Source organism: Cibotium barometz, chromosome 3, assembly GCF_041138505.1.
Source record: "Cibotium barometz isolate CiBa-2024 chromosome 3, ASM4113850v1, whole genome shotgun sequence".
NCBI classification, from domain to species: domain Eukaryota; kingdom Viridiplantae; phylum Streptophyta; class Polypodiopsida; order Cyatheales; family Cibotiaceae; genus Cibotium; species Cibotium barometz.
Genome location: NC_141048.1, coordinates 52578275 through 52649045, shown reverse-complemented (window position 1 = coordinate 52649045; position 70771 = coordinate 52578275). Strand labels below are relative to the sequence as shown.

At 40.9% G+C, this 70771-nt stretch overlaps 1 protein-coding gene across 2 annotated transcripts; it reads right to left on the bottom strand.

Annotated features, from left to right (window-relative positions):
• Nucleotides 1-38874: 38874 nt before the first annotated feature.
• Nucleotides 38875-47459, bottom strand: LOC147640245 (uncharacterized). Of its 2 annotated transcripts, XM_086778448.1 has the most exons (10): nt 47303-47459; nt 46745-46935; nt 46218-46401; nt 46033-46119; nt 40337-40435; nt 40151-40249; nt 39610-39708; nt 39414-39512; nt 39216-39312; nt 38875-39173 (listed from the first exon to the last, which is right to left on the bottom strand). In XM_086778448.1, the coding sequence occupies exons 2-10, from the start codon at nt 46924-46926 to the stop codon at nt 39154-39156; spliced, it is 966 nt and encodes a 321-aa protein (XP_086634574.1). In that variant the 5' UTR covers nt 46927-46935; nt 47303-47459; the 3' UTR covers nt 38875-39153. The 2 variants fall into 2 exon arrangements, with proteins under 2 accessions (XP_086634574.1, XP_086634566.1); XM_086778440.1 differs by having other exon boundaries at nt 38875-39312; nt 47303-47458.
• Between the last annotated feature and the right edge of the window lie 23312 nt (nt 47460-70771).

Here is a 70771-nt window from a genome sequence, read left to right as displayed (position 1 = left end):
CTTATGAAGTGGCCTTTATATTTATGGTGATTTGGGCCCTAGATTGCAACACGTGATACAAAAGAACATTGTGTGCCAACACGTGTACTTTTGTGACAGACCTGATGTGGGGCTTGACCACATAAAATTCCTCAGTCCTCCTAGACTACACAACACACGCCCCCCCCCCCCCCCCCGGGACTCAAAACAGGTGTATGTGGAAAAGACAAAACCATAAACACACATAGATACCATCAGATTTTGGGAGACTTTTCGGGCAGAGAATCCTTTATTGACTCAAACATAAATGAAAGGGATTATTCAAAAATCCCAATTGGCATCTATCTCAGAGATAGATAGATTAGCCAATGCAGTGTATGCTTTCTCAGGTGCACTTGAGGATTCCGGCTTGTTCGGAGCATCTTCTTCTTCTTCTTCATCAGCAGCAACAAGGTTGGCATGATTCTTTTCATGTTCTTTAGCAAGCCTTTTGAAGCACTGGTCCTCCGTATGTCCTAGTTTCCTGTAGAATCTGCATTTGACAGCTTTTCCTTTGTCCCTAGGTAGATTTCTATCCTTGGTGAAGAAATCCTTATCAAGATCAAAAGCAGAGTCGGCCTGGTCTTGAAGTCTGTGGTCTTCATTGAGAAGTTTTGTTACCATATCCTCGTATCGCATTGTATGCGATACTCAGAGTGTAGACAAGACTTTAACTCGGTGATTTCTTCAAGACTGCCTTCTTATCATCTTCATCTACTTCTGCTGACAATGCTGTTAATTGTTGTAGTAGTGACCGTATGATGCTTAAGCTCTTGAAGTGTAAGAGTCTCTTTCATTTTAAGGCCATATTATTTTTGCTTAAGAAATACTTTAGAGTTATTTATTTTGTTGCCGAACAAATTCTCAAGCTTTGTCCATACCTCATTTGTTGTCTTGTGGAAATCAATGTGATGCACAAGGTTGTCACCAATCCCAACCTTATGTATGCCATTGCCTTGTCATTTTTGTCTGGCCAAGCTACCACCGCAGGCTCTGTAGGTACACCTTCAGGCTGTGGCTCATCACCCTTGACGATCTTCCACAGTCCTCCTCACTCAGGAGTAGCCTGATTTTGGTCTGTGACGCTGGAAAGTTAGCACTGGAAAACCTTTCAAAGGTGATACCCAATCTTTGGGATTCCATGGTGGTACAGAGGCGGCCTTCAGGAGTAGATAGAAGCACAAGGTGCTGGCAGAGGCTGGAAACCAGCTGCTGTGCAGGCGTTGGCGCTCAGGCAGAGAGCAGAGCGATGGATGCAGCACAGCATTAGCAGCAGCAGGCAAGGATGATCAGGTGTCGCATAGGCACAGTGCAGGTCGAGCAGCATCCACTTGCAGCAGTCCCACAGACAGCGGCAGGGATGCTGAGTTCAGCTGCAGTGCATCAGAGGAACAGATGTGCACTGGGGGCAACGAGCAGCATCAGATGTTGACGGTGACAGTAGCACAGCGACAGCAAGGCACGACTCTCAGTTCAAAGGTGTTGACAATGGGCGAGGGTGGCGGCGGATGCTGACCTGGAAGTAGAAGGCTGCACAAGCTTGTCGGGTGCTGGCGACGACTAATGCTTATCAGATTCACACATAAACGTCTATAAGAAGGGTTCACACACTTACTCACATAAGTGAGTGGTCACACACACATACAAGGGCTGTTCACACACAGACCCAAGTGGGTACACAAACAGGGGTACACGTATACAATGGATACACACACACAGACTCCGAGATACCCGATAGTGTCTTGTTTTATAGATAAGGAAGAGCATTCCTAAACGTTCATTGAATGAATTGAAGTAAAGTCTTTTCTTGGGCTCAAGAAAGCTTATCCTGCTTCTGGACAGACGGAGTGTTGTTTTGCTGTTTGGGATGAAAGGGCCCTGATGTATCTTCTCAAGGTCAAGGTAATACCAGCCATTGTTTTCAGCTGACAACATGGAAAGTCAGTCTACCATGCTATGAAGGCTGGTCAAGAGGAGATGGCTGCTGTTGGGATAAATGCTAATATTGGAAAGTGCGAAGATGCAAATGGAGAAGCATTTTTCTTCAACCCACCCAGATGGTTAGTATGGTCAAATGGGGATAGGAGCTGTCATTTGAGGTAGCCTCCTGTTACAGAGTCCATATTTACTCTTACCGACAACTATTAACATATTGGAGACAGTGAGGCATGCGATGATGACATGTAAGAGCAACCCACACAGACACGCCACAATCTATCTGCTTACATGTTGAGCCTAATTTGAGTAGATCTGTAGGTCATCCACCTGACTAGACTTTGGCTATGGAACTAACATTGCAGCAGCTGTGCAGTGTACCTGCTTGATCCAGAGGTGCGAAATGGATTTTTTCCCAGCTTTGTTATTCTTGCAGTCGTCCCTTAAATTTCCTGTGCCAATTCCTCATTTTTGATTACCTGGTGGGATGTACCCACTTTGATTCACAAATCGTCTTTGGCCTCATGTTTTGCTTTCAAATTTACTTGAGTAAACTAAACTTGGGCCCTGTTTAATCCATCCAGTTTAACATGTCATCATCTTTCAATGTACGTTTGTTGAATTGGAGCTTAATGAGCATTCTTGAGAGTTTGGATGTGCCACTTACTCGTTGACGCGTTGTATTACATGAGTATCTTGATTGTCTTCACTTGTGCATTTGCCTGTGTGTGACAATCTAATGCAGTTTTTTTACCAAGTGCTTTGGCACACAGATGTTTTGCCAAGTTTGTACAAGTACTCTTCTGTGAGTGCATTCATAAACAATGTATATTGTGGGATGAAGTTGGGTTCTTGTACATGCTCTATATCTTCTTGGGAGTTGAAAGGCTATGTTTACCAGCCCTTTGAAAAGGCCTCATATCATGCTCAGTTCCCTTGTTTGAGGGGGTTGTGGGATTGTAATCATCTCTATACTTTTTTGTATGGGGTTCAACTGCTTGGGCGCTTCCATCTTAAAAGCTTGACTGGTGGAGGCTTTAAGAGTATATGAGGAGCTACATTATTTTGGGGATTCCTTGAATTTGACAAATGATTGGCCATGCTTATATATGTGCTAGAGTTGCTGGTCGGCCTGTTTTGATTGTTGTTGACCAGCTATGTCCACGATTGATGAAAAATGCATCATTAAATGCTCTCACTTCACATGTGGGTAATAAATGAGGTCGACTGCTGTTTGGGACTGTAAACGAGTACCGACTGCTGTTATGATGGCCGTGATGCATGGGAAATGGTTCAATACCATAGGACAAGGACATGGGCTGGCAAAAATGCTGGCCCATAGGCTAAGGCTTGAGCAAATGCTCAAATGCAGGCCCATAAATGCTTTCTACATGTTGGATGCATCTACTTACGCACACTTAGCCTAGGATGACCTATATACCTCGTTCTCCAAGTGGGTTAAGGGATTGGCATTGACATCTAAGGCTGGGAATGACCTACGTAGCTCGTGCTTGACATGTCCTTGGACTAGCGCTCACGATGAGGCTATGGCAAAATGTTGCCTACTAGGTTCTACTGCTAAATGAATGAATGTGTACACTAAATAAGAGCTTGTTTTTGCGCCTAAACTTTCCCAATTTCAGGGATGCTTGCGAGTCCCATTTTCCTCACGACACTTGGGCTTAAATGACTAAATCTATGTCAAGGGTACTATCCCAAGCACCTAAACCAAGCTCTAGTGGAGCTATATGTGGTAATGATGTGTGTGAAGGACCAGTTGGGGCACTTTTTCCCTCATTAGAAGGTTTTTTTCCATGCATATGAACACCCTCTTATCCACTTATTGGAAGTGTACTTATCTTTTGTACTTGGCACACATTTCACATCAATCTATCATCATCAAGTTGTGTGCATCTCTCTCTTCTCTCACACTTCTCTCTTGCTCATGATTGGGTTGCTACTCCAATCCTAATCCCAATATTTGGTATCACGCTTCTTTGCAGCTCATCCATTGTGTGCGCATGCATTGCTGCTCATGTTGCTGCTCCAACTCCAATCCCAGCATTGGGCTCATGTCTCTTAACCCAAGAGCTCATTGGGCCTGATTTTTGGAGGTTTTTTGAGATTTTTTAGACATGACGGGGTGTGATTTAAGGATCCTAATCCTAGATAATAGTGGTTATGCAAATGTTTAAGTGGTCATGGGAGTGTTTTAAGTATTTTTAATTATTTTTTATTAGATATGTATACTTCTAAGCTATAAACAATACATGAAAAATATGAGCAGTGATCTATGTCACTCCTCCTGAAATCTTGGGATTTCATGAAGGCATCAAATTTATGATACCATTCCCTTGGTGCCTGGATACTAAGGCCAATTACCTTTAATTTTTTCACAATTCTTTAGGAATTTTTAATAAGTCAACGTGATGGGTAATTGAGATATGCTATGATTAATTATTGTAAGTGCTCGTTAATTTTTTAAGTCAAGGAGAATGAATCCTTTCTTTTAAGCTTGGGGATGGCACTCCAAAATTCCTTTTTTTCATTAATTGCGTGTTCAAGTTCATCCACCATATGTGGCAGTTATTAATTGGTGAAGCTCTCAATAACAAAGGATAAGCTGGTTGCCATGTGAACACGCCCTTAAAAGTGTGAAATGTTGAACAAAGAACGAGCAATTTTTGATACCTTTTTGAATAAACCCTTAAAAGTATGTTTTACTTTGGGGCTTTTAAACTTGTTTACACCACTTGCAAAAAAACATAGGGTTTATAAACCATCATCTTTAAACAGTTGGTCACAAGCTAGAGATGGTGCTGCTATATGATGTAGTTTCGTAATTGCTACGGAGAGACTCGCCACTCTTTGCATTTAGTGGGTGTCGGTTGTGATTTGTTATGACAAGGGAGCTCGTGTCCGCAAATGTAGTCAATTTCTTGAAGCTAGAGTGCAATCTTGTGGGCGGGAAGCTGTACTCAACTCGCTCCCCTTTGGTTATATTATCGATGGAGCTATCGAGTTCTTGCTAACCCATGAGTAGCCTGACTGTTGTAGCTCATCATGGTTGTTGAGAATATTGAGATAGCTTCTTGCATTCTTCTCCTCTTCCTATTGTCTTAGCTTTTTCCTCAAGGAATCTCTCTCTCTCTCTCTCTCTCTCTCACACACACACACACACACACACACACACACACACACACACACACACACACAATGTTTGTTGAAACAAATAGTAGGTTTGGATCGGTGTGGAATTGCAGATTTGGATGTTATGGAGGATATATTTATAGGAGAAAGAAAGATAAGGATTTTATGAAATAGATAGAAAATAAGAGAAACTCAAGGGTGGCTATCTTAGACTTTATGGAAAATCTTTTTTTATTTATGAGATAGGGAGATAAGAATTTGAGGCAAAAAAGAAAATAAAATTTTACTATAGGGTGGGGGCGATAGCCAAATAGTAAGATATGCAGGTATCTCAAGGGCATGAGTTGAAATGAACTAATCTTCCTACCATCCCTTAAGTAAGGGAAGGGGGTGCATAATACACAAGTTTAGCTAAGTTAACCCACCACTAAGCACTTCTTGATCTTTAAATTGCTAGCCTAGTCTAATTTAGCTAGCCACCAATCACTCCTTGATCTTCAAATTGCAAAGAACCATAGGAGGTGGTTGTATTACCGTGATAAAATTCATGGGGGTTCAAAGCTTAATAGCTCTTAATCAAAAGAGTAAGATAGTGGCAAGCTTGATGAATTGTATGAAGACTCAAAATCAAATTGTTGCTTTGCATAAGATCTATCACAATGTGAGCCCCAAGTGCAATGCTTTATGGGTCTAAGAGCATTGAATGGTCACATGTTCTATACACACGAACACAACTAGTGTGAGTAACACACAATATATGATTGCACTTTTCGTGTTCTACACACTATGACAAAATTCATAGGAGGTGGTTGAAATACCATGATAAAATTCATGGTGGTTCAAAGCTTAATAGCTCTTAATCAAAAGATTAAGATAGCGGCAAGCTTGATGAACTGTATGAAGACTCAAAATCAAATTGTTGCTTTGTACACAAGATCTATCACAATGTGAGCTCCAAGTGCAACACTTTATGGATCCAGGAGCATGTTCTATACACTACGACACAACTAGTGTGACTTAACACACAATATATGATTGGCACTTTTCGTGTTCTACACACTATGACACAACTATTGTGACTTAACACACAATATATGATTGGCACTTTTTATGTGATTCTTTCATAAAAACTATATTGCCATTATTCAACCAAACTAATGTAACTTTGCACTACAATTTTAACATGTTTATGAGGCCTACTTATAAGCAAGGCAAGAAGCCCTAATGATGAAAGAGAACACAAAGGCAGAAGGGTAGTATTGTCTCCAATAGAGAGAAGGCAAGCACCTATGCCACCTATAGAACAATTGTCCCTGCCTAATACCTAATCATTCTTATTCTTTACAAGAACAACTACTTCATCCTTTACAAGAACAACTATTTCTCCTACATGGTTACATATCCCCTATTCAAATCACCATGTGGGGGGTAATATGACAAGTTATCACTTATACATTTGATAAATGCACCTTAATTAGAGCATTTACTTTATAGTATGATAAATCATTTCTAGATGTAGTAAAATAAATCAACACAATGAATTTCTCTATGACACATGATATCATCATGAGGCAAAGAAGTTAATATACCTTAACCATATATAATTACTCACAAACGCCTTTTATTTCACCTAAACAATGCCAATTTAAAGTACCTATCCTTGAATGCCCACCATTTCTATAAGAAAAACCACATGTTCATCTAGTAAACACGTCATGTAGTTGGTGTAAAAAGATAGGGTAAAAAAGTTGTTAGGTGCGAAAACCTATTCACAAGAGGAGTACACAACTAAGAAGATGTTTGATGATCCACCCAAATAGGATGTATTGCAAGTTCCTAAGAGCCTCGTCCCACCAAGTCCCAAAATATGGTGATAGGATCCACTGATCTCACTACTTGAGCTGTCCCACTATGGAGTATTTTTTGGGGCCCAATATTTTGTGAGGAGTAACTAACTTCAAGTAATTCCTTTCAATAAAAAATAAAAAACATCCACCCCTTTCACTTGCAAAAGAAGGTGAATGCTCTCTTAACTGGTGGGTGCATAGGTGGATTTTGTAGTACGTACCTTTTCAATGGGTGCCTAGTTGGATTTTCCATGAAAAAAAGTGCAGTACCTATCGTTTTAATGGGTGCTTAGGTGGATTTTCCATGAAAAATAGTGCAGTACCTACCTTTTCAATGGGTGCCTAGGTGTATTCTCCATGAAAAATAGTGTAGTACCTACCTTTTCAATGGGTGCTAGTGGGATTAGTAGAGCCCTAATTTACCAAGGCCCCCACTTATACTTGTAGTGGATCAGTAGAGCCCTAATTTACCAAGGCCCCCACTTATACTTGTAGTGGATTAGTAGAGCCCTAATTTACCAAGCCCCCCACTTATACTTCTAGTGGATTAGTAGAGCCCTATTTTACCAAGGCCCTCCACTATATACTTGTAGTGGATTAGTAGAGCCCTATTTTACCAAGGCCCTCCACTATATACTTGTAGTGGATTAGTAGAGCCCTATTTTACCAAGGCCCTCCACTATATACTTGTAGTGGATTAGTAGAGCCCTATTTTACCAAGACCCCACTTATACTTGTAGTGGATTAGTACAGCCTTATTTTACCAAGGACCCCACTCGTACTGGTAGTGGGATTAGTAGAGCCCTAATTTACTAGGGCCCCCTCTTATACTTGTAGTGAGACTGTACAAGACCACTCTCGTGGTGCACCTATAGTAGTTGTAGTAACTCTATAGGTAAGGTTGACTTTTGCATGGCGAGGTCATTCAACTCTTGTTGCACTAAGCACATGAAAGAGGATGGATGATTGCACATCACATTGTAGAAAGTTGAAAGCTTGATTGTGTAATAATTTATCATTCTATTTATTTATGGAGGAAGGTCCCACCACTAAAATTTCACCTTACCTTTCTATATCCAAAAAAGTTAATCAAATACATAAAGGCTAATACTAGAACAAAAAAAAGGACTAATACCAAATCATGCAAAGAGGATAATACTAATACCAAATCATGCATAAAATATTTCAAATAAGTGTGGATAATCTTTCTAGTTTGCTCGTTAAAAAATCATGGCCACATCACTCACTTGTAGTAGGTCTAGGGCAAGTTTGCTATAGGGGTAAAAGTCAAAGTCGTTGAAAGTGATGTGTGTTACCAATCTACTATCTCATTTATTTGCTAAAAGATGAAGATGAAAGGGGCTGTTTGAAAATCCGTTCTGATGTTGGCTTCCTTAATCTAGCCTCTCCTCCATGGATGATGTGGTGAAATTTTTATAAAAATCTTTTAGGTCTGCCCACTCTGTTAAGTTGCGAGTGATGGTTATTGCTAATGCTTATTGGGTTGCTCTCTCTCATTACCATGATTGGGTTGCTCTCTCTCATCACCATGCTTATTGTTGCTATATATGTGTTGCTTACTTCCTTTATCACCTATGAGAAGTTTATTTGGCCATGTTTAATAGTGTTCACATGGATTAGAAAATATAAACGAATATGTATTTTTTATCATGATTAGGGTATGTATACCTTAGGCCTCCTTAGGGGGCATTGAGCCTGATAGTTATATGTGTTAAGGATGATGTTTTTTTTTCAAACAACTTGATTATTTTTACAAATTTTTTTAATGTATTTGAATAAATCGTTAACGGGGATGATTCAAAGAACCTCAAGCTTCCTCCAACCAAGTTTATCCAATGAATATACATTGCACAACTTGTGTAGCATTATCTTCTTCACTTAGGAGTAACTAACTTTCTTTTTGTATCGTTTTATACATAGACCAAGTTTTCACCACTTAGAGTCTACTAGATAAACTCAACACTATGAATAGCATTGCAATTGGTTTATTTTCTTAGTATAGAATCCTAGAGCTTGCTAGGTTTGATAAAATGTAATTGGCTTGTTGCAAGGAGGAAGCCTGCCCACGGGTCACAAACGACAAAATTTGAGCATACATCGTTGACTTGGAAATCAAAGACACTTACACTTGGGTTGGTTGATGAGGAGGACATATTCCTAGTTTGTTTTGGAATTTAAATTTAAGCCAAGATAGTTCTATCAATGTTGAGGGGGGTGTAACCCAACATTTACTTAGGCAACATAACCACATTTTTTCTAGTGTTACAAGTAGGTTCATCTGCTTGGCAACACCTCATTGGCCTAGAAAATTATCACCTAAAAAATAACACCTATAACCTCATTGCTCTCTAGGCTATCAAAATTAGCCAAAATTGGTGTGCATGCTAATAAAAGCACAGTGTCTTGTGCTACCTTGTTTAAACACTATAGTTCTACCTCACCATCATCATTGATTTTTACCTAAAGGTTGCAAGCTAACATGCATAAAAGATAATGTTGCAATAAGGTTTTCCAAGAGAGACTTCAAGCCATCCCACAATAGTAGGGAAGATAATGTTGAAGTAAGGTTTGCACTATTATTGCAATATTCACATTTTGTTTTCCTTCATATGAGCTAGTGATGTTGAATGCTTTCAAGATTGAAAAATCATCCTATAAGGCAAGGAGGGATGGAAGTGATCTCCTCCCACCCTTGTTCACTTAGGCAACATAACTATGTTTTTTCTTACGATGCAAATAGGTCATACACTTGGCAATACCTCATTGGCCTTCAAAATTATCACCTCCAAAATAGCACCTATAACCTCATTACTCTTGAGCCCACCAAAATTAGCAAAAAAATATGGGAAGTCGAGGTAAAAAAGTGTATTATCTTGTGCTAGCTTATTTAAATACTCCGATCCTACCTTTTTTTATCACTCACTATGTAATGCCAATGAGAGGGTTATTTGGCCATGTTACTAGTGCTCACATGGATTAGAAAATATAAATGAATATGTGTTTTTATCAAGTTTAGTGTATACCTTAGGCTCCATTAGGGCATTGAGCCTAATAGCCCTATCTATTAAAGATGATGTTTTTTAAATTAAAAAAACTAGCTAGATAATTTTTACAGTTTCTTTTTATTATATTTGAATAAATCATTGATGGTGACGATTCAAAGAACCCCAGGCTTTCTCTAACTAAGTTTATCCAATGAATATGCATTGCACAACTAGTGTAGCATTGCTCTTATAATCTAATATGATAAACTTTCTTCAAAGAACCCCAAGCTTCCCCCAACTAAGTTTATGCAATGAATGTGCATTGCACAACTAGTGTAGCATTGTCTTCATAATCTAATATGAAAAACTTCCTTTTTATATTGTTTTATACATAAACCAAAAATTTACCACTTAGAGTCTACTAGATAAACTCAACACTCTTGTGTGAATAGCCCTTTAATTGGTTTATTCTTTTAGTGTAGAATCCTATCACGAGTCTTAACTCCTAAAACTCGAACGATGATTCTATCAATTATGAGGGGTGTAGCCCAACCTAAGGGGATTTACTTAGGTAACATAACCATGTTTTTTTTAATGCTGCAAGTAGGTTCATCCACTTGGAAACACCTCATTGGCCTAGAAAATTATAACCTAAAAATTAGCACCTATAACCTCATTACTTTCCACCCTACCAAAATTAGCCAAAATTGTTGTTCAAGCCAAGGAAAAAAAGCACATTGTCTTGTGCTGCCTTGTTTAAACACTATGATTCTGCCTCACCACCACCATCATCATTGAGTTTTGCATAAAGGTTAGAAGCCAACATGTAAGAAAGGTAATGTTGTAATAAGGTTTTTGAAGAGACTTCAAGCCATCCCATATAGTGAACATAATGTTGCAGTAAGGTTTGCACTATTATTGTAACCTCTTTAAAAAAAGGACCAATATTCACATTTTTCTTTCCTTCATCTGCTTGATATGGAGCTAGTGACGTTGAATGCTTTCAAGACTAAAATACAAAGATATAACTAGAAAAAGAAGAGCATGGAAACAAGCAAAAACAACGAAATCATCTAGTAAGGCAAGGAGGGATGGAAGTGACCTCCTCCCATGCTTGTTCACTTAGGGAACATAAATATGTTTTTCTAATGATGCAAATAGGTTCATACACTTGGCAACACGTCATTGGCCTTGAAAATTATCACCTCAAAATAGCACCTATAACCTCATTGTACCAAAATTAGCAAAGACATGGGAAACCAAGGTAAAAAAGTGCATTGTCTTGTCCTGCCGTGTTTAAATACTTTGATCCTATCATTTTTAAATTGTATTATGGATAAACCATTTTTTAATTACTTTGTGTCCTACTAGAATGAACTCCACATCTCTTGTGTCTATTAAAGGTGTGGAGTTCATCTCTTGTGTGAATAGCCCTTTGGTGGGTTTATTTTCATAATCTAGACTTATAGGGCACGCTAAGCTAGGTAAAATGTGACTATTTTGTTGCATAACAATGTTGCTGCTTATCCATTCGTAATACCTCAGTGGCCTAGAAAATTATCACCTCAAAAATAGCACCTATCACCTCTTTCTTACATGGTGGCCTAGACGCAACCCCTTTGAGGATGCTCAATATACTCCCACTAGCCATTTAGCTATGTATTAGGCTTCCACTAACCATTTAGCTATCCAATTGTATGTCGATCTCATTTCAAGAGAACCATGGGTGAGCAACAAATTGATTGTTAGGTGCTGAGAAGAGAGCTCAACTGCAATAAAAGCAAATTATCAACAAGTAAGTAAGAAGAGAGGGGGGCAACTGTGTGTGGCTATGGATCTAGCACCTAGCAAAAGAGGTTGATGGTTGGAGAGTCTTGGTGACTTTGAGCAGTAGCGATAAACGAAAGCGCAATGCAAGGTGGCTAATGTGATTACGACAAGTAGTTTGAATGAGTGCATTCAACAAGGTGGCTAATGAGGTTAGTGAATGGTAGGTAGTTTAAAGGAGTGCATGAAGCAAGGAAAGGGCTACAAAAACAAGGTTGTTATGGTTTTTCCGTCATAGCACAATATTGGCCTTACTTGGTGCATCTATTTCATCACAACCTAAACAATGGGATAAGTATATCCATATTTTGCAATTTGCATGCAACAACACACCACATTCATGCACTAGAAAAGCACCTTTTGCAATTTTGCATGGCAAAGTTTTACCTACTCCTATCACTCGTTTGTCACACACTATTGAAGGTGCAGATTAATTTACCATTGGTTTTACTTTCATTCATAATCATATTCGTAATGCTATTTCTAAATCACAAGAGCAATACACTAAATGGGCTAATAAGAAAAGAAAGCACATGGTTTTTCAAGTAGGTCAATATGTTTTGCTTTGTGTTAAGACTAATAAGAAAAGAAAGCACATGGTTTTTCAAGTAGGTCAATATGTTTTGCTTTGTATTGAAAAGAGACATCTTAAAAGTGTTAAGACTAACCCTATCATTAAGTTAGCTCCTCATCACTTCCTTCTCATTGGAGAATTCGCAATTCTTTTCATATCAATCTTTTGAGACCCTACAAGGAACCACTTTCTACACATCTTGTGTATGAGGAAGTGCCTATTCTTGTTGACCAGGTACAAGAGCTTCGACCTGAAGCTATTATTGACCATGAGACCACTACCACTCGCACATGTACAGTGTATAATAGATACCTTTTGACCTTTAAAGTTCATCCCAGAGAGAATGCTTGATGGACACCTGAGCGATTTTTTAGCGCCTATCCGGACCTCATCCAATCTTACTTTCAAACACAGGGCAACAATAGTCCTATCCACCCACATGTATGATGACATTATGTGGGCTTCCTATGCATAAGTGATCGTGCCCACATCACAAATGAAGCACCACATTGGTCACCTTGGACCTTGGAGTTGGGTGGAAAATGCCTAAACCTCATGGACAACATCATGGATCTAGACCAAGGGCTTTAGCTAATGCTTTTGGATAAACATAATAGACATCATGAGTCTACACTTGGCAATGCTAGCCAATTTGAACCCAATCAATGTTCAAAAAAATAAATTTCAACCAATCAAATTAGCGACAACTTTTAATTTTATTTTCAACATCTCAACTATATGTTGGCTTTATACTAAAATATATGAAAAATCATTCCTTAAAATAAGGGCTATAGTCTACTTAAAATCTTAGCCAGTTTTTCTTAAGTTTGGCAAGTACAAATACACTAGAATGCCATTTTTTGGAGCATTGTACCCAATCATGCTAGTGGGTGAGCAACATTGCTTCCAACACTATCATTGATGGTGCAATATTGTCAACATCTTCTCTGATGTCATCACGTTTCCATCCACAATTTCCAAATAAAGAAACAAAACATAAGTTTATTATTATACTTTATATAAAATTTGCTATGCGTGACATTCAACAATGAAAGTGCTAAAAGTTATATCCTTTGTTTTCAACACTAAAAGTTCTCTTCTAAACCAAAGAAAGGCACACTCGTCTGTGATTATGATTTAGAAAAGAGACTTGGGCCACCATACCTTATATATGGTCTTTTTCATACACACATTCAAACTGCCACACCCTTCCTCTCACAAAGGGCCAGAAGAAACAACTCTGAATCAGTTCGTAAGCCAGTGGAAAGAGAGAGAAAGATATTCAGCAGATTCGCTGCTGTCCGTCAGTCCAATCCTCCTCAAACACACCAGCTCTGAGAGTATAGAGTATGCTGTCCTGAATTTGCAGCCACCTGCCTTTGCCCTCTAGATCTCACACAAGGGGAAGAGAGAGAGAGAGAGAGAGAGAGAGAGAGAGAGAGAAGGATTCAGCCTGCACCAGCTGCCCTGTACAGTTCTTCACCAGCGGGCCTTCGCCAACTGACCAACAGCCACCTGTCAAGAGCCGCCTGTACCTGCTGGCCTGCACCGCCTGCGTCAGAAAATCTGCAGCAGCCTGTACCTGTCTGTACCAGGGTGTACCTGCAGCCACTTGCATCAGCAAAACTGCAGCAGCCGCCTGTACCTGTCCGTACCAGTCGCCCTGCAGCACCTGTACCAAGTTGTACCTGTCTGTACCAATCTGTACTTGCAGCTGTTGTACTATTCGACTCTCCTTTAGGCAACTTGTACCAGTCTCTCTCCACGCAGCCAACCGACCTGTTTTCTCCACGCAGCCAGCCGACTAGTCTTTTCCAAAAAGCAAGAGAGAGAGATGGAGAGGGAGGCGTGTACTCTGAAAGTGGAGTAGCCCACCCTCCATAATTATCCTAGTGGCCCTTTAAAGTTTTTAAAACTTTCTAAGGGCCACCCAAGGTTTACAAACCTTATAGAGTTTAATCCCTTGGTCCCCCTTCACACTTGGGGTTGTCCACACCTATTACCTTTTGTCTGGACACCCAAGTATGAATCTTTAAAAAATTTATCTTGCTCACTGACCACCATGCCCACACTTGTGCTGTTCCAATTTCACAGGGTCATGACACCTGTAATCTTCTACCTCATGTGATGAAGTATCTTGGTGACAACCCAAAGGTACATAAGTGGATCATGTCATTACAGAGTTTGATATGAGCTTTATTAAAGAAGATAGTGTGAGCGCCCATATGGTAGACATGCTAACCTATAAAGAGGTACAGGTTAAACCCAAACCCATTAGAGATGTTGAAAAGCAAGTGGTTCCTGATCCTAGATTGCATGAAGAACTACAGGATTCAGATGGGACTCTGTTCTTTGATGGGGCTTTTAAAAGAAGTCCTGGTAAAGGGGGTGTTGAGTTTGTTTTTGTAAGCAGACAAGGTCAAGAGCTATGGTCTGGTAGCTAGGAAATATAGGTTAAAAGCAATAATGAGGCTGAGTATTGCAGCCTCAGTCTGGATCTTGAAGAGTGTAGACAAAGGAAGGTGAAAAGACTGGTTATAAAGGGTGATTCTCTACTTGTTATAAGGTAGGTACCTTGAGGTAGGTACAAGGTACCTAGAAAGTAAATAAAGATGAGATGAAAACCTGTTTCTTTAAGGTGAGGAGGCTCCTTAGTTGTTTCTAGGCCTTTCAGATTTGGCATGTGTCCAGGGAGGACATCATGAGAGCACATGAGTTAGCAGAGTAGGTTTTCTCCAAGGATTTATATGTTGTAACAGTCCAAAGACCATTGTATCAAGGCAGGGAATCCCTAAGAGCAGGTCCTTCTGACAGGTTTGAAGAGGGCTGTATCATTGCTTCTTCATCATTATGCAGATTTGTTTTCCTTCTCTCTGTGCCTATGTCTCACGCTTTCCGCTGCGCACTTTTGACACGTTGTCCCCCAAGGACAACGACCTCCTGCGTGATGGTGCTCCTACTCCACGTGCTCTGCACTACTGTGCTCCATCTGTCAATGTGTGCCCAACTAGTATCCCTCCCCCCAATAAATAGGGAAGGAACACCCAAAAAGCACACGCTATCAATAGCAGACCAAAAAGCACATGTCCGCCCACAACATATCACTCTCTAGCTTTCCAATCTACCTGCCCCTAGCGTGCATATGACATACTCCTCTTCCTCAAAAGAGCTCACTCTTGAGCTCAAGAAAAAGAACTAAAGGAGAAGTTGCCACACTCGCAACTCTAGAGAAACACCCTCTATTGGTCAAAACCAATAGTCTCAAGGACAATCCGACTAAGAGATCAACCTGCTCAAGTAACAGGACATGAGCATCAATTCCTAGTCACAAAAGCCGAATCCGGAGCAAATGAATCATCTCGGTAACCCAAAGCTGACAATGCTACCAGTACCAGAGATAAGCAACCACTGTCTTAAAGAGTTATCTCGAAACCAAAAGTATCTTCCATTTGACTACCGTGCTTTCATCTTGATGTCCTCTATAAATCTGGTCTAGAAAAAACCACAAAACTGGGAAAACCCAAAACCTACTACTGAAGCCTGAACCAAGTGAAACACAACAGTAGTCTCTTCCCAAACAAGAGAAGAACCGATCTTCTAGAAAAGATCATCAATCTGTACTTCGTCACCTCAGAAGTCTAACTTCCCAAACAGACCTCGGAAAGTCTATGAGTACCTTGGACATGAAAAGAACAACTATTCCAACAGACTTGGTTATGACACAAGCTAGCATCTATCATAACCATTTGTAAAAGTAAAGTATCTATCCCTTGAAAATGTTGAGTGAAACCGGCCTTTAGAAATCTAACGGGCGGTGGAACAAACACTCGCACACAAAACACTTCATCACCCATGAGAACCTGGAAAAGGAAAACAAACAGGGGAGCTAGAATGCTCCTGCAAATAGTACAAGGACACCAATTGGCCCCAAAACGCAGTGGCGCCCCTTGCGGTATTTCTTTATTTGAACAAATATGAGTACAACTTGTCAAATCCTTTACCAATAGGATTCCTTTTAGCTTTTCACCCACGACTTTTCCCAATAAGAACTCTCGCTTAGTACATCAAAGCATTCTATAGAGAAGGCACACCTGTACAACACCTCCCTATTTGAAAAGGTCTTCTCTATCTCAACCATGGATCCCACAAACCCTTTCCCAAACAGCAGTAGGGCTGTACCAAACCATATGTCCTTCCTATAGTCACAGCCTGCATGTAACCTCAAGAAAACTAGAACCTGTTCACATGAATCCAGAGACATGCTTTCCACACGAAACCAAAGACCTGTGTCCGATAAACCATAGACCTGTATCCATAAACCATAGTCCTGCATCCTCGATACCAAAGTCCTGTTTCTTCACGAAAGACCAATGTCCTGTTTCCATGACAGATAAATCCACATATGCACCATCCAATCACGATGCCAAAAACCCATAGACCCGCTTCCATCATGCTGGTCTAAGCCTGTCCAGTTTGGTTGTGGAGATGCCTCAGCGATGCGGTCTGCTCCATGATGCAAGAAAACCCGCCCGCCTAGCTATCACATGCAAGTAACCTGTTCCATGACCACCACCTGGCCAAATTTACTGCTATGTGCCCATCCTCTGCACCGCTTTCCCACACCCGGCGTCCATCTGATTGCCCAACTGGTTGTTCACCTAACTGATCGCTTGCCTGGCTGCCCACCTATCTGGTCGTTGGATGCTGGCAGCCCGTGCATATAGCACTCTCGATATCCATGCACTGGCAGCAATCCATCTGGCTGTAGCCATGCGCTCAGCCTGCCGGCTTTAGCCATGCGCACAACCGGTGGCAGCAGCAGCACACAATACCTCGCAGCGGCAACAGCAGCACACAATACCTCGCAGCGGCAACAGCAGCAGTAGCAACCGGTGGCAGCAGCAGCACACAATACCTCGCAGCGGCAACAGCAGCAGTAGCAACAGCGGCGGCGGCAGCGGTAGCAACAACTGTACTCGACGGCGGCAGCTACACCCGGGGGCGGCAGCTGTACCTGGCGGCGGCGGCGGCGGCGGCGGCAGCAGCAGCAGAAGCACCCATGCGCAGCAGCGCCCATGTGCAGCAGTGCCACCCATGCGCAGTAGCAGCAGCTGCCGACGATTGGCCTTCAAAACGTACGCGCAGCAACGCTTCGGAGCATGCGTCCACGTAAACCATCCGGCCACCTTCATCCTCTTGCTCGCCACCCTTCCTCTTATAAAGAAACGATGCACTTTTTCTCAAAAACGCAAAAAGCCAATGTTAAAAGAAACGCATGCCCGTGCCCGTGCCCGTGCCCACCTGCTTGTTGTCCAGAGGGAAAAACACAGGGTCGTTAACATACCCCCTCTTGAAAAATAGCAAGCATCCTCGATTACACTCAATAACACAGTAAGCATCCAATGAAGAAGGATTCCCCATATGACCAAAGCAATGCCTCTCCAGTGTATCTGGGTGATGAAACAATCATCAGCTTGTAAACTCCATTCTCCACTCCACCTTCCCAAACCACTTGGCTTGTTGCTTTGTCCCGGAGAGCAACAAAATGCTCATCAAACTCCACCTCTACGCCAGTCTTGCAAACCTGATGCACTGACAACAAATGAAAACCAAGTGCCGGAACATACAACACCTGGGAGAAATGCTTCCCCCTTCTGCCATCGGGAACTATCTCCATCCTGCCCTCACTGTGAACTGGGATAGTGGATGTATCCCCAGTAAGAATATGACCAGAAAGCCTGCAGAGATCCTATAAACTGGAATGGGAAGGAGTCATGCGCCTGGAAGCACCACTATCGAGAATCCACTCCTGAGTTTCCGCTGCGGAGAGTCCTCCAATCTCCTCCCTACCTGAAACATCGGTGTCCATCACCTCCAGGTGCACAAAAGCCGGAGTCTTCATGATTGCTGCTGAGGAATCTTCACCCTTCTCGGTCTTCCGCTTGGGACACTGCTCCAATAGTGGCCTTTCTCGCCACAATCATTACAGGTCCTCTCTGCCTTCAATTTCTCGCGGTCAGCGTCGGACTTCTTCTCAGAAGACTTCTCCGATGAAGCCTTCCCTTTGCCCGAGTTATGGCCTTTCGACCGTTGACCAGTTAAGGCCTCCGAACCTCCACCCTGAGGAGGGTTCGTGAATCGTTCCTCCTGGTCCAGGACCATAGGCACAAGCTCCTCCCACGTGATGGTGCTGAGCCTGGTAATCAAAGACGAGTAAAATGCTGAGTACGAAGAGGGCAAATGTGACAGCATCGTGATGGCCATGTCCTCTGACGATATCTCCTTCCCAGCCTGAAGAACTTCCTGCTGAAGAGCCTGCAGCTTGTTAATATGCTCCCGCATCGTCGACGACTTTGCAGGGCTCATAACCCGCATCTGTACTTCCAAGGAAATCCTCTTCATGGGCGATACCCTGTTGTAAAGTGAGGCCAAATGCTGCCATATACCTCTGGCCAGCGTCATATGCTTTACATGATTGATTACCCGCGGTGTGCAGTTGAGAAAGATAAACGAACGAACCCTGGCGTTGACACGATCCCACATCTGTGTCTGAGCCTCCCGGTCCTTTCGGATCGACGGTAACTCCCCTTGCTCAACTTCCGGCTGTGGAACACCAACAACGACGAAATCTACGAGGTCGTAAGACTCCAGAACAGATTCCATCATAACCTTCCATATGCCGTAGTTGCTCCCGTCCAACTGACGGTCCACCGGGAACGTGGGGAGTGTCGGGATCTTCACATGCCTCTTGGCCGTCTCAAACAGATCTGCCATTGCGGGGATGTACTCTGAAAAGGGTGGGTGCGTGGGAACAAAGAAGAACTAATACCTGCAAGTGGCTGTCCAGCAAATCAGCCCGCCGTCCTCTTGCTTCTCCTCTTCCCGAACAGTCCAAAACAGTCCACCAATCAGCCACACAACAGTCCCCCTCTTGGTCACACAAATCCCAAGACCTATCTAGAGCGTAGAGCTCTGATACCATGTCAGAATACGCAGCGGAGATGATGACCAGATCTGGGACATGAGAGCAAAAAACGCATGCAGAAAAAATACAGCACAAGAGAGAGAGAGATGTACGCGTGTAACTCTGCTCTGATATACACAAGAAGATCCCGGTATGATACACAAGTGGTATGGGGGCTGGGGGCCTATATATATGCCCCCACATGAGCAGTCGGCCTGCCGAAAAAGGCTCCACGACTGCATCATCAGTCGGCCAGCACCATGCAGCCAGTCGGCCAGCACTGAGGGTCCACGACTGCATCAAGTACAGTCGGCCAGCTCCAGTACACACATCTGATGTAGTCGGCCAGAAAATGGATCCTCCTGCCAACTCAGGGCTGCCTCCCAAGCCACAGAAAAAATGGGAAAAATAAGGGAAAAATGCGGAGAGTGGGGAAAAATGATAAAACACCTCATAAGGGCGGGCACACCCACGACAAAGGCCCTGGTGTATAAAACTGGACAGGAGATGACTTCTAACAGTAACATACCACCCTCTTGAAAAATAGCAAGCGTCCTCGATTGCACTCAATAACACAGTGGGGAAAAATGATAAAACACCTCATAAGGGCGGGCACACCCACAACAAAGGCCCTGGTGTATAAAACTGGATAGGAGATGACTTCTAACAGTAACATACCACCCTCTTGAAAAATAGCAAGCGTCCTCGATTGCACTCAATAACACAGTAAGCATCCAATGAAGAAGGATTCCCCATATGACCAAAGCAATGCCCCTCCAGTGCATCTGGGTGATGAAACAATCATCTTGAACAATAAGGTCACACTGTCACGTTGAAGTGACAAACAACTCTTGCTTGTTCCTTCAGAACCTGCAGTAAAAGTCTAGAATCAAGTGGAAACACGTAACCTGTGTTAGCCAAAAACAAAACCATGCATCATTCTACATATGACAAACATATGCATGACACATATATGCATTTGCAAACAATATGCTCCTCAAGATGCTCTACCTATTCCAAAATAACAGTCTCAGGGTTGCTCGCAAGCCTTACACCCATGAATATCCCGTAGGACCCACGACTGATGGTACAACATGAGCATATGAAAGCACTCAATGCATCTAAACTATACATCCATGAAGTACTTCCCACATATGTCCCTCTTGATGCTTTACCGACTCTACTTATGGCCATCCCGCAGGAGTCACATTCAGTGATACACCATGAACATGGTAAAGTACGTGATGTATCATACCAACATACATGCATCTCATCCTGACACATCTAGAGTATTACCCATGTATTCCCAAGGGTACCAAGATCCAATGGCACTAGAATACAGTAATATCTCAGAAAGTGTATAAATACATGCACAAATAGAGTTCAATCCATATATGAACCAAACCAACTCTAGGAGTGCTCGCAAGACTTATGCCCTTCATAGAGTCTCGAAGTGTTAACTCAGGTTGCTGCAGACTTTGAGCTCAACCAAACCCCACTTTACCATCTCATGTGACTAGTACACAATATTATAGAAGTCCCATAAGCAGATGTACTTTACCATCTCATGTGACTAGTACACAATATTATAGAAGTCCCATAAGCAGATGTACTGTCAGCCTCAGTACCTCGGGTGAATACAAAGATGTCACCAAGCGACTTCTAGATGAAAACTGAGCCTGTCTATAACAAGGGAGTGGAGGTGCTACCCCCCTCTTGAGCATCAGGCAATGCTCCAGACCCATGCACTGCTGAACCTGAATGAGCCGTCGCAAGAGTCGGCTCCAACTCGAAGGCATCAAGATAAAGTTGCAATACCTGAGGTGAATCTGCTAAGTCACCCTCCTCCATCCACTTCGCATCCATCGGTGAATAGTTCTTTAAACTTCACAAGATAGCGACGGGAAACTTTACCTTGTACCTTTCTTTCTTTATGTGCCAGTATCTGCTCGGGAAGAAGAACCTCATCAAGTTCCTCTACTTCCGTCTAAGCCTCACCTGATACATCCACAGGCACTAAAAACTTGCTTGCACTCCACCCAAGTGGTAAGCACAAGTCCCAATGAAGCATAGTAGATCACCACTGCTAAACATAGAAAGAAGCTGCCTTCCGCACCCATGAAGTCTCCGTGAAGATACCACTGGTGACAAACTGTCGAAAGCCATAACCTTCAACCCATCTTTTGCACCATAACACTTCAACTGCTTCTTGTTCCTGGCTGACTACTTCCTGTCCTTGGTGTCTTTTCTCCTGAGCTTCATCCTCAGCTTTTGCTCTTCACCTCATATAGGCAAAGACACACAATCCTGCACTACCTCCTGCACTTCCTTTTCACTTTCCACATGTTGAAGCTTTTGATGCGACTCTCATGAAACCACCACGAGCTCGCCTCCTTGAGAAAGTCGACAATATCCCGGCGATGGAACCATGTGAACCGGCCTCGGGCTTCAGACGAAACCAACGGGCGGTGCAAAAACAAACTTGCACACAGAACACTTCATCACCCATGAGAACCTGGAAAAGGAAAACAAACAGGGGAGCTAGAATGCTCCTGCAAATAGTACAAGGACACCGATTGGCCCCAAAACGCAGTGGCGCCCCTTGCGGTATTTCTTTATTTGAACAACTATGAGTGCAAAGTACAACTTGTCGAATCCTTTACCAATAGGATTCCTTTTAGCTTTTCACCCACGACTTTTCCCAATAAGAACTCTCGCTTAGTACATCAAAGCATTCTATAGAGAAGGCACACCTGTACGACACCTCCTTGCTTGAAAAGGTCTTCTCCATCTCAACCATGGATCCCATAAACCCTTTCCCAAACAGCAGTAGGGCTGTACCAAACCATATGTCCTTCCTATAGTCACAGCCTGCATGTAACCTCGAGAAAACTAGAACCTGTTCACATGAATCCAGAGACATGCTTTCCACACGAAACCAAAGACCTGTATCCGATAAACCATAGACCCGTATCCATAAACCATAGTCCTGTATCCTCGATACCAAAGTCCTGTTTCTTCACGAAAGACCAATGTCCTGTTTCCATGACAGATAAATCCACATATGCATCATCCAATCACGATGCCAAAAACCCATAGACCCGCTTCCATCATGCTGGTCTAAGCCTGTCCAGTTTGGCTGTGGAGATGCCTCAGCGATGCGGTCTGCTCCATGATGCAAGAAAACCCACCCGCCTGGCTGTCACATGCAAGTAACCTGCTCCACGACCACCAGTACCTGGCCAAATTCACTGCTGTGTGCCCATCCTCTACACCGCTTTCCCACACCCACTGCCCAACTAGCTGTCCACCTAATTGATCGCTTGCCTGGCTGCCCACCTATCTGGTCGCTGGATGTCGGCAGCCCGTGCATATAGGACTCTCGATATCCATGCGCTGGCAGCAATCCATCTGGCTATAGCCATGCGCTCAGCCCGCCTGGCTTTAGCCATGCGCACAGCCCCCTCATAGTGGCTAGCAGCATCAGCAACCCCGGTGGTGGCAGCAGCAGCAACAATACCTGGCGGCGGAAGCAGCAGTTGTAGCAACAGCGGCGACGGTGACGTCAGCGGCGGCAACAGCTGTACCTGACGGCGGCAGTTGTACCTGGTGGCGGTAGCAGTAGCGCCCAACAGCTGCAGACGATTGGCCTTCAAAACGTACGCGCAACAACGCTTCAGGGGATGCATCCACGTAAACCATCCGGCCACCTTCATCCTCCTGCTCGCCTATAAAGAAACAATGCGCTTTTTCTCAAAAACGCAAAAAGCCAAGGTTAAAAGAAACGCATGCTTTTCAAAAATATAATAATAATATTTTAAGCATCAAAGGTTTAAAAACCTTATAACTTTAAAATTTCCCTTTTGTCCCCTTTCACACTTGGGCTGGCCACTATTTATGAGTTTCCTTTTCATACCCAAACTTGATGCATCTTCACACTTGTCCATCCCATGCCCTTGCCCGTGCTCGTGTCCACCTGCTTGTTGTCCAGAGGGAAAAACACAGGGCCGTAACATTGAGATAGCCTTGTGTTTGTAGGCGTAGAGTCCGAATGAAGTCTGGACAATCTGGCGTAGCCCTGTAACATGCAATGGATCATGGCGTCCCATACCACCATGATACACCCCATACTCGTGCTACGATTACTACAAAACACCAGTTTGTGGATCTGTCGCGATCTATCAGAAACAATAAATGCCAATGGGTGACCATGTGCCACAAACTGAAACAAGTTCTCGAAAGGAAGAACTCCAAATGAGACTAGTGATCATAACTCGGTCCAGGGATTAGACAACATCTGTGTACACAAAGAAGAACAACCTTGACCAGTGTCCCAGTCAAAGCATTTGTCTAAACCCAGAAAATCTTGGAAACCAAAACTTGCTTCCAAAAAACTTATGCGCATAGTGCAAATTCTTGAATAACCATGATTCAATATTCTTGGTATAAGAATAGGCGGGTATACTTGGAATAGCGTGAATATATCTGTACACACTTCTGCTATGGACATAAAACTGGAGGACCATCAAAACCTTAAGGACTGTAAGGCTGAAAAGGTACATATTGGGTATTGTCGCATAACCAATCTGACAATGAATCCCAACATGTAAACTTAAACTAGATGCCCTCTATCAAATATACGTGTAGCCACAGTGTGAATGTGTGGTCAACTATTCCTCAATCCTACATATGCAGATAAGTCTTGCCTATCAAAGCCCAACAATGAAAACAATGGTCATTCCAATATCTATAAGGTATTAGGTCTCTATGTATTGCATGGTACAAGTCCATGACTAACTCGTGTGTGTGTGTGTCCGTGAAGTTCTTGGAGTAAAAACTCCCATGTGTACCCCAGAACCAACATGTGTACTTGCATAACACGGTACAGCAGTGTGCTTTTATTGTTAAACCCTATCTTGCATGTTCCTTGTATGTGAAAAACAAACACATACCTCATAACACGCTGGTCCAAAACTGAGATAGAACGAAGCACGTGCATCCAAAGCTCACAAGTACACCACAAAGTCCTGTACACAACCTAGACATCTTGGAGAGAGAAGAATCTGAAGAGAGATCGTAGGAAAACATGTCACCATCACTTGCTGCTGTAGGGCAGCCCACTGATGATCGTACGCCTCTGTCCGGACAACCTACATGTGGCTGTCCACAACCTTTGGCTGCGTGTGGTAGACCTCGGGTAAGGCGGATGGCTGTGGCATGTGCAGCTCTGCTAGACTGCCCTGCATCTGCATGAGTGCGTGCACACACGTCATGCATGGCTGCATGGGAAACAGCCCCAAAAGCTTGGGCTGCCTCACCCCAAAGGGGTGCCCATGAGCAAGGTACAGTCTCCATGTGGGCTGCCACAAGCCCCATTGAGCCCCGACAGTCCCTGCAACCGCCGACAACCTTGGTCGACTTCAACAGCCTTTCACAATTGCCGTCGACAGCCCTTCCCACGTCCGTAGCTGAGGCGACCAAGTAAGGGACCCGCACGCGCACCATTGGCTTTGGGAAGGTAAATGGTTTTTTTTTTCATTAAAAAAAACTGCCCGCTTTTTAAAAGAAAAACTGGCTGCCAAGCAACTCGGCCTGCTTTCTTGGAAGGGGGTGTATTTCAATCAGTGAGCAGTTGCTTCCAGTAGTATTTGGCTCAGGAGTCAGTCCCCGGGCGTGCACAATGGATTACCATTACTATCGAAGAGGATAGCATTGGCTTCCTCAACGTTTACGCTCTGAACGCTGCTGTAGGTAGAGCCCTCTTTTGGAGCTCAGTTAGACAAGCCCTCCCTCAGGCTGACTTTTGGTGCTTGGGTGGTGACTTCAACATGATAGAGGCAGCAGAGGACAGACTTGGGGGTGGCACGGCCACAGTTTCAGGAGCAGATAACTCAGCCTGGGAGGAGATGGTTCTTGCAGTTAGGGGACAGGATCCATGGCATCTTCTAGAGTTTGGGCGTAGCCTTGGGAGCCTTCGCTTCTCGAAATCGGAAAGGAGGAGCACCGGCCCCAACCTCTCTAGACTTAACAGATTTCACGTGAATGAGTGGGCTTGTAGCAAAGGGGGTATGATTGGTATTTTGGCAGGCACTACATTTTCAGACCACGCCCCGGTTATTCTATCCTTAGAGGACCCCCTAGAGGCATGACAGACAGATGAGCTCGAGTATCCCGGACAGCCTCATTTAGGACCCAGAGATTTGTAGCAAGATAGAGCAGATATGGGCGGTTTTGGATTTTCTTTCAGGCTCTGCTGCGCATACGGTGGATGAGGGCTTAGGGGAGATCAACAGTTTCTTGTAGCAGGCAGCCCAGAGCCGATTAGAGGGTTTCTGGGAGCAAGAGAGGAGTTTGTGGGGGAGTCTTGCCTCTCTACAGCGGCTTCAGGAGAGGTCCCCGGATAGCCAGTGGATCGAGAGTCAGCTTGCCACCACTCGCATGAAGATTAGATCCATAGAGGAGAGGAGGGTGGAGTACACGTATCATGCCAGGGCCTCTCGGGCAGGCAATAGAGTCACAAGGAGATTTCTTTGAGATAGCTGGCCCCCCACAGGAGAAGAGACGGTATTCGTAGGTTGGGTGGCCAGGATGGAGCTATTGTTTCCAACCCCCCCCCCCCCCCCCCCCCCCCCCCCCGGTGAGAGCCATCGCCACGAACTTTTTTCAATCCCTCCTCACTAGTGCCCTAGTATCTCCACAGGTGGTGGAAGCACGCGATAGGGTTTGGCGGCATACGAGGGAGGTGGTTCCCTCTCTTCAGCCATTCTTATCGACACCTTTTACTGCAAAGGAGTTTGGCGGAGGCAGTGATGGCACTTCCCAGGGGCGGACGGGCTTCTAGGCTCCTTTTTTCTTTGCCATTGGGACCTCATGGAAGGGGGCCTTCGTGCTGCCTTCAATGAGATTATGATCACAGGTGCCATGCCAAAGAGACTCTTAGAGGCCTTGATCCAGGCTAAGGCCATCAGCAGGAGACTACAACCTTTTCTCCTAGACTTGATCCACGACACTCAAACCGGCTTTGTTCAGGATCGGAGCATTCTGGACAACATCTTCACCTTCTGGGAGGCGACAGCTTGGGCCAGGATGCGGCAGCAGGACCTCATTGTGCTACTCCTAGACTTTGAGAAAGCTTATGATAGGGTGGATTGGAGCTTTCTGGAGGGCACTATGAGCTAGATGGGATTCCCCATGGAGTGGATTTGTGGAGTCTCAGGACTTTACTCAGCCTCACACAGCCACGTTCTCATTCAGGGAGCCCATAGCGATAGATTCCCCCTCTCCCGTTCGGTTAGATATGGCTGTCCTTTGGCACCTTACCTCTTCCTATTCATTGCTGAGGCCATGAGTAGTTTCCTCTCCGCCTAGGAGACCGGGCTTGAGGGATTGTGGCTACCCCTTCGTACGTAGGAGGAGTTGCTAGACGCAGAGTTTGCAGATGACACAACAACTTTCCTTGCAAGAGATGTGGGGAATCTTCTAAGATTTGTGGAGGTGATAGAGGTTTTCTGCCGTGCTTTAGGAGCACAAATCAATTGGCACAAGTCGTGTGGCTTTTGGGTAGGCTCAACACCCGCCCCAACTTGGCGACCAGTTGAGGATTTTCAGTGGATCCTGAGGGGCACTCTTGTTCGATATCTCGGTTGCCAGGTTGGCATTGATATCTCTCCCGAGTAGCAGCTCGCCCCGCTTCTTTTGAGTATTCGGAAGAAGCTTTTATGCTGGAGCTCGACGAGGCTCTCCCTAGCAGGCAGAGTGGTGGTGGCGAACCAGGTACTATTGGCCACCATGTGGTACATCACTTCGTGCTGGGCCTTTTCTCAGGCATGCATTGGACAGGTTCACCGATTGATCCGGAACTTCTTATGGGCCGGAAGTGATGGGAGGCCAGCCAGGGCCAAGGTGGCATGGTAAGTGATCATTCAGCCACGTAGCAAAGGGGGGCTTGGTCTCATCGATCCAGCTATTCAGAGTTGTGCCCTGCTAGGCAAGCTGATTGTCAGAGGACTCTTTCTCGGTGGTGAGCCCTCGAAGGATTTCTTATTGGCCCGGATTCCAGCCCGCACTCTGAGCCTTGGGGGCCCATGGCCACAGAGTACCTGATGGATCTTCACAGAGATGAGAGCCCATGGCTTTAGCCCAACTTTTGAGGATAGATTTGCAGCCAGCTTACTTCGGGCTTGGGATCATCTCAGGCCAGCTCTCAGATAGATTGTTCCAATTGCCTTAGAGGAGAGGCTCCGACAACCTTCGGTTTGGAACCCCTTGATCCGTTTACCCAGTGGCCACATGTTCGGGGCCCGGCCGCATGTATCTTGGGGAGCCTTGTGCACGGGACCAACCAGATCTCTTGGAGATTGGATAGCACACAGGCAGTTACCCCTGGAGGAGCAGGAGAGAGACCTGACAGGGATTCAGGGTCGAGATAGGCTCATCATCGACATTGACTCAGCTATCCCTCAGGATTGGCTAATGCCTATTCCAGACCTGACCCCCCCAGTGTGGTTAGGAGTGTTTACCAAACACAATATCCTTGTTGCGGTCCACGGAGCAGAGGAGGGTAGTGGTCTGCTCACTTTTTCTATTGGTTCCCCGGGCAGACTAGAGAGATCAAAGCTTCCTTTGGAGGATTTTAGAGGTTGCACCTTGCAAAGGGTGAGGGTTATCGGTTTTTAGGCATGGGAATGGCACATAGATCCAGCATCGGCCAAGGTGGCTAGGGAGTGCCTATGGCGGCTATGGATTTGGGAGTGCCGACCTCTCATGTGGCTGTAGTGGGACCCGAGAGAGTGGACTTGGCATGATCCCGCAGATCGGGAGGAGACTCTGGATGCCCCCTTCTTTGCATATACAACGCAACTTGGCCGCAGGATCCAGATACCTGAGATAGATGGCACACCGGCAGCAGCAGCAAAACACTGGCAGTCTCAAGGCCTATCATAGCGCTTCTTGTTAGATTTCTAGAAGAGGCTTTGGGACAGTTTTTGGCGGAGGAAGATCACACTCTTTCTTTGGTTGATGGCACACAGGAGTTTGGCGGTCGGTACTTGGCGAGGTCAGCGGTGCAGCCACCCCCAGGAGTCTTAGCGCATTGCCTTTGGGATTGCCAGAAGGCTCAGTAGATTTGGCAGTGGATTCTCCACATCATCGACCCGGATCATCACTTGGGGTACTGTCGCTTGGGCCACTGAGGCTACAGTGGTCAAGACTTATGAGGAGGATGGGGTAGGACTAGCCCTTCAAGTCACAGCCCCACCGACACATGACTGACGACCAAGCTCATGCCAGAGATGGGAGATTTGCAGTAGCATAGCAGCCTGGCACATCTGGTGTGCTAGATGCAACGAGGCCATCGAGATTACCCACACTTTGCCAGGAGAGACCATCAGGAGCATATGACTTGATATCATTCACACCCTCCGCGGTCGGTGGGGGGAGCTACTAGGAGGTTTTGACCGCATGCGGAAGCGACGGGAAGCCTTCTTGTGACTTTGGAGGCCTGGCCCTTTCGTCACAAATAGAGGCGGTGATCCCATTTGGTATTACAGACCACCTATGTGGTTGTTTCCCCCCCCTCCCTCTGTATGAGATAGCCTTCTCCTCATAGAGCGTCCAACCAGAGGAGAAGCATCTCTTTCCCCTTATGATCACTCGTTTCCCGCCCTTATATGAGGCGAGGTTGTATCTAGCCCGTCGTGGTTGTACTTGGCCCTTTGTGGCTGTTTTTCATTAACTAATTGAAGATCTTTTTCTCCGGAAAAAAAAGAAATGGGAACATAGGCCAATGGTCTTGATTGTCTTTAATAGCTTTGCCTTCTTTGTATGAAGAAGGAATATCTTTAGAAGGATATTACTCCCTGCCACTCCACAATGTGGGACATCTCAAGGAAACTACCACAAAACATCCAGGTCCGGTGAGATTTCATCCCCCTTTTCCTTCGGCAAGAACCAAACCACATCAAAACTTGGTTTGATTGCTAAATCTTCACCCATGGTTTGGCATTGTTTAGATGTTCCTCGACAATTACCTGAGAGTATGCTTGATTGTCCTTTTACAAAGGCTATTATTATGTTGCCATGTAGCCTAATCCCAGTTGGTGTAGGGAGCTAGAAGCACAAGAATTGAAGAAGCTGAATTAACTTTAAGGAAATATGGCATCTCAAAACCTAAGAAACAAGTGAGCATGAAAGAGAGCCAATTGTGCTTTCCAATGACAGCCGCTAAAACGTTGTGTGTATCCAGCTCCTTTGAGACGGAGGCCTCCATCCTCAGAACCTCAATGAACATGGCATCTGCATTCCCCTCTCCCCCATTCACAAATAGATGATTGCGTATGATGTGTGTGTGTGTGTATACATACATATACAGATATACGTATTCACGCATACATAGATATACAGATATACAGATATACGTATGATGTGTGTGTGTGTGTATACATACATATACAGATATACGTATTCACATATATATATATATATATATATACACATACATATATATGTATATACATGTGTGTATGCACGTATATGTATATATACATATACATAAGAAGGTGGCTACCATTAGAGAGACTAGTCTATTTTGAAGAATCTGCATAAAGTTATATCATTTTTAGGTCTCTGGTTTCAACATAAAATTTGGGCATAATTTTTCTCTCATCACTTTTCCTTTGACCCTGATTCTCCCAAAAGCACATAGTTTTTCGTTGGGGTGATACTCAATGGATACCTTTTGATCATCTTAAATAGAGCTTAAATACCTCTTGACTACTACTCGTGTTCTCCAGCTCCCCGACTTCTCTAGACCTTTCTTCCTTGTTGTCCCAAATGCTAGTGGATCGGGCATAGGAGCTGTTTTAATGCAAGATGACCACCCCATAGCTTTTGAAAGTAGAAAGTTAAAACCTATTGAGCTTAATTATAGCACCTATGACAAAGAGCTTATGGTGTTCGTACATACACTTCGCATTTAGAAGCACTATCTCATGGGTTTCGAATTTTTTATCAAGATGGATTAGCAAAGCAATAAGCACTTGCTTAGTTAGTCTTTGATCTCAGACTGCTATATTAAATGGTTCGTGTTTATTCAAATCTTCCACCCTATAATCCAGTACCACCTGGCCATGCTAATGCACAATCATCTCATTGGAAGATTAGATCCATCTATGTTGAAAAAATGAGCAAAAATTGAGATCAAATTTTTCACATTATCAATGTTTTTTTTTTAATTTTTGAACCCTAAGAGTTGAGGGAGTGTGAGCTGAGGCAGGTGTGAGCTAAGGTAGGAGGCTTACACTACAACATATGGGGGGATTAACCTCACAACTTAGCCGTGCCACTAGTAGCCGGAGATGTTCACTAGTAGCTGTGCTAGTAGCGCGCCAGAACGTGGCAGTAAGCCACTGTGTGCCAAAAAAAAAAAGAGAGTCTTTAATGGACTTAACATTAATCCTCTTACATAATTATAAGTTTTTGAACAAATCTAAACTAGAAAAAATCATACTTGAGTGTTACATTGTTAATTTTATCAAACTAAGCTTGACTATATAATGACAACATCATTTTGTACATTGGAAAAATAATAGATCACAATTAAACTAGGTCGTGATGATGGTGATGATGTACAAAACCAAATATTCACGGTTGATTGTATCTTGAATCAAATCCATACATGCAAGCGAGTCTATCTCTAAATCCAATCTAAGGTTAGCAATGAGATCACAACCACTACTAGTGGTGGACTCCACATCATCATCATTATCATGATGTTCTGACTCCCTAGTTGTGGACAATGTAGATTTGTGGGGGCGGACCACCCTCTACACTAGTTTGTACAAAAAATCCACAATATGTGTACTATCTTCAACTCCCATGTGCTCATATGCATGATTGACTTGGTCTTCTACTTGAACCTCCATATCTTGCACTCTTGCCTCGTCTATTAACTCTTCAATGACTTCATCTTGGTCTTCTACTTGAACCTCCATATCTTGCACTCTTGCCTCGTCTATTAACTCTTCAATGACTTCATCTTGAAAAATAGACTTTGAACAAGGAACAATTTTTATAACATACCACCACTTCTTATCATCCATGTTTGGTTAGAATATGACCTATATATAATTGCTATTGAGAAGGAACGAATGTTAAGAAATATTAACCATGTTAATTACAAATGTTTGTATGTAATGATTCATAACTTAAATACGTGAAGTGCTAGTATGTACCTATTCACAACATTGAGGTAGTACAAAGCTATCTTTGCCTTGTGACCAAAACTTTCTTGAATGAATTGCTATTATTCCACTCGGATGCCTCTCTACAGTCACTTGGGGGCCATTGCACACGACATCTTTGAACCATTTGACATCCAATATGAAGATGTCACAAATGCCCTATATCCAACCTTTATGATATCTTCAATCATGGGATCGTCCCATCCCCTTGATTAAAACTATCCATTACACCAAATGTCCTATATACAACCTTTATGATATCTTCAATCATGCCATAATAATCAGGCATCCTCCCATCCCCTTGATCAAAACTAGCCATTACACCACAATCTTGTGTAGTTTTCTTGGAGTCAATTCCATTAGTGTGAAAATGTTTTCCTTCGCACCACATGGCATTGTAGATAGTACACTACAATTCTCATTCACTGCTCTCCTCCCAGGTACCCACTCCTTCTTCGTGACCTCCCTGAAGGATTTTTTCTATGGTTGAGATTTGGGGAGTGGTCTTCATATTTTGCCAACAAGGTTATGGATTCCATATAATGGTTTGAGGGGGTGGTCAACACGATGGTGTTAGAGGAGCATTGAGTGTTTGGGGTTACCTAAGCTGATGGCTTGTAAGTGGAGGAGGAGGCTTGAGATGTTGATAGGTATGAGGTGCCTCATCCACTAAGGGCATTTTAAGATCCCTCCTTATTATCCCTAATATGTAAATATATAAATTATTAGTAGAAGGGTCAAATTTTGAGAATGTGTCTGTAGAGAAGAATTTGTGTGAGACATGTACTTTGGAGAGAGAAAGTATTATAAGACTAAGAAATATTGAGAAAAGTGAAAAAAATAGTATAAAACCAAAGACATAAAGAAAAATTACAGTATCAACCTTAGAAAATTTACCATATATGATGGAATTTATAATAATAGATACATTGAAGGGAATATGACCATTCCTAATAGAATGAATTTACTCACTAGAAGTAATAATGGATGTTGAAACTTTCCAGCACTCGGATAAGTGCTATCATTAACATAATGACAACACTCAATGAAAGATGACTATTCACCGCCATAATTGTATCTATAAAGTAAGAGATATATTCCTAATTATGGAAATATTTCACCCAAAAAAAAACATACTATTAATCCTATCAAGGGTGAAAGCATTAGTGAATAACACCATATTTTCGAGATGGCCAAGCTTTACTTGAAGATTGATGGAGTTTTTCCATTACTTTAGGTAAGTAAACAAAAGTGGAAAGGAGATTAGTACCTGATTTAGATGGGGTGCATCGTTAGTGCTTGATTGTGGTGCCTAAAAGAATGGCTACGTGTAACCCTTGGTGTTTCCCTTCTATGGGTGTTGGTAGCGTAGCCCCTCTGTGTGGTTGTGTTGAGTGTAGCACCGCTCCCTTGGCAGGTGGGAAAAGAGTTGGTGGTGTAGCCCCACCGTATAACAAATAGCTATTCATAATCTTATGTGGAGAAATTGGATCCATAGCTATTCACGAAGCATGTGTCTTATGCAGAGAAATTGGGTCTATAGATAGAGCTGAAACGTTGCGAACCAAATACCCACGAAAGATAAACTTTTGTTTTGTTTTACATCTAGGTTTAATTAAAAGGAACTATAACTAAAGGGAGTTTAGAGGCCATATGAATCTCTTCTAGGATAAAAAATGTCGATTTAATTTAAGAGAATTTCCATGTTGCACCAAGTTACTTATGGAAACACCCATCCGAATGATATGCACAAGTGCACATATGCACCCTGCACATTCTTAAGTCATAACAATACGTTAGTGAGACAAAGGAAAATGTATAGCCTTTAAAAATATATATATAATAATAAAAAATAATGTTAAATTTTGAGTAAATAATAATAAGGAATTATGTGTAAAATAATAACACATATGTGCATATGTACACAAATCAATTAAATTAGGAAACTTTACATATAAGGGTTACATGAGAATTGTAAGGTGGAATGGTTTAGACTAAGAGTTCGGAGATAAAAAAAGGGTCCTTACATAAAAAAGGAGTGGTTTATATGAGATAGACTAAAAATATGTGGAGTTGTGTACATCCAAGCTAAATTTATATGAAAGAGATAAAAGCATAATAGTGAAAAGAGTGGTATGCATGTTTAATCACCAAAAATTAAGGAAAGCATAGATGAGGAATATGTGCAAGAGCTATTGTGAGCCTTCTAGTCACTTTCCAAAAAAAATAAAGGGAAGGGAGGGAGGATGATTTTCCACGCCTACTTAAAGAGAGTTGTGAAGTTCACCTAGATTACAATGTTGTACTTGCATTTGAGTTCAAATATTTACACACCTAATACACCCTTTTTTGTCATCTACAAAGTATTGGTAGTACTTCTATGTATTCGGGAGAGTATCTTCTAGGCGTTTTTTTAAAGAGGGAGCGTGCAGTACCTTACATTAACCCTTTACTCATCCCAAATCTCAAATTTTCCAAATATATTTGTGGTTACTTTTTGAAAAGCTATTATTCATGCTTATTTTCTTATTTGAAAATTAAATTTGATTATGATAATTCAACCTTTAACCTATTCTTGTTTGAATTCAATTTTTTTGCACAATTTTCAAGAACATAGAAATAGCTTTAGACCTTAGTTTACTCTTTTGTCAAATTTTCAAGCATATGCCATAGCATACCTTTGAAATTGATTGTTAGTTCTCAATTTAAGGTAGAATTGAAGATTAAGTGATAGATTAGGATGATTAACATAATTTTTTGAATTTAGAACAATATATTAGCTAATTATTTTTTAGAGAATATATAAATATGCATAAATTAAATTGAGGATTGGCCCTAGATGATGATATAATAATGTATGAATCTTGGATTTATGGTTATTATGTGTATAACTAGATTGTGAAATAAGGTGGATGAAATTTTTAGAGAGAGAAATTAAGTTAAAGCTTAGATTCTAGAGAGAAAATCTAGTTAAATAACCAAGTTATGGGTATAAATGGTGAATATGATCCATGATGCAATACTATAGGTTTATGCAAGGAGGTAGGGAATTCCATGCTACGAAGTGCTGACTATGATAGCCATCATCTTATTATCACACTCCGAAAGGGAGTACCCTTGGTTTTAGGGTAGTGAGTGTGTGAAAAGATCTCGTGGCCCTCTTGTCTATGTAGGAGCATTGTTGTACCCTTACAGCCTATCTGGAATCATTAAGAGTAAGGGTGAAACCTATTGGGAATTTTAGACCGTGTTTAGATTAGGTTTAAATCATGTTTAATTGATGTGATAAACTTATGAGATTAGTGATTATGGATTTTGATGGATCATTTCGTCTTGCGAGAACACTCCTTATGTTCAGATATATCTACGACTGTTTTATCTTGGATAACAAGCTTATCAACTAAGGGAGACATGATAGCCTTTTTTTTAAAACACTTATTGTCGAACCGTGGACAGCAAGAAAGGATTGCCTTAGCACGACACTTCGCACTGCTTTACTTTTATACTCATGTTGAGCAAAGACACCATTGGTTCCAAGGGCATACTGTTATCAATGCCTATTGTAGCCAGGATGGGATGCTTAGAGAAAATTTATGTCTGACCATGATCTTGTTTAGAATTAGAGTAGCACTTGAGCTGCATCTATATGGGCCTCTACATCAAGACTTTAGATCATATCAAAGAATTTATAGAATCATCAACTATTTCGTAGCACCTCCCAAGATAACTATCCCTCGTCGAGTCATGGATTGCATCTATCATGGCATTTTGACTACAGAATATGCTAGGACTATGCGTGAGAGAGCCGTGAGAGCTCAGATAAGAGTAGTGGAGAAAATTGAGGAGTCCTAAATTGGTGCATCTCCTTGTACATAAAGCAGTAGTGAAATAAAAACTTTTGTTTTCCTTTTATCTTGAGAAATGTACACTTTTTGTAAATAAGCTTGAGTAGGTTTCTAAATTATTATTCGATTCATGAGTGAAGTTTTCAAAGACAAGATAGTTCCAAGAATTTTTGTATTTCTTAGGTAATGGTCTTGAAATAATTAAAAATGAATAATTCGTGTTTGCCTTTTCCCCATGTTTCCATGAGAGAGTAATAAATTTTAATCATAATAATTCTCAACGAAGATAAAAATTGGACATAAGAAAAATGTCTACTTGGTTATCTAGACTTATAGTGGTTGATGAATGCCAACATAGAGTAGCATTCGCCTTTGAAAGATTATCCTCTAGTCCCTGTCTAGCTAAAGAAGAACATAAAGGACAACCTTTTCCACTCTAAACGACGCTTTCTATGGAGAGCCCGGAGAGAGAATCAAACAAATTTATCCTTTACATAGACTTAAGTTGTGCCCGAGAGAACCTTATTCTTGCAATGATTATGAAAAAGCTAAAGTTAGTGAAGAAGTATATTATACAAGAAGACCAATCCATGTCATTAAGAGAGTTTATTACAAGGCTAAATTCCTTGAGCTTTTACCTCCCACATCGTAAGTTTGTATACAATGACCGTGGAGCGAGCTTACATTGTTTGGAAGTCGTGCTGGAGATTAATAAGGTAAAAAGATTTAAAAAATAAATCAATTAAAAAATATTTTACATAGAATAGCTAATAAAGGGACCATGTTAGCAAATGACTTATGAATGGACGCATGCTCTTCTTATGGCTCACAACCGAACCATAACCAATACTCAAGGAGTGGTGAGCATAACTTTTGTGCATCTGGCCTCGGATAGAGATATTGTAGAATGACGTTATTTGGTGTTCAAAGAATATTACTTTGGTCAACTCTACCAACATCTTTTCTTATGGTCGTCTTGTAAGATGTTCTAGGAGAAAATTTCTAGTGGAAATAAGTTTGGATCATTATTCCTTCTATGCATCGAACCTTAGCCTATCAATAATGATAATGGAGAAATTAGACTTAGTGGAAGAATACCCCACTGCACTTAGATGAATACATCGCTAGGCTTTAACATCTCTCATTGTATTTATCTCGAGTAAAGTTTGTAATGTTGGATATTATCACCTCCCTCAAACCTCTAGAAGAGGATCTTTGATGATGAAATAAATTTAGTAAATACAAAAAAACTTTTTACCCCTCTATGTATCTTATTTGAATAAAGATTGAAAGTTGGAAAAAAAACGTCACGGTGAATTTTTCTTGCTTGGCTAGGAATCATGCCAATCGTGCCAATTGCAATCAAGCTAATCTCATAGACGATAATGAACCATTTGATCACGATGTTGTATGAGAAGCCGTGCATAAAGCTCAACTGAGATCGGGAGAGGAAAAGAATCTCGAAGAAGTCGTGGAGTATTGGATCGAATCTACGGATGAGTACTTCGACGTAACGAGATACAATATGTAAACTAGCTTTGGCTTGACTGAAAGTCATTGGAGTAGCCACGGTTAGATGGAAAATTTATTGTGATACCAATAGGCTAGATCAAAATGACATGTCATGGGATAATATGAGAGCTTATCTTCACGATCGATTTTGTCCACCTCGTTTCGAGAAGATAAGATGGATGAATTCTTGAAAGTACACCAGAAGGGCAAGACTATAGAAGAGTATCACCACACATTTGCTAATTTTCTTTGCTTTTCCCTCCTCTACTAAAGCTGAACCCTCCATTAGACATATAGGTCAAGAATCCTAAGCCAACATCTCTTTCAAAAGCCATCAAGATGGCAAAAGATTTTACTAAGGCCTTTCCATGTAAATATTTTTACAAGTCAGCATTGCCGTATCTATCAAAGAGGAACTTATCCCAAAGATCTGCACCAAATCTTGCAAACCCTAAGAGGAGTCGTGGATCAAATGAAAGTCAAGGACCAAGATTCAATGGTCCTAAAGGTGGGAGGAGTTAACAACCCTAGATGTCTACCCCAAGTGTTCCCTTTCTATCTTTCTATCTGAAGCTCAGAGGAATACTTTACGTCAAACTAATGCGTGTTTTAAGTGTAACAAACACATCCAAGGCTCCAAAACCGTACTATGACCTCTTAATCAACACCGGGCAATATGTTCAAGTCGAGAATTTACCTTAGTCTTGCCAAAGCATGCATCGTTGAATCTTGCCTTACAGACATGAATATAACTTTCCTATGTGGGTGCACTAGATTGTCTGACTCGTCCTCACTCCGTTGTACATCGGAATGCTCCTTGCTAATGGAATGAAGGTAGAGTTCTCTATGCCTAAATGGAGGCAAAAAGAGATGGTTCTTCGTTGGTTCTCTCTCACAAAAGGCGAGGAATCAAGGAAGAGCTAATGCATGCAAAAAAACCTACAACTAATCTATCAAACATGCAAGATTTAATAGCATACATGCAAGCACGAAGAGAGAAAAGAAGAGCTCACAAGTAAACTATTGCAAGGGAATGATTATGTATTGCTTGTTGTTAAAATGACTTATATACAAATGACTTTTTGATTATGTATTGCTTCTTGTTAAAATGACTTATATACAAGTGACTATTTTTCACACTAGGCTGGCCAAACTTAAAAACCACCTGACCTCTATTACTAGTCTTAAGCAAGTATGTATACAAAGTCCATACACTTTTCCTATTTGACATTAAGGACAGGGTAAGGCTGCTTCATATGTTCCAACACCGTCTTATAAAGATAAGTGCCCGTCTGAGGAGCGATTAAGATGGCAAAGCACCTTATAGTAGTTTGAGCAGGTGAAACCTTGTTAACCTCCAAGGTGGTTAACAACTACATTGTAGATTGGAACGTGTCCTATGAGAAGAACCAATGACCGAATCCAAGACTAACTCTATCCCTACTCCAATGCTAGTCTTGAGGATTCCCAATGCCTCAGTCTCTATCCAAAGTGTAAAGAATATAAGGTGAATGTATGGAAGAGAGCCTCCAACATCAACGGGGTTGGACCAAATGCTTGCAAGGACAATCTTGGAAGGCACCATCTTACTCCAAAACATGTGTATAATCTCTCTATCCTCCTCTCCTAAGTGATGTATGAAAAGAGGTGATCCGGTTGATTTTGTCACTTGATACATTTACTTAGGTGTCACTTTAACTGCACTAGGGTGTGTACCCAAAAAGAGTCAGAGACGGCACCCTGTATGAATCTCTTTGAATAAGGCCCCTGGTGCTCCGACTTGGCAATTCACCAGCGCATACAACGCCATGAACCCCCAAATCAGAAGTGGTGGGGAGAGAGAGAGAGAGAGAGAGAGAGAGAGAGAAGGGGCGGGAGGGAAGGGGCGGGAGGGGGGGGGGTGTGCGAGCGCGCACTGGGCAGGGAACGGTAAGGCATTCCCACCAGAAAAGCAAACATCAAAATGAAACATCTTAAGGGTGATGGGTATGACTCCCTTGACAAAATCACATAGCACATAGAGGGCATCTAGTCAAACAGGTCCTTGAGTTAGTTCCAGAATCTGGACTTGAACTGAGCCTTCTTTACAGAATTTAAGCTTGAATGCATCCACAATGTCTGTTGTAGCAAAGTTTACTCCCCACTGATACGCCCATATCTGAAGACTCGAAGATGGAAGATGCCAGACATGGGACAGTTTTGTTACAATTTGAGCCAATCTCTTGGCATGATGGCATTTAAGCCATCCCAATAGTTGACCAAGATTGGCATAACCACATTTAAGCCATGCCAATAGTTGGCCTCTCCTTTGGAAACCTCTTAAGACCTTTGGCCACCTCAATAGAATTAAATCCTCTCCCTAAGGAGAAACAAAGATCAAGTGCCGTCAACCCATCCTGAAAACAAAAAATACATATTCTCCACTCCTCAATCAAATGAGCAAGTTTAACACACAAACAATTGTGGGTGTGCACTGAGATTCCTTATAAAATCTGACCTTGTTTGTTAGTGTCTTATCAGCACCACTCATGAGTAGCAGTCTCACAATGTCGGCCCTCCCGGTCAGAACAGCCAGATGCAATGGTGTCCAACCATACTGCAGATTTACATCATCACAAGTGACTTCTTGTCACAGTGAAGGAAAATTACCCCAGAAGCAAAGAAACGCAAGCATAGGTTTGCAACTGTCTAACCTTATCAGAAGAGTTCACATCAACCCCACAATGGAGAAATGATCTCACCAAGTTCATAGATCCCGTTTGAACACTGTAATGTAATAATGTTGCCCCTCCCTGATACATAAGCAAACACATGTCCAGATGCAGCACAAGCTACAATAATCAGTTCACACTTCTTCCGTACCTTGATTCTACATGTTTAAAATGACAATAATACTTAATAGAAGTGTGTGCATGTGTGCGTAACACATACACATAATCATGCATACATACACACATGCATGTATGGATACATACACAAAGATATAGATACGTACATAGACAGATACATACATATGCATGCATATGTATGCACATATAGATACATAAATATATACATATGCAAGCACGCACACACAACATAGGTATGCATGTATGAATCTTTGTATGTATGTATGTATGCATGTATGTGTGGGTAGATGTTTGCATGTATATGCATTGATCATAACCAGGAGTGCAGAAACCAGCCTTTTTATAAGAAAAATGTTCTTATGTCACCAAACAAAATGACACTTACATTGTCACGGATAGTAACATCTGCTTGTGCTCTAAGAAGTTGATTCACGATTGTCTCTTTCCTAGCCAGCACTGCCCTCTGTAGTGCGCTATATCCATCCTGCAAAACCAAACCAATCAGATCAGACATGACTTGATGTGGAGCCTGACGTCAGTAATCAAAAAAAGATGCGGGACGGCAAAAGACCTTGTCCAATGCATTCACATCAGCATTCTGCTTCAGCAGTCGGTCCACATAAAATGAATCCCCTGAAGTTGCCAATGTATGCAACAGTGGCCATTTTTCCTGCAGGAAACATGGGCGGATTGTCAAGAGTTCACAACCACAATTTAATGTAAAGATGATATTTGCCCCCTAAGCCGAAGGCCATGATAGCACATTTTACCAATGCCCACAGATCTTAAAGAACCCAAACAGTCCTCATCCTTCAGCCTTCAATATTCTCCTCAACACTGTTTGTTCTCATCCCTGCACATACTCCGCTCTAAGCATGCTCAGCCCCTGGCTTTGCTATACAAGCTGAATTTAGGCTGCTCACGGCTGTAAACAGCTCCCCAAATAGCTGCCCAAACCTGCAACTTGTTCTGCGATGAATTCCTGGTTGCCCTTGATGTTCATTTACTTTCTCTTCCTGGCCTGCACGTTCTCGTAAGTGTTTACCTCCCAGCACGGAAACCTCCTACCATGGATGTGTCCCTAGTCTATCCTACATGTCAGATCACTCAATGACTCTGTCCCTTTATAAATTAGGGCTCGCAATGGTTAATCTACCCAGTACTAGCCATGGCACATGTGACTAAGGCCTAATGCATGTGGCATCCCCTCCTCGTTATCTTCAAGCACAAAACCCAAAACTCACTTTGACATTCAAACAGGAAACCCAAATGTCCACCTTGACATTCCTCGGGGATCATCTAATGTTCAATCAGGTCCACCTTTGAGTCTTCAATTTGCAATAAGAACAGATTGTAACATGCAAAAGCCTACATATACTTTGATAAATACTTTCAGCCCTTTGTTCTTGCCACCACATATGATGTATTTTGCTTTATTGAAATTTGAATGAGTAGACTGACAAACTTTTGGCTGTAAATAGCCAGGATTGAATTGACTACAATTTCCACCTCGCCTTTAGCCCCTTCTTGGCGGTCTAAGCCCTTGGACTTCAGCACTTGCAGAGAATATGAGATGAGATGTGCAAGAGGCTGTCCATCGCTTATATATACCGCATACATGCTGGTCAGTTTGATCTGACTGCTGTCGGCCTGTTTATCTGCTCACGACTAGGGGAAAATAGAATTAAATGCTAGTGCTTGTTCCCACATGTGATATTAGTTCCTCTTGCTACTGGCCTACAGCCCTTTTGTTGGCCAACACGGCTCCACGGGGCCACATAGGGCTTTCTTAAGGCCTAAGCTTTGGCCTATGGCTAGCCTTCATATACATGGCCTCCTTGGTAGCTCTTGAACAAGCCTTTCATGGCTGTCCACAAGATAGCTTTCTACAAAACCTATCTCCTGACCTAGATTGGTGGATCTGATGCTCTTTATGGCTGAAGCCATGCTTGAAGCAGTGCAAAAGAATCTGTTGTGGAACCATCACCTCAACTTCATCAAAGATATTAGGTACCGGTTCATCTTGGACATATGTGGGAGCCTAGGAGGACACCTTGTTGATCTTCTTCAGAATGTAAAAAGGTCCGAAACTCTGAAACAACAACTTTGGACATCACTTGCCCACCTGTTTCAACCTTTGTTTCATAATCCTAAAATATACCCAATCTCCTTCCGAGAATTTCACATCCCTTCTATCCTTGTTTACGTGCTGAAGATCGGCCTCTTGTGCTTTGGTCAACCTGTCTTTCACAGACTCCAAAATCTCCTAGTAAGACTCCATCAATCAGTTCATCAAGCACTGAAGACAATATGCTCGTTAATAATGACTGGAATGGTCTTCCAACTGCTCCTCATATGGAGTCCTCCTAATAGCGGAAGAAAAAGAGTCATTCAGAACAACTTGAACCAAAGGCGAAAATTGTTCCACTTACCTTGATGATCGCGTCAAGCGCTGAAGATGATGTCCTGGTCAATAATGCCTGGAACGGTCTTCCAAATGCTACCTCCGAGACTTACCAAGGGTCAAATCATGCACATCCATTCAGTAAACCATGTACATTCATAAGAAACTTTTTTGTACCATATAAATACAAGAAAACCTTGACACCAACTATCTCTCTCTTCTTCTCTCTCCTCTATCTTAATCATGTTTTATCAGCATCTTGTTCTTAATCAGGCTTAGGGTTGTGGATCAATACATCAAGGCTCCCGCGCATGCAACAGCCTTCCCCTAATCTCAGGGCTCCCCAACCCTGACCAGATTAGGACCTAATCCTGAGGATTAGTGTTAGGTACATAACACATATGGAGTAAGACTAGGAGTAGCAAACTATTGGCATCCACTATCGGCAGCGCAATGAGGGCCAGCATCAATGATAGCGTCAGGACCAATTCCAACACTAGCACTCACCTCGCCACCACCAAGGCACCCCCCTTGCCGAGCGGCGAGGGCCCTCATACATCAACACTTCAACTAAATGTTGTAGCATGCATCCCAAATCTGTACCCTTATCTTGTTCCGTTCATAACTTGAGCTAGAGAACTCTAAATCCAATGTTTTGTCTAAACACATCTACGCAAAACAAGATTATGTTTGTCACAATACAATCGGTTTCTCAGCAAGTTATTGCTGTTTGGGGAAACTGCAGTTTAGCTCAGCTTAAGCTTGAGCTGGAGGCACTAAAGCTGAGCCAGAAGTCTCAAAAGGAAGAAAGCACTTTGGCACAACTTAAGGAGATTTGAGGATCTCAAGTCTTGGTGTGCACTGTGTCAATCTCCGGGGCATGCCAACTCAAAACGTTCCAAGCGGAAATACTACTCCTGTGAGAAGAACAAGCATGAGGATAAGGATTGTTAATATAATGGTGATATTACCTAACAGGTTTAATTGTGGTTATGAGAAGGTTATGAGCATTAAGGCAAAGCACTCTGAGAGGTGGTTGGTGTCGAAGGTGAAGATAAGCAGAGAGTGGGCTGCCGTCCCGATGGTGTGATGTAGCAAAGAGTGGGCTGCTGTCCCAATGGTGAGAGTTGAAGAAAAACGCTGAAGTGCTCTATGTAGCAGAGGGGTGAGCTGTGATAAAACGCTGATATGCTGATGTAAACGCTGATGATGTGTTGAATTATGCTGATGTAAAACGCTGATGGAAGCGCTGATGTAAAACACTGATGAATGCTGATGTAAAATGCTGATGTAATGATGTGAGGTGTGAATGCTGAATGTAGCAGAGGGGGCTGCTGTCCCACGGGGTGGCCTGTAGCAGAGAGTGGGCTGCTGTCCCGTGACGTGGCCAGATGAGAAAACGCTGAGGTGCTGTCCTGTCAGGCGAGGATGATGAAGCTATGTGATGTACAGCCCGGCAGAAGCAGCAGCAGCATATGAAGTGGTACCGGGTATGATCAATGATGTGGTACACTCAGGTGAATGATGAGGCAAAGCTATATATACTAAGGGGGAGTGCTGGTCGGCCAGCGTAAAGGCTGTCAGCCAGCAGCTAAGACAAAAATCCCCAAATAAAACCAAAAATTCCCAGAAAATTCCCTTTTTAGGGCTGGACAAAAAGCTGTTTTCACACCCCCCTCCCCTCCCGCTATGGGTTCACTAGAACGTTCCAGTTCAGTATCTCAACGACCTTTGTGGGGTCCAACTGAATACCTATGAAGCTAACGATAAACCCAAGGTAGTGTACCTTGAGCAAAAAGAACTCCAACTTTTTCTCATTCACATAGATACTACTGCTTTCCAACATCTCATCACTTTGACTACATCAACCTCATGTTGCACTTCTGAAGCTGATGTTGTTGCCGCTCTTGGTCACGTCCTTAGCATCGAACTTCAGCTCCATCTGACACATAGCCATCTTGTGAGCATGTTCAAGCTTATGTTGCTCAATAGCAAAAGCATGCTCCAGGGATAAAGGAGGAGTTGGAGAAGGGGGTCGGGGTGCGGGTGGCTGTTGGACAGCCGGCCCATCGGATGCAAAAGCATTGTCGATCATAGCTTGAAAAATCTGCAACAGCACACTGACCGCAAGTAAACCATCCATCACTATGGATGTGGGCTGCTCTTAAAGGATGCCCTGCAGCACTACTAGAAGAAAAATTTCCGCAGTGAATTCTAGACCAAGTGTCAAAACTCTGATACCAATGTAGCATGCGGAAGACTTGGAGTAGAATCGTTAACTTAATTAGATCACAAATTCAGCACTTGAACTTGACGATTTCATATGCACAAATGAAAGAGAGAAGCAGGAGAGAGTACACTGTATTGGGTCCCAAATAACCCACCTATGAAGGGCCCCCATCGTGAAGGTGTATTTGCGTGTACTGTTGAATGTGCAAGGGACTGACTGGGGGATGCAAATTCAGACCAAACACTAACGTGGACACTTGCAAAAGAACCTGGAAGAGAGCTGTCCTGGCCGTCCTTCCTTCTATATTGCAAAGTAACACCTGGTTACTTGCGTTGACATCCTGAAAACCTCCTACATGCTGCATTTTAGGAAACATCCTTGTCGCTCCAATGGTAGCTTTCCTTATACTGTCTCTGAAACAATCTTCATTATGGCCTGAAAATCCATTTAGAACATCTAAGGGACACTTGTTTTCTCCTTGTCCCTAACCAAAAACCAAGTACATAATGATGGATTCCTTTATTGCTCTGGAAATATATTTGTGGCATAGAGCTAAAATTGAATCCCTTGGAAGGCCCACATCTATTGCATGGTCTCTTACATATAACAGTAATCTTCTTTGTCTGATAATCCTTAGAAGAATTTATCCATGTATGCCGCAGAATGTCAAACAAACATCACAGCACAATCAAAAAGTCCTCTGAATCTATTTATTTCTGAATATGACTTCACAGCTTTCCAACAACTGGCACTACATCCACTTTCTTCCCTTCAAAGTCCAAACTAGCCTCCATAAGAATTCCCATCTATGGCTCATCCATGCCAATGGCAGCTGCCATTACACATGAAATAAGATTATCAGAGAAAAATCATCAAACATGAAAAGAGCTTGCTGATCTTAGCTGATCCCAGGCTGTGCATGACCTGCGATTTTCTATCAGCTATTTGTTATTTTCCTGTACATCTGGTACTACGTTTACAATTCTCCTCCTTAGCCTTAGCAATCTCTGGGCATTCAGGATATGTGTGATCTTTACTACCACACTAAGGCATCTACCTTCACGTATGTAAGTTGGTTTTTGTTCTTGTGAGTTTTTGTTCTTGTGAGTCCTCGCACATATTCCTTCCCCCCCCCCAGATTCTTTTCTGATCCATTTCTCAAAGATTTTGAGTTCTTGGTTTCCTTATGAGCAGGCTGCCCTGATTTTAGGCTTTCACTTTGAGTATATGGGGCTTGGAAACAAACACATACTTGAAGATGCTTCAGGCTACTCTTGCCCACTCATACCCATATGCACTGGAAATCAATACTATAAGCCCAAAAAGTCATGCTAGTTGTCCAGCTTTTCAATGCCCCACTTTCAGCCTACACAAAGACTGCTTACTTTAGACTTCTGACTCCAAGGGAGCAATTAACCATTTCCTCGAAAAGCCCAGATTTCTAAGAGAAGTGCACATTCACTTAAATAGATAGAACATTACCCATGCTATAGAATCATGAATGCAAACTTACAGAAAGAAGTTTTTTAAGTCAGGCCGCTGTTTGTTCAGAGCTTAAAACCAGCTTCCAAAGAGTGGTATACATTCACTTAAGTAGATAGAAAATTAACCATGCTACAGAATGCCAACTTACAGAGGAAAGTTTCTCCAAGTCAGGTTTGCTTCTGTTCAGAGCATATCTCTCCTCAGAAGTAAACAGTAAAGCAGGTTTAGACTCTTCCTACACCACACAGATTTGCCATGGCAGAGGACGTCATAAATTGAGTTTACAATGAATATAACCATGTATATTAAACTAGCAAGACATCAATATAGAACCTCATATGCTTGGAGTCTGTCTTCTAGACTCTTGGTAAAATCCTGAAGCGTTATTTTTCCTTTCTGGAGACGGGGATTTATAGGCTTAGCCCTTCGGTGCTTGGATTCTGTGCCACATCGTATTTCCTCATCTTCAATTCTTGCTGTTGCATTTGTCTCATTATCATCTTCAATTTTGAACTTGCTGCCTGAAACAAAATACCATTGTAATGGGCCGTGTACCACTGTAATAGGCCATGTACCATTTTAACAGGCCATATGCCCGGATAGAGGTCAGATAATTTACTTACACAACTGAAAGCACGCCAGAGACATACCACATGTGCCGTTAAAGATCAAATGATTTACTTAAACAATTGAAAACATGCCCTGCTAGAGATTACATTATTTACTTGAAACATTTGAAAAGACTGAAACAAAACATGCTATGCAGATACACCAGACACACCACATGGGACCACAAGAACCTTCTCTATTATTTATGGGTAAGCTCCCTTAGTGTGCTGCATGTGATAGAATCACAAAACTTGCCTTGTTCTTCTTCGGAGCCTTCAGAATCCGAATCAACACTTGGAAGTGAGCAGCATACATGTCTCCCATGGCAGTATGGGATGGAGCTCCTTGACTTCCACGGCAATGGCAAGCCGATGGGGCGTTCAGACCAAATGCTTCCAATGGGGTTGCATCTGTATGAACTCTCAAGCAGCATTTTGGTAGCCTGGACACATTGACACGAAACATTATGTCAGCCTTGCTTTCTAACCCTAAGAAACAGCCACACCCTTTTCTTTGCAGTAGCCCATATCACTAAAAAGCCTGCTGAGATGAGCTCTATGGGCTGCTGAAGTTAGGGTTTAGACGTTTGTTCCCGTGCAGAAAAAAGCTGTTGTAAAGGTGCCCCTCAAATTGCTATGGGGCATCTCAAATTCAACGAGCTATCAGCAAATTAACCTCCAAATAATTGGTGCCCATTAAATTCACCCAGAAAAAAAAAATGCATACATATCAAATTCCACAAATTAGATAAATCTTAGGCATTCAACAGAGAGGGGGGAAAAACAAACAAACAAACAAGCAAACCATACCCTCACTATGTCCTGCAAAACGGAAAAGTGAGATCACTCCAATGGGTCAAAATTTCCCATTTCTTCGCATAGATTCAATGACAATGTTGCAGGAATCTAAAATAATTTGTCGTAAATTTTTATTTAGCACCAGCAGAGCCCCCCCCCTCTCTCTCTCTCTCTCTCTCTCTCTCTCTCTCTCTCTCTCTCTTAAATAGTTTTTTTATTTTATTGCAAGGAAACTCGTTTATAACTAATTAAAAGGGCACCTCCTTTTTTTTGTTTTGAGATTTTTTGAGAGCTTTTTTTAGAGCCTAGGGTTATGCATAAATCATGTAATTACTTTTTTCCATCTTTTTTGAGTTGATGTGTTTTTTCAACTTAAGCAACAATCCACCTTGATCGAACCATATTTAAAGTAAATGATGCAAACGACATTTTATTACATACATGAACATAAGTTTGATATGTAGTTTTACTTGGACTAGCTTTTCCTCCATCTTTGGATCTGATCCCCAAGGATACTTCTGCTACCACACCATATATAACTGAAAGCAAAAGCGAGCGAGCATGAACAATAAAGTTTAATAAAAGGGTCTCAAAAAGTGGAAGATCCTATCTTGGATTGGTAGAGTCTCTCATCTTTGGATCACGTAGATTCCTCTAGGATAACTCCTAATACAACTAAGAGTATCTAAGCTAGGAATGATGGGTTGATGCGTAAACATGTTCACATTCTGATGCATCCCTAGGACACATAGAAAAATGAAGTAGATTTGTTTGCAAGCAAGATATAGCCTATTCCCCATTACTCTCTTTTGAAAATGTGGGCATCTGTAGTAAGGTTGGTCCTTCATATGCACATCATGATGGATACAAGACAGAGCTTGTAGATCTGACATGAACGATCACATTCTCTAAAGGTTCTACAATTGTCTCACCCATGACGCCAAGTACTATGGATAGAGCTATGTTAATTCTTTTAGCTACCTCTTTGGATATTCCATGCCTTCATTTTGATCTCCATTGTACAAATGAGGTGGCTCCAAGATCTTGTTACTGTATAGTTGGACCTCCCTCATTATCATTGTGTGTAGGACTCATGACCATAGCAACCTATGAAATGAATGTGGAAGATACAACAACCCAAATTCCTTTTTAGGATATGTTCAATACCATGAAGCAATGTGGCTTTAATAATATAAATGTATATGGTTTCAATGCGGTAAGAGCAATGTATAAAATTATGAAGGGGCAAGAAATCACCAACACACCAAAATTACATAAAGAAAGAAATATAAATGTATATGGTTTCAACGTGGTAAGAGCAATGTATAAAATTATGAAGGGGCAAGAAATCACTAGGAGTAGAGTTTGTACCAACACACCAAAATTACATAAAGAAAGAAATATCTACAACAAGAGCATCTTTCCATGTGTGAAAAGTGGAGGACATGCATATAGATAGTCATGGTGTTATCTTGTCATGGTATGCAAGGTCCATATGGTCCAATACGACTCCACGTGATCTCTATGTGCTCAATATTGCATGGTGTGCCATGTATAGTCTATATACTATATGTATATGATCAGAATAAGATGGCACTCATGATCCTAACATGTTGCGGATTATTGTGATGTAGCCTAGTGACAGCCCATACATGTTAGAAAACACTCCATGTGATCTTTACATGCTTGCTATTGTCCTGACATGGTAGGTATCATCCATACACATTTTAAAAGAGTTGTTCCTAATACTTACATAATTGATAGTGACACAATGTGGACTCTATAGTGGCATATAGTCCAACTATGATGAGATTGTCATGGTGGTGCTCTATACATGCTTCCTATTATCACATTGTGGTCTACACAGTCCATATGGTCTACGTCCATAGTTTGAAAAGATTCCATTGATCTTTACATGCTTGGTATATGGAATGTGGTCTACACAGTCCATATCGTCTACATCCATAGTTTGAAAGGATTCCATTGATCTTTACATGCTTGGTATATTGTCTAAGTATGTTTGTACATGATCAAAATGTACTTAGAGTGATGTCTACATGCTTGGTATTGTCCATGTATCTATACATGATCAAAATGTACTTAGAGTGATGTCTACATGCTTGGTATTGTCCATGTATCTATACATGATCAAAATGTATTTAGAGTGATGTCTACATGCTTGGTATGGTATGGATGTGCGTAGTAGTATGGACATAATATGCTTTGTATGATTCACTGGGGTTATCTATGGCCCGTGCTCGGTATGGTATGGATGTGCTTAGTATGGACATAATATGCTTTGTATGATTCACGTGGGGCTATGTATGGCCCGTGTGTGCTTTGTATATTCCGCATGTGTTATACATAATTTGTATATGTGCTTTGTATAGACCGCATGTGGTGAGTATGGTTTGCATGTGCTATGTATGTCTCATACATGCTTTGTATGGACTGCATGTGTCTGTATTATCTGCATGTGCTTTCTATGGACCATATGTGCTATACATTGTCTATGTGTGCTTTGCATAAGCTATAATGAATCATTTGTATGTTCTTCACATAGTTTGAATGTGCTTTGTATGGACCATATGTGCTTCATATAATCTAAATGTGCAATGTATGGAATATGTATGTACAGTATATAATTTATATGGAATATGTATGTACATTGTATAATTTATATGGGATCTGTATGGTCCGCATGTGCTTTTTATGGACCTTATGTGCTCTATTTATTTGTATCTATATTGACCACATGTGCTATGTATCATCTCTATGGACCACATGTGCTCTCTATGGCCGTATGTGGTTTGTATGGGATGTGCGTGCTCTGTATAATATATATATACATTGTATATGTTTTGTATGTTATGCATGGTGTATGTGCTCTATATGATTTATATGTGCATTGTATGTGATTTGTATGCTTTGTATGGCCAGCCCTTACTATGTCTGTTACGTATGTGCTATGTATGCTCTATGTGGTCAACATGTGCTCGCTATGGACATTATGTGCTTTGTATAATATGTATGTGCTCTATATGGACTACATGTGCTCTAGATGGTCTGCATCTGATAAGCATGGAACTCTATATCATTTTATGTACTATGTATGTTTTGTGCAATGTATGGTCTACATGTATTCTATGTGGTCCACATGTGTTGTATATTGACTGTATATGCTATATATGGTATGTATGTGCGTTGTATATTATATGTGCTCCCATATATAGTGTGTAAGGACTATATGTGCTTTGTATGCTTTGCATAGTGCTCTATGTAAACTATATGTGCTCTATATGGTCCACATGTGCTCTATATAGTCAATTATGTGCTCTCAATGGATTGCATGTGCTCTCAATAGACTGCATGTGCTATGTATGGTCTACATGCACTCTATATAAACCACATGAATTTGTATAATTGAATTTAAGTCCATTCTCCTCTTCCCACATTCTACAGTGTCTACAAGTGTTGTTGTTGTTGTCCCTCTCCTATTACTCATCCTCCAATATCTACAAGTGTTATTGTTTGTTGTTGCTAGTCCCTCAAGTGTTTACAAGCGTTGTTATTGTTGTTGCTAGTCCCTCAAGTGTTTACAAGCGTTGTTATTGTTGTTGCTAGTCCCTCTCCCATTACTCATCCTCTTTCTCCTGCATAATGAGTGAGTGTGTGTGTGTGTATTAACACACACACACACACACACACATGTATGTATATACATATTAAGAAATATGAATTTTTTGATCACATATAATATATACATATATACAATTGTCCTTAGAAAAAAGAAACATGCAATATATATGTATTTATATTAATACATATATATTCATGATATAAATATACTAATATATACATAAATATTAAAGTACTAATACGTATATACATACATACACACACACACACATATTAGATATTTAATTCATCAATATACTAGATAGCCCCGATGCTATTTCTTCCAATGCTATTGCTTCCCCTTCACACCATTTATCGACATATATATATATATATACATACATACATACATACATACATACACACACACATACATACATACATACACACACACATACATACATGTATATACATACATACATGTATATACATACATACATTCCTCAGCACATATAACACACTTGGAGAGCACAAACAGTCCAATATAAGCATCTTAAGCACATAGGACATGCCTCAAGCACATATATAGTCCATCCTGAGCACGTGATGTATGAACATGCATGATGTACACATGTATAAGCATGTATACATGATGTGGATCATACATAGCATATTCAATCCATATTGAGCACATTCATACCATACCAAGCATGTATACATTGCTCTAGATGCATTTTGATCATATACAAACACACAAAGATAATATCAAGCATGTAAAGATCAGATAGAGTCCTTTCAGACTATGATCAGATCATATGGACCTTGTAGACCATAACATGATAGTAAGGAGCATGTAAAGATGAACATCATGACATTCCATATGGTCTACAAGGTAGACCATAACATGATAGTAAGGAGCATGTAAAGATGAACGTCATGACATTCCATATAGATCATAGATTCGACATCATGACCAATTATGTAAGATACATCCAACAATACAAACCACATCAAGATAATAACAAGCATGTAAAGATCATGGGAATCCCTTTATGAGCATATAATTATCATGGGCATTCCTTTTTTAGCATACAATTAACATGGAAAATCCTTTTGGAGCACGTTAATCCCTTTCCCAACATATAAATATCATGGATAGTCCTTTCAAGCATGGGAATTCCTTTTTGAGCATATAGACATCATGGATAGTCCTTTCCATGCATGTCAACTCCCCCTTACACAATAATTTCACAGCATATAAATAATCAAGGGCAACCAATTTCATGCATGCAACCAATTTCATGCATGGGAAGCCCCTTTTGAGAATAGGCAACCATTTGAAGCATTTCATAGCACAACCCTTTCCTAGTACAAGCAGTGCATTTTGAGTTTGTAGAGACCACATCGGGATCATGCCATGTGCTTAGTCGTGTGTGTGCTCATGCATGGTGATGATGTATGTATATCCATGTCATGTATGATTATATACATGGTGACGTATGTGTGTATACCCATGCCATGCATGGTCATACCATGTCACATGCTTACATGGACACAATAGTCCACATTAGCAAAAGTGGTGCCAAAAGCTTGCCATAAAATGCTTGCCAAAAAATAACATCAGCAATAATGAACATCATCAGATGATTCAGCTAGGGAAGATGTCATTACTTGGTCAATCTCAAAGAGAGTGATAGATAAAAAGGCGACTTAGAGAAAGAGGAGAAGGGTCATCCAAGGGTTTTGAGCAAGGAGATGCCTCTTGGTCTCCTTCAAAAGATGTGCTCATTGATAATTTCTATCTCAAGCAAAATATAGATCAAACACTTATCTCTTTATGTTGGTTGCTACTACCTATCCTAATGAGGCCATTAGGACTATACCCTATGAGGTGAAGCCTAAAGTGTGATCTAGTGCACCCTTCTTAGTACACACCCATGTAGACCTTGATAGGAGTTCCTTGTAGATAGTGATAGGCAGAAGAGGATTTGTTATAGTGTGTATCTCTTTGGAGGACAAGTAAAAGAAAGCTTTGAAAGAGAGGTTAATAAGGAATGACAAAATATGAAGGGGAAAAAGTTATTGGTTTGGGATGGTATTCATATTGAGATATCAAGCTCAACTAGTACCGTGGACATTAATGAACTGTGATGATAGCTTTCACATTTACCTAGCATGATTGATAGCTTTTACATTTATGCCACTGGCATGGTTGATGAGATTATGGGTGCTATGCTGCCATAGTGGTTTACAGGCTATATGGCTAACCACTTTGGAGTACTAGAGTTATGGCATAGTTATAGTGCTAGCTCATGTAATCAGGTTCACACTATGCACTGACCTTTATAAGTTATAGTAGGAGAGTACTTTCCCTTACAGTATATACTCTTATCTCTTTAGTTTATAGTTGTTGTAGAGAAGAGAGGAGATATCCCTTACCACTTTGGAGTACTAGAGTTATGGCATAGTTATAGTGCTAGCTCATGTAATCAGGTTCACACTATGCACTGACCTTTATAAGTTATAGTAGGAGAGTACTTTCCCTTACAGTATATACTCTTATCTCTTTAGTTTATAGTTGTTGTAGAGAAGAGAGGAGATATAGAAGAAAATTCAGGTATTCAACTCTCGTGTGCTTGTCTACTCGTTTGTGTGTTTACTTGTAAGGAGCTTAAGGTCATCTTTTCCCCCTCATTCTTCTCATGCCGGTTCTTGTGAAGAGGTCAATATCATCTCTTTAGCCTATAGTTGTAGAGAAGAGAGGAGATATAGAAGAGGTCAATATCATCTCTTTAGCTTATAGTTGTAGAGAAGAGAAGAGATATAGAAGAAAATTCAGCTATCCAACTCTCTTGTGTGCTTGTCTACTCGTTTGTGTGTTTACTTGTAATAAGGAGCTTAAGGTCATCTTTTCCCCCGCATTCTTCTCATGCCGGTTCATGTGAAGAGCTCAATATCATCTTCTCACTTGTATTTTTCTCATGGTATCAGTTCATGTGAAGAGATCAAGAGACAAGCAAGAGGCAAGGAAAGTAATATTTACACAGGTAAGGTAACTTCATCTCTTTTCCTCTTTAATTTTAACACCTTTGGGTAGCTGTGAGAGTTATAGCTAGATAGGGAAGTCACTATCTCAGATTAAGGCATACTCTTAGGTGTGAAGGAAGAAGACTCTACTGTGTGGAGTTAACTTTGTTAACTATTTGAGGTGTTTTAGGCCTTATTTTGACTCTAAATTTTTCACTAGAGGCACTGTATGAAAGTGTCAATTTTGACTATGTATGCCCAATTTATGGTCAGAGCAAATTTACAGCATAAATTTGGTTGTAGGATAGTATGTGCAGAGAATCAGAGATTTACAGATTGGTGGATGTATGTTTATGTGGTTATTCCATAAAGAGTTGTTGTATAACAAATTTTCTCTACCCGGATGGCCGCATGGGGGAAGAAAAGAAGAAAACATGGTCTTACGCGCATGGTAATTCTCTCCAGCAACGTGAACTGGATGAAGGGGGGGAGGGGGCAATCGAAAATTATTATTTTATTTTATTATATATATGTATGTATGTATGTATAAAGTTGGTTGCTGGATGAACTAAATAAAGCTTCAAAAACCTTATTAAACCCAATTCTTAGAAAAATTTACAGAAAAAGCATTGCGTGCTTTATTAAAACTGCACTATTATTAGGCTTTAAATAACAAAGCTTTATTTAGCTTTATCAAGCTTAAACAATAAAGCTTAAGAAGTGAGCCTCATATAAAAGGACTTTAAAAATATATGAGTATAATCCTTATTCCAACTACCCCTTTACTTTCTGCCCATATATAGCAAATTTTGGGGGCTTAACCATTAAGTTATAAAAGCCTTGATTGAGATCCAACAATCGAGCTTTTTATATGTATAACAACTTTATATCTTTAATATATTAGTTGCTATAACTTTTAGATAGGGGTTACCATGAGGCCCAAAATTACAGCTTTTAATATCTTTAATCATCCCTCTAAAGACTGGAGACCTTAGTCGCTCATCAATCAAGGGAATTTTAGAAGAAAACTTTTTGTTAAATGACCATTGTAAAAATTAGACAAGTAAATTAGTAAAGTCTTCTCTAACTACCCATTTTATTCCTCTCACGAAGAGAAAAGTTTACAAAATAAAATCCCTCTACTCACATCATTCCTAATTTAGTTCGCATGTTTTATTTTATTTAAATTCTCAAAAAACTTTCTCCTGTTAAACAACAAAGCATGACCTATAGATATACATATAAGTAAAATCAAAAACATGTTTTTCATTTAAGTCATATTTTAGATTAGGTGTTATGTGATATTTAAAAGACCTAACCAAAAATTTGCTTACAAGTTTCACTTTTCTTGTAAAATCCGACAACCTCAGTTTGAAATCAACTTCAGAAAAATGGCTGAGCAAACCTCCATATTCAACTACTTTTGTGGGCACTCAGAGAGACTTCCAGACCGCATATTTACCTTCTAGTCGAGAAGCTCATCGACCATGAACCTCCTCCATAGCCCTTTTGCGAAGGATGGATGTCTATCATACTATGAGAAATGAGGAATTGCTAAGGACTCCACAACCAAAGTCGTAGATTTCGGCATCACGGCTATTACACATAATGTCTTCCTCCCTGACGCTTTATCCAAACTGAATATTTTGTATTTCTTTAATATGATTTCTGAAATCCGTATCCACATGCCTAGCTATTTGGTGGCATTCCCCATAATAGCTATTACTAACCTTATGAACACCTTCCCTCGACATCTCTTTAGACTTTTTGAGTAGAATTCATGGCATCCTTGGCCTTAAACTAAAGATGTACCTAAATTTATTTGGTTTTGAATTATAAATGTTAATAGATTTCTTTTCATTTTCTTTAGATCATAATTGTGTTACTTCTTTATATTTCTTTGTTATTAGTTTTCAATGTAAATTGTAATAGTGCTTAACCTCAAAACTCCGTCACTAAACCAAAATCAATTGTACAACATAGCATTATCATGTCAAATTTTTTAATGATTATAGCATTATGACTCGGTCATCATCCCATAATCCACTTACACAATCCAAGCTCATGTGCGGCTCATGAAACAGTGTACCCGTTTAGCATATATAAGTGAATGGAACCATGCCATTTTTCGACAACTATTATGAATATTCAACAATAGACAACAAGATGAATGGTCGAAGCTTTGGACACATGATCACAAAGGATGATTTATATTCATTCCTATTGGAAATACCACTATTTTTGCTCCAAACATACGTTTCTGCCACCTTCTAGAGCGGATGGACATTGTACGAGGATATTCTATTGAAGATGATTCATCAGTAAACGGATGAAGAATTCATAAATCGATTACATTATCTTAGGACTAGATTACCCTCGGAGAAGATACTAATACCTGACCATACCCACATTAATAGGAGGATGTAAATTTTATTGAAATTTCTTTTTATTTGTAATTCATTTCTCTTGTTATGTTAAAATTCTTTATTTTGAAAGTGGTATCTCATTGTCTTTTATGATCGTACCAAATTGATTTCTCCAAAAATTTTACTAGATCGCATGTGCATACGAAATTTATGTCCTATAACAACTTATCCTTAGTGAATAATATTTCCAATATTTTTGTGAAAGTTTTACCTTCCAGATAGTGATTCAAACACTTTACAAGTAAGCTTTTTGTCTCTAACCCTACAATAGTGATTATGCTTAAGGATTTTATTTCTTATAGTCATGATCAGAAGTTACGTATGAAATTATAATCTATTCACGTTCTTTCTCAATGTAAAGTATCATTTCAATTGAATAAATATATATATATATATAAAGGTACGGTTCTCTACTCTTTAATTTTGTGCTTATTATTTAAGTCTATTTCAACCTCAAAAGTAAATTAACCCTTCATCATCTAGACTTGTTTATTTACTCAATTTCATTTACTTTTGGTTTATAATCTCATGTATCCTTAAGTGTCAAAATTCTTTTGACAAATAATTTCAATGACACCAACAATGAAGGTATGTATACATATTCACCTTCTTTTATACAACTTTTTCATAAGTTTTTCTATATACTCTTTTCAACCTAATAATCTAATTAATAAACCTTACATTAAGATTAATTCAAGTTTAATAAAATAAATGAAATTTCTAGATAGAGAAAAATTACGTCGGAACTTAAGGTTCAGAGGGAGCTGGCCACTCCGCCTCAAACTTTTATTCTGAGAAGGAAGTAATGTATGAAATTAATCTGGTGGTATGGGACATCAGATTGGTTTCATATACTTACTCCAGACGCATTTATGTCTTTTATCTTTTTACCATCCTATGTGTGTATGTACAACGCACCTATGTGGTATGGAACACACAGACTCGTCTTACCTACATTCATTTGATTGGTTCACCTATGGAACACACAGACTCGTCTTACCTACATTCATTTGATTGGTTCACTACTGCATATACATTTAGTGTAGATCTAGACTTCCACACCAATCATAAAGCCATCCTCTCATGTGTTTATACTATCGTATATCAGGGACGCTCGTATATGGCATGCTTTTGTGCCCTCACTATTTGTTTCAGTTGGTTCGTATGGAGGGGTGATTCTCTGGGTATTTACGCATGGCAAACATGTGTGTGGCTGCCTTCACTATTTGTTTCAGTTGGTTTATATGGAGGGGTGATTCCCTGGGTACTTATGCCACAAACATGTGTATGGCTGTTATTTGATTATTTATGGGTTGTCTATATCTTTGGACGAGACGTGGATACCGTCTGAGTATAGCAACGAGAAGTGCGAGGATACCGATTGAGGTGTCGCACTACATGAGACGTGCGAGGGTACCGATTGAGGTGTCGCATTATACAAGGGTACCGATTAAGGTGTCGTATAGCTGGTGGATTGAGAGGTGGTGTGAAGATGATGATCATTTTTCTTTTGCATTAAACTTTTTGTACATGTTATCTTGATTTGATAATCAGTGTGATTATCACCAATTTTGGTGTCGCATGAGTTTTCTTGATTGGTATTCCATGTCCATAAGAACCTCTGAGCCATGCCTTTGTGCCTCTATGCCATGTTCGGACCTGTGAGTTTACCTTGCAGGTTATGACATCAACAATCTTATTCTCTTAACATTTTTCTTACGCAATTGAGGACAATTGCTTCCTCAAACGGGAGGACTGTTAACAGGTATATATTTATTTATATTTTTGATGAATTAATAATCTTACAAAAATATGTTTAATTTAATTTATGCAGGATTCAGTTTAATGGAATGTGCAAGCTGGCACAAGATTAATGTATATGTGTAAATGTGCACAAAGTCATTTTTTTTTGTAATAAGGCCTACTAGCAATTTTATTTGGGAAAAGGTTTTTATATGTACAAACCTTGAGGAGATTTCATATGGTTAAAAATGTGTAAAGCAATACCCCAAAAGTGGGAGAAGGAAGCATAATATGTACCCTCATCTATTCTTAGCTCCTTGGGCTATTTTTATTAATAAAATTCTCTAAATACTCAAGTCGCGGAGCTACACGCTTGAGAGGGAGGTTGCACCTAATCTGTTTCCATTGTGTGGTACTCTTTATCTTATCTTTTGATGATGATGATACTATTTTATTTGATGTTATTTTATTTCCTTTGTTTAATAATATGTTACGTTATTTGATTTTAATTTAATTTCAAGTCTCTGTTTTCATAATTGATGTATTTTGTGAGTATTTAACTATTTCTTCAAGAAGTACAAAAAGGGTCCCGTGACATTCTCTCTCTACTATCACACCTATGAGATGTTGAGCACTGACACCATGTGCCACTATCATTGCAACTCATTTACAAAGACACCATATTATGAGCTAAATCTTCCATTGTATTCCAAAGAAAATTTAAGTTCTTGTAGAGTTCCTCAACTTCAGACGTTGTTGTCCATGCTTCCATAAGAGCATCCAATCTAGGTTCCTTTTGTTTGAGGTGCATGAAAGATTGAAGAGCTTTACTCAAGATGCTTGCAAACATAGTAGTATTAGAGGGATTGCTGGATGAACCCATGATAATTGAGTTTATGCCCAACCTATTGTAATATGAAGATATAAGGGGAGGGTGGGGTGGGATGTGTCCCTTGATGAAGAGTATTGGAACATGATAATCTCTATTGTATTTATAAGTTCTTAGAAATAAAAATAACTATTTTAAGTTCTCACTCAAACTTTCTTTCTCTCTTTCACTCACACTCTATCTCATGGCCTTGAGATCTCTATCCATCTTGCTCCATCTCTCTTAATTGTCGATTTATTTATCTAAACAATCACAATAGAAGCTTTAAAAAATGCCATTGACATAATTTGAGTGTACAAGAGTGCATCACAGTAATGTCTAAAACAATATATTTCTTTCATTATTTACAAGCAAGTGAAATACATCAGTAAGACACAGTGGGTGTTGGTGGAAGAAGGAAGGTGGCTGCATGTAAATGGTGTAGGTGCGAGTGGGAATAGCGGCCTTGCAAGTTCAGAATGTGGTGCCCATGATGAGGGCATTGTAAAAGAACCCACAGGGGACATTTGTGGCATGATGTGTTGATATTGGGGCTCCCTTGGAACACCAGGTGGCCATGACAAGGCACTTGACCTTGTTAGGCTCATGGGTACTGGGGTGAGTGAAGGATATAGTTGAGGAACATGTGGAGACGATGCCCCTACATCCCTTTGATGCTCCCGTTGAGCATACTCATTGACGTCACCCTTGAAAAACAATTGACCCAAATCTTTGGGAATGTACAAAAGTGGTTGGTCTCGTTAGACATGAACTAAGGCACACCTCATCGTTCTCCATGCTAATGCAATGTCGATGTAGTATCTTGCATGCTCTAGCAAGGGTCCCAGTACCGGCAAAGCAATCTAGGACTGCATCCCTTTGATTGGTGAATGTACTAAGTAACCACCTACCATAGTAAAAGCTCACAATTGGCATATATAAATGGATGACGATATAAAAGACATTGACTATATAACGATTACACTACTCGAAAAACGAATTGTAATGAAGTGAGTGTTGTAATTACCTTGAGAAAGGCTTGCTATGCTCAACAACATCTCGGATGGGATTCCTGTTTGCATCCAACTGGTACGGCGATGTTCCCTCTTACGGTTTTGTCTCTAGGAAGATATCATCATCCACCTCGAAACTTGGACAATTTGCAGCTACCTCACCTCCCTACCTGTCATACTTTGGACGATTGGATGTTGTGAGAGAAATCCAAAACCCAATCTAAATATGATGAAAAGGAACTAAATAAACCTGACAAATAAGTTTGGAACCTTAGGGAATGGTAGGTCATTTTATGGCCACTTGCACGATTGGTGAACTAATCATTGCCAACTACAGTTAAAGCTAGGAGTGAACTGCATGGATAGAAACGTAGTGGGGTAGTAGTTGACGGGAATGGTAGGTCATTTTATGGCCACTTGCATGATTGGTGAACTAATTATTGCCAACTACAGTTAAAGCTAGGAGTGAACTACATGGATAGAAACGTAGTGGGGTAGTAGTTGACGGGAATGCATTAGGTGCATAGAAGCAACGGGAATAGGAGAGGAAAGTATTGTGAGAAAGAGCGTAGAGAGAGCTAAAGGATTTTGGTTGGGGTATGGTGATTCTGAAGAAGCTAACTGGGGATTTGTTCTGCTTGAGAGACGAGCAGTATTGGTTTGGAAATGCTTGGGTGTAGCCAGAGCAGAGTGAGCATGGGTGATAGAGAGTCTTGCAGGAAGATGGATTCCTAAGTTCTCTAGATTGTGATTCGGTAAGAACTTGGATATCTCCTAAGCTTTACCTGATCATTCCCCTTTGTGTTGAAGTTTTCGATTTGTTGTAAGAAGTGGTGATTGGTTTGAGTTGGATGTCTTTGAAGAATTGCTAGAATATAAGTGGAGAGTCTTTTTTAGTGTTTCTTCTTTCTTTTATATTAGAACCACACATCTCAAGGATGTTGAGATAGTGATAAGTTTTGTCTATCTGATGAATTCAAGGAGTTTCGTTCACGTTAGTTGTGAAGGGTTGCAAAGTCTTTTGTTTTGATGTTTCTGTTGTGGTGCTTGTGCTGTTTTCATTGAGTTCATGGTGATTAGCCCCATATTTTGATGTTTTTGTTGTGGTGCTTGAGTTGTTTTTATCGAGTTCATGGTGATCGACCCCCTGCATGTATCAGTCTAATGACTGGGAAGCTGTTGCTGAGTCAGTTCTGATTCAGGTCAAAATCGAGAGGATATAAAGTCAGTTGAGTGTCAGCTGAGCATCAGAGTAGTAAGAAACCAATTTTTTATAAGAGATAGGAGTCTACTACTACTCCTGATCCTTCCCCCTACCATCCTTTGGTGCATGAAGCAACCTTGACTGAAATAGATTCTTCCTCTCACTTGTCCACCTACTCTCTCTGACCCTCAGGATGCTCTAAACTAAAAGAGATATCACACTATGAGCACTCTGCGGACAACTGACTTCAATTTGACTATCTTCTCAAAGATTGCATAACTGACCTAGCTGACTCAAGTTTCTTCTCCTTTGTGTCAGCTGACACTTCTAAACCTCAGGATACTCAAACGTAGCAGAGATCCAACACTATGGACATTCAGCTCAATGCATCCACCAAGTCACAACAACTGACTTTGGATCACCTTTCTGCCCTCTACTCATTTTGTCTGACTACCTACTGACAAACTGATAATCCTTTGATTGCCAGACCTGATACAAAAACACCCCCCTTCAACCCAAGAAAACCAAGCCAAGCCTAATACACCTTCACTTGATGTAATACAATGACACTTCTGAAGTAATTTTTTTAAATCATGGATCATGGAGTATGAGTAGGGGAATTTTTATTTGGCTCTATTGTTATATCCTTAACTCTTGAATCTTTTCCATATTTTTATTGTTTGAAAGTTTTAAAGTATCCATGGGAGGTGGTCAATATAGTGAAGCATAAATTGAAAGTTTTAAAGTATCCATGGGAGGTGGTCAATATAGTGAAGCATAAATTGAAACCAATTACAATTTCAAATCACTGATTTATAATTGTGAATATTATTGAAGAATCAAATTTTCAATATCCAAAGCATTAAGCCTTGTGAATTCAATGTGTTCTATTGACATTAGCTTGTTTCTCCTCTATCCTAACTGCAATCCTCCTATACCACCACATGAGTAATTGTCTCAATGCACTAACTTCATGGATTCCATCGCCATGAGAGGTGCCTTTTGAAACCCATAAAAAGCTTGCCAATGTGAGTGCTCCATGCCTTGGGTAGACTAGATAGCTAAGCTTCCTTGATTTGCAAAAGTAGGGATCATGAGCCTCTAAAATGTGCTGTAATAAAAATGACAACTGCATATGCACATTGGTTATTTTCAATAAGAATCACTAAACAACATGAGAACATACAAAATTCTAAATCTTACCATATAATGTGTTATGCTACTTGATGTTCATGCTTCCACCATCTACTTGTAAAATGTGGTCATAGCTTCTTTAAAGTTGTTGGCATCTTCTTTGTTGAATGTCATTTTCTGTAGAAGTGTAGCAACATTATCAAAGGCAATACATACATTAGCCGATATAATTCTAGTCTTGCCCATTATTACTATGATTTGGGGACAACTATGTGTAACTTCCTCCATGCCTTATACTTCCATGTTGAAGAACTAATAAATGGCCTTCATTGTTCTTTGGTGGTGACAAAAAATTTCTAGCCTTGGATCCACCAATACTTGGTTTGCATGGCACATTTCCCCACGGAAACACATGGTTGGGAAAAAATTTGTTGTCTGGGATGGCAACCATCGACTTAATGCATGGCAAGAATGGGCAAAACCCACTTGAGTCGAAAGAGAGAAGGTTCCCAAGGTGATTTGTAGAGTGGTCTGATTCCTTGAGGAGGAGGAGGTTGAGTTCTTGTTGGCGCTGCAAGTAAGTGGATTGTATCGTGTTTTTTTGTAATTTAAATGAACAAACATCTTATATGTCATCATATACCTTATTTATTATGCATACAAAATTACTAGCATCACTATCATTCATGTGTCGATGAACACAATGGCACATGATATATTTATGATGCAGCATGTGGGCCTTGTCGATCCATAATTGTTGTGTCAAAGTTAAGTGACACAGATAGTGCATGGGCTAAGAAAGCTATTAATCATCGGGGACCTAATAGAGCAAAGTGGCTGAAGCTTCCCATGGCACTCCTCACACAATTGGTTTTCAAGGTATGTGCACGTGTCGATCTTAGACCATAATAAAGCTATGTTTTGATTTCAAAATATGCACGTGTCGATCTTAGACCATAATAAAGCTATGTTTTGATTTCAAAATATGTTTCTTAAACATAAATACATTGCAGTCGGAGTTTGATGCCATGTACCAAGCCAAGGTCAATGGCTTGCTTGAGTAAGGGAGTAGAGAATACTTTCTGAATGTAGAAATATTTGAAAAGCATTACAAAGATGCCCTGAAGGAGACAGAGGTGCTATTTACAAAGAGGGGACATAAGCTGACAAATTGCCAACCCTGATTGTGGGGCAAAGAGTTTTCAAGAAAGTGATATCCTACCAGGGTTGGGGTGAAAAGGCTAGCAAATTCACTACTCCCAAGCTAATAGAGATCGCTCAAGCACATATTCCAAATGGAGAGTAAGATCTCTAACCCTCTCAGTGCATTAAAGTATTTTTTATATGTAGGTAGAAAAATAACATTGGTTCATAATGCACAAAATGTAGGCTCCTTAACATATTAGCGCGGCAATGAGTTTGCTATGAGGGATGCCTAGATTCCTCCATCCGATAGAGTGTTCTTCAAGTGGATACATCGTCACATGTACTGGTTCTAATTGATCGAGTACACACTACAATTGTACGCGAAGTTGGAGATGAGCTCACTTGCCATAGCTTGCATGCATGAGAGAGCCACAATCAACTTTGGGTAGGTATGACGGATGCCCTCAAAGCTTTCAGGAAGATTCACTTTGAGAAGGTGTTTGTAAGGGGGAAAGGGCAAATGCGTGCCACCTTGGATCCTAACTAGAAACCACACTTGCCGTGCATGGCACGATGCCTCTTGTACATGTATGTAGTAGCATGCCTTAATACTATTATTGTTATTTTATTGCATTAGGTGGTGGAGAAGTTGTTATTGTTATTTTATCATTTTCTTAGAGAATTTTAAAGTTTCTGTATTAGGTGGTGTGAAGAAGTAGTGTGTGTAATCGGGTATATATTTTTGAGCACCCTTCAGATGCATGGATGCAGTCTGAGATAGAGGAAATGGGATTATGTATAGAGGAGTGGATTGATGAGCAATGGGGCAAGGACACTTGGATAGTGTGTCCATGGTGGTGGATAGACTACCTCAAGGGGGGGAGTTTCCTCTAGAGGAGGCTGAGCAGTTTTAGAGTACGTTTGATTGTGTAGGGTAGTACATTTGTATGAACTATGAAGTTTGTTTTTTGGGAGTTTAAAGTTCCTACGTTGGTTGAATGCAAGAGTGAAGAAGGGCAAGAAGCCTATCACCAAGTAGAAATCGACCTGCAAGAAGAAGAAGGGCAAGAAATCAGCACGAGGAGCCTCCATCATCCAACGACTGTGACAACAAGAGGTCACGGCGGCCAAAGTGGGAAGGGGATGACATTGATGAGGATGCTAAGGATAGCGACTCTAAGGAGGATGAGAAGCATGAGTCCCATGTACGGAGCGATGACCAGCATGAGTCCCATGCATGGGGTGTTGAGCCCCGATGGTGAGAGGAAAGAGCAGGGGTCAGAGAGTTCAAAAGACGACGACGTAGGCTTGTTGGGATCTAGTAAGTGAACTTAATATGTTTGAACATTAGTTCATTATTTATACAACAGTAATAACATGTATTTGGTCTTGTCTAATGAAGACTTATGTTCACAAGTGGTGGACCCTTTGCACTTAGTTCTCAGCTCCAACATTGATCACTTCTGTCTCGCACTTTTGGGAAAGCAAAAACACAGGTATGATCTCTAACCCATGCTAGTGACTCTCTCAATTCATCATTTTCATATAGTTTGTAGTCCATTTATATGCTTTGTTGTTCCAAGAATCTTGCAGTATTATAACGATTCATAGGATCTCTCATGAGGTGGGGAAGTGGACGTGTTCAATAGCCTTGGAGGCCTACGCTTGGTGTGGGGGGCTGATTTTCCAACAAATCTAGCACTCTATAAGGATGAGGTTGTGGTTCGTTGATGGAATGTTTTTAGGGATGTACTTGTGGAGTCAACTTTTGTACTTGTTATACAAAGCTCCTACATGCCGACGGCACTATGGCATGTACTCTACGTGTGGAGCACTTGGGGATTGCTATGTGAGAGGCAAGGACTTGGAACTTCACATTGTGAAGGAATTTGTTCTCGTGCTTTTTGTGATACTTGTATGTTATGTTAGAAGATGTCCAAGAAGAGGTGAGTGAAGGAATGGTTTTTATTAAAGTGAAGCTCAATGATTTTCCTAGCATACTTACAAGAAGATGTCCAAGAAGAGGTGAGTGAAGGAATGGTTTTTATTAAAGTGAAGCTCAATGATTTTCCTAGCATACTTACAAGTGTATGCATGTAGTGTACTTACAAGTGATTTCCCTAGCATACTTACAAGTGTGTATGTAGGTCACTGTTTTGGTCATCAATCACCATCTTTACGCACCCCAGTGAGAGTATAGTGTGTGGTGGGTGGGTGATGGCCTCTATAACACCACTAGTAGACACACAAGATGAAAGTGTAGAAGAATTAGAATTGAGGGATACTAAAATCCAAGCTCTAAGGGCATCAATCATACATGCTGTTGTCCTCAACCCTCCACAGCCTTACTCAATTTGACACTAAAACTCTCTCAAATCTCTATAATATGACCCAGCTGACAACTCCAACTATCCCCCCAAGTCAGCACTAACCTTTGACACTTCTGAACTTCCTCCTATATGGCCCAGCTAACCCTAGCTGACATCTACCAGAATCGCTCCCATCGGACACACAATTGACTGAACATGTCTGAAAACCCTCAGGATGCTCTAAACTAAAAGAGATATCACACTCTGAGCTCTCTATGGAAAGCTGACTACGGGCAAGCAACTCAAGCCCACTCACAAAAACTGACATCAATCTCTGACTATCTTCTCAAAGCTTGCATAACTGACCTAGTTGACTCAGGCTTCTTCTCCTTTGTGTCAGCTCTGTTGACACTTCTAGAACCTTAGGATGCCCAAACCTAGCAGAGATCCAACACTATGGACATTCAGCTAACACCATGTGACTTTGGATCACCTTTCTGCCCTCTACTCATTTTGTCTGACTCACAACAACTGACTTTGGATCACCTTTATGCCCTCTACTCATTTTGTCTAACTACTTCTGATAGCTGACAGCCTGACAATCCTTTGCTTGTCAAGCTTGATACAAAAACATCCCCCCTTCAACCTAGGCAAACCAAGCCAAGCCTAATACACCTTTAGCTAAAAACTTTGATGTTCAACCAACACTCAAGTGACTTTATATCCTCTCAACTGATTCTGACTAAACTAACTCAGCAATAGCTTCCTAGTCATCAAAATGACACACACAGGAGTCAATCACCATGAACTCAATCACCATGAACAAAATGAAAATAGCTCAACTTTATATTCTCTCAACTGATTCTAACTAAACTAACTCAGCAATAGCTTCCTAGTCATCCATCAAAATGACACACACAAGAGTCAATCACCATGAACTCAATGAAAATAGCTCAAGAAGTATAACAGAAACATCAAAACAAAAGACTTTGCAACCCTTCATAATTGACCTGAACCAAACTCCCTAATTTCATCATATAGACAAAACTTATCACTATCTCAGCATCCCTGAGATGTGTGGTTCTAATATAAAAGAAAGAAGGAACACAAGAAACCAAAAAAGATTCTCCACTTATATTCTAGCAATTCTTCAAGGACATCCAACTTAAAACAATCACCACTTACAATTCTTCAAGGACATCCAACTTAAAACAATCACCACTTACAATAAATCAAAAACTTCAACACAAAGGGGAATGATCAGGTAAAGCTTAGGAGATATCCAAGTTCTTATAGAGTTGCAATCCAGAGAACTTAAGTTTTCTTAACCCATTCTTAGGGTTAACAAGAGCTACCATCATTATCTTACATCAAGGAGTTAAGGTAGATACAAGGTCATACATTCAAGATATGAACCAATGGTGTCCAAATCTACAACCTGGACGAGCGCCCGTAATGGTCCTATGGAATACTTATGACGATTCCTGCTTCAAGAGTGTGTGGTAGTAAGTTAGGATAAATTCCCAAGTGATGTACTTCATGGATATATTATGAGAGTAGTCATTTGTAATAGTATTAGGCCTCTTATGAGCCTAAAGTTCCTGGCCGGCCACAGTTTAAGTGAGTGTGAACATTATGGCTATGTATATAAGTGAATATCTCTCATACTACAAAGGACTCTCCCATTGTGTAATAGAGTCTTGCTCTTGCTAATCCACTTGCTAATCTCTCTCCAATCCATGCTAGTGAGTGTGTGGGAGTGAAGTGAGTTGAAGGAGGGAAGAGTACACATAGTACAATGCAACGGTGTGACAATGCTCGTGAGAGGCATGGTGGAATTGCTTCTCAAGGAGTTGTAGAGCTTGGAGACCTCAAGGGTTACGAGCTTGGCCAATGGAAAGATCCTCACGACATTTATGGTTCACTTGGTAATCTTCTTGTTAGATGTGTTTTTGAAGGGGGTTTGGGTGAGCCATAACAAGACTCCATCTTCCTACAAGACTCTGTGTCCTCACTCTACTCTCGCTATACCCAAGCCCTTCCAAACCAATCTTGTTTCATCTCTCAAGCAGAATAAATCCCCTATTAGCTTCTTTAGAATCAGTATACCCTAACCAAAATCCTTTAGCTCTCTCTATGCTATTTCTCAAAATGCTTCCCTCTCCTACTCTTGTTGCTTCTATGCACCTAATGCATTCCTGTCAACTACCCCGCTACACTTCTATCCATGCAGCAGTTCACTCCTAACTTAGCTGCAGCTAGCAACAACTGGTTCACCAATTGCAGGTGGCCACTCTTCCCTAAGGTTCCAAACTTATTTGCCAAGTTTATTTAGTTCCTTTTCATCATATTTGGATTGGGTTCTGGATTTCTCTCACATATTACCCCAACCCCATGGGTGAAACACTTTTAAGTGTTTCACTGTGTTATGTGTCTTACATAACTTTGATATGGTATGGTCTCAATATCAGAACATTGGCTTTGCTGGCATGCATCTAACCCCCAAGGTCTTGCACAACAAGTGATATGTCCCATTAGGGAAAGCTTCATGCACAATGTAAGGTCCTTCCCATCTTACCTTGAATTTTGTCTAAAAAGTTGTATCAAGAGCACTGTTGTACCTCAAGACTAACATACCTTTCTTTAGATCTTTACTTCCCAACTTATCATTAAATGCTTGCATCCTCTTCTGACAAGTCTCTTCATACCACCACTTGATGGCATCCTCTCATAGAGTACAAGTTGTACCATCTCTTTTTCTCTTGCTCCTCTTGGGTCATTTTATGTTGCAACAGAAAATCAAGTGAAGGTAGCATAATGTTCAATGGCAATTGTTCACTGGCAATGTACATTCTTCACCATACACTAAATGATATGGGGTAAACCATGTTGCATTCTTCTCAGATACTATGAATGCTCACACAACTCTATCTAGGTACATGTCCCAATCTTTGGGGTGGTCCTCCACTAGTTTGAACAACAATTTCTGTAAAACCCCATTAAAACTTTCAACCACTCCACTGCACAAGGGATGATATGGTGTGGTAAACCTATGCTTTATACTTAGCTTCTTGGTTAGATTCTTGAATATCTCAGCTTTGAATTCCCTTCCTCACTGACCAGCTCCAAAGGAACACCAAACCTACAACAAATCATCTCATAGACTCAACTTACAAACTTGTTGAGTTGTGGCACTGTTGATTGCTCTAGCTTTTGGTCACCTAGTCAAGTAACCCACTGCAGTGATATTGTAATGCTTTCTAGTTCCTGGGAGAGGTCTAATTACATCTATCCCCCACTTCTCAAAGGCTCCATAACTCATTATGTGATGCGCATGGGCTCATGAATTAGCACACTTTTCTAAAATGCTTGACATTCATGGCAACTTCTGCACCAATGGTGGATGTCTCTGTTTATACTAGGCCACATAAGCCTTGATGTCAATATTTTTCTTCTTATGATATCACTCCATAGTGATAATGTAATGCTTTCTAGTTCCTAGGAGAGGTCCAATTACATCTATCCCTCTCTTCTCAAAGGCTCCATAACTCATTATGTGATGCGTATGGGCTTAGGAATTAGCACACTTTTCTAAAATGCTTGACATTCATGGCAACTTCTGCACCAATGGTGGATGTCTCTATTTATACTAGGCCACATAAGCCTTGATTAATGTCAATATTTTTCTTCTTGTGATATCAACTCCATAGTGACCTCCACACCCTTCTTCATAGAGGGATTCTCTACCTTGATACAAAGGGCTTTGTACTGTCACAACATGTACATCCTTGGTTAAAACCTGCTTTGCTAACTCATGTGCTCTCTTGTTTTCTTCTCTGGACACATGTCAAACCTAAAAAGCTTGAAAACAACTTAGGAGCTTTATCACCTTAAAAAACCAGCTTTTCACCTCATCTTTGTTAACCTTCCAAACAAGTACCTTGTACTTGCCTTACAACAACAAGCAAAGAATCACCCTTTTTTTATAACTAGTCTTTTGACTTTCCTTTGTCTATTCTGCTTCATTGTTGCTCTTAACTTGTATCTCTTGGCTACCAGTCCATAATTATTGACCTTTTTTGTGCTAGCAAAAACAAATCCAACCCCACCTTTGCCAATGCTCCTTTTAAAAGCTCCATCAAAGAATAAAGTCCCATCTATATCCAGCAGTCCTTCATGCATTTTATGATGATCTGGAACCACTTGCTTCTCAATATCCTTAATGGGATTGGGTTTAACCTAAACCTCTTTATAGGTTAGCATGTCTGCCATATGAGACCTCACACTATCTTCCTTGATAAATCTCATGTCAAACTCTTGTAATATCACTAGGATACTTCATCACATGGGGTAGAAGACTACAAGAGGTGAGAATAACAAAAGGTCTATGGATCAAATAAGGTTTCAATCTCTTTGTGGCATACACAAGTGTCCAAACTAATAACTCAACTTCATGCCAAGCCTTTTCTACCTTACCCATTTCCTTTACTGACATAAAACACATGCCTCATATAAGATTGATTCATTCCCTTCTGCATTAGCACTGCTCCTACAACATGTCTCCCAACACTAAGGCTCAAATAGAATGACTCGTTCCAATCTGGGGGCATCGTTGTTGGAAGGGTAGACAACATATCCTTGAGCCTCTCAAAGGCATCTTCCTCTACCTGACTCCATTTAAAAGGATCTTGCTGACTAGCTTTCTGCAAGGGGTAACACATGCTTAGCACAAGCATATAAAAGGACCTGGACGAGTACCTGAGCTTTTGAACAAAACTCATGAGCTCCTTGGTTGACCTAGGGCTTTCCATGTGTAGCAAACTCTCTACCTTTGAAGGATCTATGGCTATACCATTCTCACTCACCTCATGTCCCAATAGTATCACTCTAGCCCTTGCTATCTTACACTTTGTTGAATTAAGCTGGGCTCCATCATCATCAAGACTTTTAAAGACAGTGTTAAGCCTCTCTACATGTATCAGCCTGTCACTAT

What these genes read in the sequence shown, in the direction of transcription:
- LOC147640245 (XM_086778448.1), bottom strand. Translation starts at nt 46,926, where the DNA reads ATGCTGCTTGAGAGTTCATACAGATGCAACCCCATTGGAAGCATTTGG. An exon ending in ATGTGAATGCATTGGACAAG is followed by an intron (nt 40,250 to 40,336) that starts GTCTTTTGCCGT and finishes TTGGTTTTGCAG; the next exon opens with GATGGATATAGCGCACTACA. An exon ending in ATGTTACTATCCGTGACAAT is followed by an intron (nt 39,709 to 40,150) that starts GTAAGTGTCATT and finishes CTTATGTATCAG; the next exon opens with GGAGGGGCAACATTATTACA.